Genomic DNA, 72,089 nt, shown 5'->3' with positions numbered 1-72,089 from the left:
AAAGACTTCCACATATCCATGAACTCCTTGGATATGTAAATCCAAACAAAGCATCACTAGCAACCTATACAGTTGAAGTAAAAGTACTTATTGCCTAAGAAGCAATGAAACAGGGTTGTTTATGTTAAAGAGTTCTTCACTGAACTTGGGTGGATCACATGTCTGCTAACTTGATAGTTCATCATTGCAAAATGCATAGAACCACTGTCGAAGTAAGAAAGACTAGGTCACATAATAAAAAAACTCAAAAGATCTTATCATCCTATCTCGAAGAACATTCGATGAAAAGGATATTAAGATTGGCAAAGCATCATAACTAAACCTATGCAACAAGTGAGATACAACACTCACATTGTGGCAATGGAAATCAAACATACCTTTGAATTCCATTAGTTGTTTTAAAGATGAGTTAAGGGCCCGTGGTTGTAAAACATCGGGGTTGGACATTTATCATATATGAAATGTATTTTCATATTCCATTTAATCTTGGTTTAGTATTAAATGATGAGTCCCTTCAATTTGACGATATATTCAAGATAGACTGTCAGGACCAGTCCTGTGACTAAGAAATGTCTATCAAGTGAACTTGAATGTCAAAAGTTGAAAATGGTCCCTGGTTGGAGTTTTCTATAAAGATGGACGCATAGAAAACGTTAGACGACTAGAATGCAAGATTACTAGCTAGTAGTTCTGTTTCTTGAACTATGTTGACATGGCAATGTCATAATCATTTGCATAGATACTTACTTTGGGAAGACTAGTATCGGACAGACCTATGAAACTTTACTGTAAGGATGAAAATCTGTCATAAGTAAATTTCATTAAAATTATTACACACTAATCCTCAATACCTGAGTGATTTGAGATTACTTGTTTGAGAACTGCTTACTTTGACGTTGTCAACCGTCGCATCGTAAAAGGAGGCTAGAAAGGCAACGCTCGGGTAATCACCTATCAAATGAAGTCTAATCTCAAGATCACAAGATTGGGATTGTCCTCCCATAAATCGGGATGAGATGTTGAAAGTTGTACAAGGCCAATCGGAGAGCTAGAAACTGTAAAATGCATGGCCGTGCTCAGATGAATCATAGGCGATGATTATCTGTTTATTTGATCAGTTGAACTCTGAAACCGAGAAACACCTCTGGACATAATAAGGATGACAACTCTTACCTTATGTTCAAGAGAAAGCATTGAGTGACAAAGGAATTAGAAAATGCACACTTGTCCCAAAGAAAAAGTGGGAGACTGAAGAAAATAATGCCCTTGGTCCAAGTATGCATTTAATGTTAAGTCTAATAAATGCGGTTGAGTATTAATTATACAAGTTAATAATTCAGTGAGATCAAGTGAACTGTATGCCTAGCTAGAGGCCGCTTCAGTTCAAGTGGATTAATGATATTAATCCACAGCTTACTCTTGACTGAACCCGTAGGGTCACACAAATAGTACGTAAACGGATCAAGTATTTAATGGTATTAAATACTCCATCTATGGATATTCGGAATCGACGGATCTTGGTTCCAGTGGGAGCTGAGATCGTCAAAGGCAAATAATGAATACTCCGGAAACGATGATATTGCCGGAAACGGAAATATGGATCGTATCCGAAATATAAATATTATCCAAGTCGTAGATGTTGCCGGAAAAGGAAACATGGTACGTATCGGAAAATATTATCGGAAATGGAAATATTGTCGGAATCAGAAATATTGCCGGAAACGGAAATATTGTCAGACTCAGAAATATTATCGGAATCGGAAAATAATTCCGGAAACGGAAATATTAAATATTTGTTCGAAACGGAAATTAATTTCGGAATCGGAAATGTTAAATATTGTCCGTATCGGAAATGAATTCCGGAATCGGAAAATTAATCGGAAGCGCGTCGTACGAATAAGCATCGGACGAGCTTGCTAGACGAAGGCCCAGCACGAAGCCAGGCCCACGTCTAGCAAGCCCAGCGCGCGTCACAGCAGCCCAAGGCAACGCCTGGCCCAGTGCTAGGCCAGGCCCAGCGCGCCAAGGCTACGAGCACATGGCAGCGAGCTCGTATGGGCTGCGAGGCCTACTGCGGGCTTTGCGTATGTGCGGGCATGGCCTGCTCGCATGCGGGCCATGCTCGTGTGTTTGTTTATGCTTGTGTAAGAAACATTGATCGATTAGGATTCGTTTAAGATTAAATTCCTAAATCTACTAGATAATTAATTAATTGAATTTAAGTTAAATTCAGATTAGTTAATTTGTTTCCTAGTAGGATTCTAATATCCAATTTCCATACCCTATAAATAGGTGATCATAGTTCACAATTTATAACGAGTTTTTCAAGTATATTCATTCAAGTTTTAGGCTTAAAACTCAGACTTTTATTTGTCATAAAATCCGAAAAACACATAGTACCTTTGGGGCAATTCTAGTTAATTAAACCTAAGGCGGATCCGGACGTGCTGTGGACTATCTACGGAGGGAAGACATTTGGAGTTCTAAAGACTTGTTCTTGTTCGGTTCGGGCGCAGCTCGGGAGGGCACGCTACAAAGAGTATGCATCCTAAATTATGCTAATGGTTATGTGGCAATTAATTTGGAATCTTGGCTTTTATGGTTTTTCCGCATGATTTATATTCAGTTATATGTATCATAACCTAACAGTGGTATCACGAGCCTCTAATTAATTCCATAATATTTGCATAACATGGTTAAATTTTTTAAATTTGCAAGGAATTAAAAGGGGTGATTAATTTCGTAATTGTAATTAATTGCAAATTTGCGTTTATTTAATTATATGTGCGTAGTTTTTCGGCAGTTTCTTCGTTACTCAACGAAATCGAGTGATTTTTGTGTCAATTTTGCATGTAAAAGGCATTCTAAACTTTAGACAAAACTACTATTTCTCGGCCAAACCCAGAATTCCCAAATTCGAAGCCTAACTATGACTTTTCAGAGGTTTTAGTTTTTCGAACGCAAAATTTGTAATTTTTAAGATGTTAAATTAAATATTTGCGCTTCTTGTTGTTAAATCTTGAATTTTTGATTGACCTACTGTATATGTTTAACAAATTTAAGTGCCTAAGCTTGTTAATTATACAACCTAATTTGTAATTGTAATTAATTTGTTGAAATTCGAATAATTTAGAATTTGATTTGATTTTCATAATTAATTGACGATTTAATTAGGTATCCATGATTCAAAACCACCATAAAAATTATTAATTTTGATAAATTTTAAATTTTTACGACCTAGATTTGAATACATGATAATCGGAAATTAATTGATTAATAAATTTTTGATTGTTCGCCCTAAATTTATGAAATTAATATGTTTTATTAATTTGTCCATAAATTTGAATTAAAAAGTTTTATTTTTTATGAAATTCGCTCATGAATGTTTCACGCACAAAGCAAAGGACGCTACGTGTTACCCTTAAGGGGTGTTGTATAGTGCGGGCATGCGACGACGAGCAAAGGAGCTCGTCGCCCATGCGGTACGAATGCAGCGAGCAACAAGCAAGAGGCGCACGCGCGTGGCTATGGTGTTAGGCGTGCGTGCTGTGCGATAGGTGATGGCAAACGCATGAGCCAGGCGAGCAGTCGCGTGTGGGCAGCGAGCGCCTCGCCCAGCGAAGAGACCAGACGCGTTGAAGCAAGGCGGGCAGCGCGCAGCGTGGCCTAGGCTGGTTGCGATGCGTGTGGCTTGCTCGTGCGTTGCCGAGCGATCAGTCGATGGGGCGCTTCTGCCTCATGACTCGATGGGGCTTGGGCGCAAGCCCAAGTGCCTCGTCTTGTTACGATTGATGCGTTTTGAATTTAATTTTTAATTTTCAGTTCCTACACGATTTTAATTAACTTTAAAATTCGTAATTTAAATTGTTTACTCGGAATTTAATTTTGAATAATCTAATTATTATAAGTTCTAATTTATACTAATTATTTTACTAAAATTAAAACCTTAAATAAATTTAAATTCATTTATTTAATTCAACTGAAAATAAATTAAAAGGATTCAATTATAAATTTATATGAGCTTTAAATTTTAATTAAATTTGTATGTTTCCGGTTAGACTAGGAAATACAATTTTATGTTTAAAATTAGTAAAGCATGTAAATTTATTGGTTTAAGTGGGAGCGTTTTAATCATAAACTCTTGATTAGGTCTACATTTCTTTAAGGTTAAAACAACTTGATTAGAATTAATAAGGATTGAATAATTGGTAGATATTGGAAGCCTTGATTAATTGTTGCAAATGTTTATGTGATGCATAATATGTTCTACTAACCAGCTATGTGGGCCATTCATGATAATGAATGGGTGAATGGTATATATTGTATATGTACTGTTTTGCAAGTTATTGAAAAGTGACTAGTATGGCCCAAATAGGATAGAAAATATGGTATGCGTACCATTAATTTGAATGTAATATTGGTCTAAAGTACCAAATTTTATTGCTTTAAATATGGTCTTACCATCAAATAGTTGTAATTAGTTTAATTATAGCTTATCCTATTTGAAGAAAATGGCGCCTCCCATGGTGAAATTCAAGACGGAGTTTCAATCCATTTTCAAGACGGACTTTGAAGTTGAAGCTTCAAGATGAAGTCGGGCCATACTAGATCACATTTATATCTTATGCATGTTTTAAGTTATTTATTGCTTTAAATATGTCTTAATTATGCATGAGATTGTGGCTTAATTATGTTGCATGATTAAGGATTTTAGTTCACTTAAAATCTAACCAACATAGTAAGAGCCTTAAGTTCCAAAATTTAAAAATTTAGTTAAAAGGTGCCATGCCAAAATAACACTTACTTGGATAACCTTTACATCAATCTTAGTAATAGTTTTCCGCCATAGCGAGGTGTTACTTATTAATTCTAAAGGGGTAAGGTACACAAATAATTGTGAGTACATGTTAGTTTTGGTAAAACTCAACGATATAAGTAAGGAGTCCTTTTATGTCGTGGAAAATGAGATAGGTTTACCTAATAATTTCTTAGACGTACCTATCAACCAAGAGTAGTTTCTAGACTATTAGCAAAGGCTTTGCTTACCTAAAATATTTTAGAATTAAGTCTAAATAAATAATGTGCTTAATTCTTCAATGATTTAAGGATCTTGGAATCATTTTATTTACAACTGTCGGAACAATAAATTCGAATAAAATGCCAATAACTTGTTTAAAATTGCATGATTGCTTTAATTTTCAAGTTATAACTCATGATAAATGTTTAGACTTTGCATGCTTCAATGTATGTTTTAATTATCGTTTATAATTAAATATCTTGCACTGCAGTAAATCCTTTTAGAAGGGTAACAGTAAATTTCCACGATTGGTAGTGAATCCAAGAACGATTCACGAAAATGAGAGAAAATGAGCAATTTAAAATGTATGTTGCTTATAGCGACTTTTATGGTTGTTTTCGAATATCAAAGTCGAATGGCAAACCGATTGGTGCTTGTGAATTCAAAATACAATGTAGTTTTGAGATCATAAAGCATTAAGTTTAAACCACTAGTAGAAAAAATCACATTTGCAGCCCGGGTAAAACGGGCTTTTTGCAGCGTTTTCGCGCACTGCAATTGTGATGGCTGCAAATACCGTAAGTTTTTTTGCAGCGGTCATAGGCGCTGCAAATAATTAGTTAATTGCAACGCGGGTAGACCTATATAAGTTGCAAATAGTTTATTAGTTACAACGCGGGTAGACCTATATAAGTTGCAAATAGTGTATTAGTTGCAACGCTTTGTTGAGAAATACGCGCTGCAATTAGTTGTCATTTACAGCTCAGTGCAAGTACACGCGCTGCAATTAATGCTTTTTTAAAATAAAAATAAATAAATATAATAGCTCCGATCAGATCATATTTATATATTTATCCCTAGACAATCCTATTATTTTGACAAAAAATTATAATAAAAACATTATAAATAGTTAAATAGGTTGCAAAAAATTTGCCATAGTTTCCCTTGTAATTTGCGAAACCCGAACAAAACGGGAATTTATAAAGACCTGTATATAAGACATAACATACATATATGTTCCAAAAACCATATATATTCTCCAAGTAGCAAACGTCATATCCAACACATAACAAAAACATAAAACATAACATTACTAGACAACAAACTCATTCGCCGGCATCCATCAAATAGTTGTCCTTAAAATATTTTGCCCAATGTTCTCGAGTTTCTTCTAACTCCTCATTAGAGTATGGCATTTCTCTTTGTACATAACCATTCAAAAAACAAAAACTTGGTATTAGTTACTCAAAAAGTAATTTAAGAGAAATTGAATCTTATAACTAATTACATGTTTTATATGCTATGTTTAAACTTTCTAAGACTCATTCCAACATGGTTATGCACGTTTTAGGCTTGTTGGGTCGTTATGGACATATTTAGGCTAAAATGACACATTTTCGCTCCTATTTTTGAACTAATGAACTTAATGATTCATTTTAAACTAATTACATGTTTTAAATGCTTTGTTTAAACTTTCTAAGACTCATTCCAATATGGTTATGCCACGTTTTGGGCTTGTTGGGTCGTTATGGACATATTTAGGCTAAAATGAGACATTTTCGCTCCCATTTTCGAACTCATGAACCTATGAACTCATTTTAAACTAATTACATGTTTTATATGCTTTGTTTGAACTTTCTAAGCCTCATTCCAATATGGTTATGCACGTTTTAGGCTTGTTGGGTCGTTATGGACATATTTAGGCTAAAATGAGACATTTTCGCTCCCATTTTCGAACTCATGAACCTATGGACTCATTTTAAACTAATTACATGTTTTATATGCTTTGTTTGAACTTTCTAAGGCTCATTCCAATATGGTTATGCACGTTTTAGGCTTGTTGGGTCGTTATGAACATATTTAGGCTAAAATGAGACATTTTCGTTCCCATTTTTGAATTCATGAACCTATGGACTCATTTTAAAATAATTACATGTTTTATATGCTTTGTTTGAACTTTCTAAGGCTCATTCTAATATGGTTATGCACGTTTTAGGCTTGTTGGGTCGTTATGAACATATTTAGGCTAAAATGAGACATTTTCGCTCCCATTTTCGAACTCATGAACCTATGGACTCATTTTAAACTAATTACATGCTTTATATGCTTTGTTTGAACTTTCTAAGGCTCATTCCAATATGTTTATGCACGTTTTAGGCTTGTTGGGTCGCTATGAACATATTTAGGCTAAAATGAGACATTTTCGCTCCCATTTTCGAACTCATGAACCTATGGACTCATTTTAAACTAATTACATGTTTTATATGCTTTGTTTGAACTTTCTAAGGCTCATTCCAATATGGTTATGCACGTTTTAGGCTTGTTGGGTCGTTATGGACATATTTAGGCTAAAATGAGACATTTTATCTCCCATTTTTGAACTAATGAACCTAATGATTCATTTTAAACTAATTACATGTTTTATATGCTTTGTATAAACTTTCTAAGACTCATTCCAATATGGTTATGCACGTTTTAGGCTTGTTGGGTCGTTATGGACATATTTAGGCTAAAATGAGAGATTTTATCTCCCATTTCCATTTTTGAACTAATGAACCTAATGATTCATTTTAAACTAATTACATGTTTTATATGCTTTGTATAAACTTTCTAAGACTCATTCCAATATGGTTATGCACGTTTTAGGCTTGTTGGGTCGTTATGGACATATTTAGGCTAAAATGAGACATTTTCGCTCCCATTTTCGAACTCATGAACCAATGGACTCATTTTAAACTAATTACATGTTTTATATGCTATGTTTAAACTTTCTAAGACTCATTCCAATATGGTTATGCCACGTTTTAGGCTTGTTGGGTCGTTATGGACATATTTAGGCTAAAATGAGACACTTTCGCTCCCATTTTCGAACTCATGAACCTATGGACTCATTTTAAACTAATTACATGTTTTATAGGATATGTTTAAACTTTTTAAGACTCATTCCAATATGGTTATGCACGTTTTAGGCTTGTTGGGTCGTTATGGACATATTTAGGCTAAAATTCAGGCTACGATAAAATTATGCGTTCACATAAACCCAATAATTGAATTAAATTATACTAGTATTATTATCGTTGATCTCCTTATAAAGAAATTTATAAATCAAATAAAAATAACAAGAAAACTTAACATTAAACTTGCATGTTAACTAGTCCTGTATTCTAAGATACAATTGAGGCCTGCACAGTATTATTTGTCTCTTTTGCGTTTCGAATTGAAACTTTAGATTATATGATGATTAAATGTTACCCATGGAAAGGCTTAACCTGCTCAAATATGTTTGGACAATGCGCCTTAATTTTCCCTTCTCAGGAAACAAAATTGAAAAAGTGGAAGGTACAAGAAAATTTAAAAAAAATCATTAGAGACCGCAATTCATATTAGAAGTCAGGATGAGACACAAGCCATTCATTCTATGAAGTACTAGTTTCAAAAATCTCTTTTCTAGGTAACAAGATACGTTTATTGCGGAACTCATCTTGTAACAAGTGCAAATCATATGTAATCCATGTGCTTAGAATGAAATTATAAGCTGCTCCTTACTCATTATAAACCACGAATTACATAATCCATCATTTATACAGGATACTAATTGTTATTATAAGCTTTAATTCATCATCTTTTCATATCTCATCTATAATACCTTGTTCGATCTAGACTGTTTATATAGGGACTTGTTGTTATATGAGAATCCATGCTTCTCGACTTAGGGAAGCTTATCTTGGAACAAACATCCATGAAATTCAATAAATAAAAAATTACATGATATACAATGAACAACTTGCACCTAGACACCAGCAAAACAGACTGCACACTGTAATGTACAGGCTGCACAACACAGAACAAACTGCACACCAACACGCAACACACCCGCACACTAAACAAGCTGCATACTAACCAGCAAACACATAAACTGCAGGAAGTCACAGCTGGACAAGAACACCAGCAAGCAGCAGCACAGCAACAGAAAGAGTGATGGGGAGACATGAATGAAAGATTCATGCATTAAGAACTCGCAATACACATTTACATACTTCATTGTACATACTGCAAAGGAAATGAGGGCTGAATGGCTAATCAGCATAACCCCTGAATAGTTGCAGACTGCAAAACCCGACAAACAAACCGACTCCAGCAACAAGACAACTCAACATTCGACCAGTCACAACACTATAATTCTATTGCTCATGAAGCTAGCTTATTTTTTAAAAGTATAATTCTAATTTTGTATTCATATTCTGCTGTGTGCAGGCACTTGGCAGTTAGCATAGCAGCTCAATATCGAGATTTATAAGATAATAAAAGAAAACTTTGTAAGAAACGTATACAATAACAGAACAACATGGACATACCTTCTACGAGCTCACCAATGGGTCCAAAAATGCTCTGAATCAAGTCCAAAAAGTTGCTGATAAGACTACACTTGAACTTTCTTTAACGGAAAGAGTAAAGACAAAGGTTAAAGCAATCGTAATTGCACGGGTGAGAAAGTGGTGGTGAAATCCCCCTGTGCAGTTAAAACTAAAAAGGGTCACCATAACTTAAGTATTTGATTCCAAATCCATCAAACAAGCAGAGTTATGGAAATCGACTTAAATATAAAATACAACAGAGAAAAAAACATATAACATCGGAGTTCAAGTATCACAGTATCAGATACAGAAAAAACGATTTTCTTCACTGGTTTAGTCAGTCATTATCTGCTCTTGGGTCGAGAATTCTAGCTAGATTCATTTGCTGGTTTCTTTTTTCTTTTACACAGACACTTAATTGGTTAGATTTTGGTGTGTTTTTTCTTCAGTACTCTACATAGTAACTTAGTACTCCGTATAGTACTAGTAGAGACACCATTTTTCAAATTATTTTTATACACCTAAGAGTTTGCACAAATTCTATGATATTATCCATAACATCTAAGCATGAAAGAGTACATTGCAGTTTGAATAGAAAGCAATATAAAGTTATCAAGTATATTGATCAAATTCAAAAACTCAATTGCATGATATAATTTGGACGCAAATGAGTAAAATTCATGACCATTTCCCTATATCCTAATTGCCCCTTCCACACAACAAAAAGCTCAGCAATGTTTGAATTTCATACTTCAACAAGAAATAAAATTGCAGGACAAAAAATAGGTTACTCTTCCTGTGTACTAAAACCAAAACCAAAGAAGATCAAATCAAAATTCTACAGTTCAAATCCAGGATACCCCCTGACTATGAATATAGACCAATTCAGTTCCTGATTTAACGAATTTTATTTTTGATTAGGTCATACAAATTGTTGCGAAATTAAAACAACATAATTAAAATTGGGAATGTTAGGTCGTAGAAATTGTTGATAAAATTAAAACAACAGAATACCAACTATGAACTTACCACCAATTGCAGTTGCTTTAACCGAAGATACCGGAGAGCCCAGATAAATTCGTCTTTCTCCCTCCACTTTTCTGCAACTTGGGTTTTACTTGAGGTTAGCGGTGTTAAATGGCGGTGGGAGTTGAAAAAGAACAGACAACCTTTTCCAATGTTACAAGTGGTGCGGTAGCAGGCGGTGCGGTGTGGTAGCCGGCGAAGGAGAGTCCTCAATTGATTGTTACAGGAGGTGCGTTGCGGTAGCCGGCAAAGGAGATTCCTCAATCGATTGTTACAGGCGGTGCGGTGCAGTAGCCGGCGGTGCGGTAGCAGGCGGTGTAGAAGGGAGCAGAAATTGGCTGTGGAGATTCGAAAACCTAGCTCTTTCTCTGGGTTATTGTTTTTGGAATTCTAGATCTACCGTACATTGAGGACTGGTGGGTTGAGAAGATGATTGATCGAGTATGAAGGTTTCTAGCTAATTGCAGCAATCTCAGAGGGCGGAAGTTGCGACTATTCTGAATTGCAGCAATCAATAAGCGCCGAAGTTGCAACTAATTTGCCTAATTACAACTTGTACTGTTTGTACGCGCTGCGAAATCTATTTTTTTAAAAAAATATTGCTTTCTTGCAGCTCGGGGTCAATAAAATCGGAGCAAGTAGCTCATTTAATGATTGACCCGCATTGACCAAACCCATATTGCAGCCTGTATGACTTGCGTGAGTTGCAATTGATGAGTTGCAAATGACATTTTTTCTACTAGTGAACGCTCAGCTTTACCAATGGTTAACAACCTAATATCTTTGTCCATTTAATTCTCGAATGAGTCTAGTCCCTAGACATTCGAATAGATCGATGCTTAGAGAATTTTAGAAGCTTCTGGTAAGATCATCTATTCGAAAAAGAATATTCAACATAAATAAAATGGTAAGAACTTTGTTGGAATGACATTGGACATGTCTAACAAAGTACAAAAATCAACACTAGAGAAGTCAATTCTTAATACTATAAGAAAGGGTACAAGAAATAGGAAAACAAGGAACAAATGAAAGGAATTTACGATTCCGTTTCTACCTATAAGTTTATGTTTAAAGAGAAGTGTCCTAGCAATCAAACATCCTTGGTATTATATACCGCTTGAGGTTCTTACTTCGGTAATAACTTAAACAATGGAAGGTAGGCTACACTAATGGCCTACAAGTGGGAAATGAAGCATGGGAATGCCACATTAGTTGTAGGGTCATCTAGTTTGTTTTAAGTCCTTTCAAGGCTGGAACTTAATGGCTATTTTGTTCCATAATCAGCATACCTAAATTTATGTGTCAAACACAGAAAGACTCACATTCAAGAAAAACAAAAACAATGTTTGTTTGTTTATTTGGATGAAATTGTCATTTACGGGTTGGGTCAATATGCTTGATTAAAACAAACAAATCTTTAAACAATAAGAACTCTACTAGGTTCAAATCAATCTCTTGATTTGAGTTCCACAAACCTTTAGCATTGTTGCTTAGACCATGTCAACAAGTTAACATTCAAAAGCTCTATTTTATGGACTTTTGAAAGTTGGTTGATTTCTAGATCCATTCAAGACAAGCTAGTCTTACTTGTTGAAAGTAACAAAAGATATGAACTATTGTTAGAACGCCTAGACAATAGAGTTCAAAGCTAAAGAAATATTTTATGATTTTATTATATCACCTGGATTTGAGTGAATATTGGTTTATTTACTCAATGTGATATAAGTTTGAATCTGTTTGGATAGTTCAAAGATTCAGAAGTATAAAATCCACTTGGCAAGAAATCGTAAAGATCTAGGTTAGATCATGTCGATGATTACTTTAAGACCAAATATGATCATCTATGATTGCGTGTTGTAATTTCACAATCTAGCTCCATAAGATATGGCATATCTAAATTGGAATGATCAAAGTCAATTAGTACTTGATTTGATCAATGATGAATCATAAAAACTTTTCCTATAATTTCTAAAACAAAATGCTCAACTACCACCAAACTAAAGCAAATTCATCAAAGATATTGAAAAGTAATTTCAGAATATCTTTTCATAATATATATCTAAAGAGTTCCTAAACTCAGTGGGAGCTTAGTGTTTGTTATTCGACAAAATAAGGCCCAAGAATAGATATATGTTTCATTGTGATTTATTCAAATGAGACACAAAGGTATTGTTTCTACCACGAATTTTGAGAACATAATGTATGTTTACTCGAAATAGTGTCCTTTTGGAGATTCGTTTCCAAAATGACAAGTGGGAGAAAATAGACCTCGAAAGTGTTCGAGGTGAACAACAAACATAAACGGACATTCCGGACGCTTTTCGAAGCTCTTCAGAAAATCCGAACACTTATTCTTTAAGGACTTTAGAAGTAGCTTTAAAGAATAGACATCTCTTAGAAGACTTTACAAGTGCTTCAAGGAGAACGGAATATTAAAGAACTTTCAAGTGTCTGTTGATATTCTATCGTTTGATGTTCTATACCCAAGTAGGCATAGAATTCAAGTCACTGAAACTATGACATTCTTCTATTAGATAGTGAAGAAACATGGAGTTCATGTCACTGAAACTATGCGATTCTTCTATTAGATAGTGAAGAAACTTACAACTTGCAGTCAAACTATTATCATGTAGATTAATGAGTTTGTGACTTGTAAGAAAGCTATGAAGAAACCTAGATTCCCTAAAATGGTTAGAGACCATATATAGACTTAAATGTTTTAGACGGTTAAAGGCCATAAAACATAATCAATGTTTTGATAAAACATAACCAATGTTTTGATAACAAAATTGAAATTTTGTTGATTTGCAAGAATAGATTAAACACCTATTGGTTGCAAATTGGTTTTAAGGATAAAAACCATCAAACATGGAATTGTGTTCACACACAAAGCTAGATTAGTTGCTAAAGGTTACAAGCAAATTCACGGCGTGGATTGTGTTGAAACCTCATGCATAATCGTAATACTCAAGTCTATAAATCAAGCAATGATTGCATATTGGTACATATGGCAATTGGATGACAAAACGTATTCCTCAATCAAATGTTGGAAGAAACTATGTACATGGCATGTCATAGGATTTGTGGATCCAAATAATGCTTGAAATGGATGCTAGCTTATGAAATCTAAGGACAGATTTAAGCAAGCAATTGGGAATTGGGACTGTATTTTAAGTGAAGATAATAAGTATTTTAGTTTCATAAAATGTACATGATTCTTATGTTAGGTTATGATACATATGACAATTCATAAATCATGCGGAAACAACCATTAAGCCAGGAATACATATTATTTACACATAATCATTTAGCATAGTTTAGATGCATACTCTTTGTTGCGTGCCTTCCCTAGCTGCGCCCGAACCGAAAAAGAACAAGTCTTTAGGACTCCAAGTGTCGTCCCTCCGTAGATAGTCCACAGCACGTCCGGATCCGCCTTAAGATTGACCAACTAGAATCGCCCCTAAGGTACTATAAAATTTCGGCACTTTTGAGCAAGATGTGTAACTGAATTTTTCTCTCAAAAACTCACTTTGAATACTTGAATAACTCGTTATAAATTGTGAACCCAGGCCACACATTTATAGGGGTATGGAAAGAGAATTGGAATCCTATTAGGATACGAATTAATTAAATTAGAATTATAATAAAACTCTTATTTAATTAATTTATCAAATAGAATTAGGAATTTAATCATTAAACGAATTCTGCAAGTTTTAGGTTTCGTATGCGAACACAAACACTTACGCGAGCATGACCCGCAAGCGTGCAGGCCATGCCCGCGCACAGCCCACACGGCCGCACGGCCCACGCGAGCTACAAGCCCACGCGAGCTGCAGCAATGCTCGCAGCCCACTGCTCGCAGCTGCGCGCGCTGTGCGCGCTGCCACGGCCTGCTGGGCCTGGCCTTGCGCTGGGCCTGGCGTGGCCTTGGCTGTTCGTGTGGCGCGCTTGGCTTGCTGGGCGATGGCCTGGCTTCGTGTTGGGCCCTCGTCCGGCAGGCCTCGTCCGATGCTTATTCGTACGATACGCTTCCGATTAAATTCCCGATTCCGGAATATATTTCCAATACGAACAATATTTAATATTTTCGATTCCGGAATTAATTTCCGTTTCGAACAAATATTTAATATTTCCGTTTCGGAAATTATTTTCCGATTCCGATAATATTTCCGATTCAGACAATATTTCTGTTTCCGGCAATATTTCCGATTCCGGCAATATTTCTATTTCCGATAATATTTTCCGATACGTACCATGTTTCCGTTTCCGGCAACATCTACGACTTGGATAATATTTATATTTCCGACACGATCCATATTTCCGTTTCCGGCAATATCATCGTTTCCGGAGTATTCATTTGCTTGCCTTTGACGATCTCAGCTCCCACTGGAACCAAGATCCGTCGATTCCGAATATCCATAGATGGAGTATTTAATGCCATTAAATACTTGATCCGTTTACGTACTATTTGTGTGACCCTACGGGTTCAGTCAAGAGTAAGCTGTGGATTAATATCATTAATTCCACTTGAACTGAAGCGGCCTCTAGCTAGGCATTCAGCTCACTTGATCTCACTGAATTATTAACTTGTTAATTAATACTGAACCGCTTTTATTAGACTTAACATTGAATGCATACTTGGACCAAGGGCATTATTTCCTTCATCTTATAGATATATAAGAAGTTTAGTGGGAGTACGTTAAAACTTAATTGGTCCTATGTGTAACACACACATACCTCTCTATTGTGAAATAACATTCAAATGCTAATGACTTAGATTTGAAATTATTCTTCAATGATGGACCAAGGCAAAACTTAGTACATTCTGGGTATTAAGATCTATTTAAAAAGATCTTATAATATTGGTTTAGATTAAGTAATGGCATTTACTAAATCAAACACGAAAGACTCCATTGGTGATACTCGACCCATGTGAATAAATCTAAGTAAAGAATGTTTGAACTATGTATAAGCATTTACTAAGTTAAACATCAAAGGATCTAAATGAGATTCTTAACCTATATTATATGTCAAAGAATTTAGCTGGATTTAGTATCTGCTGAAACTAGATGAGCTAAAGTTACATGAATAGAATTCAACTAGGAATTATTCTGCAAAAGAATTTATCATGTATGATATAATATGAGGATCGCCAAAAACGTATCGTATGACTTTAGGCATGACGAACATATACCAATCTCTATTGATCTAAGTGAAGATCAACTAGATTGAAATCAAGAGAAACTTATGGTACTTGAAAAGGTACATAGGAATAATTCTTGACTTAAGGAAATAAAGATATGGTAAATATTGATGCTACACGCATAAACACTAGAAAAGGATCAAGCAAGATCCCTTTGGAGTTAACCATTGGCAAGGACGAGCTACAGAGCATCGTGCTTTGAAATAGCAACATGGATTAGAGACCATGAGTTGTTGCGTGGGAAATTAAAGTTTCTATGTTCTAAGATACAGCTGGAAAGACTTCCACATATCCATGAACTCCTTGGATAAGTAAATCCAAACAAAGCATCACTAGCAACCTATACAATTGAAGTAAAAGTACTTATTGCCTAAGAAGCAATGAAACGGGGTTGTTTATGTTAAAGAGTTCTTCACTGAACTTGGGTGGATCACATGTCTGCTGACTTGATGGTTCTTCATTGCAAAATGCGTAAAACCACTATCGAAGTAAGAAAGACTAGATCACATAATAAACAAACTCAAAAGATCTTATCATCCTATCTCGAAGAACATTCGATGAAAAGGATATTAAGATTGGCAAAGCATGATAACTAAACCTATGCAACAAGTGAGATACAACACTCACATTGTGGCAATGGAAATTAAGCACAGCTTTGAATTCCATTAGTTGTTTTAAAGATGGGTTAAGGGCCCGTGGTTGCAAAACATTGGGGTTGAACATTTATCATATATGAAATGTATTTTCATATTCTATTTAAGCTTGGTTTAGTATTAAATGATGAGTACCTTCAATTTGACGATATATTCAAGATAGACTATCAGGACCAGTCCTGTGACTAAGAAATGTCTATCAAGTGAACTTGAATGTCAAAAGTTGAAAATGGTACCTGGTTGGAGTTTTCTATAAAGATGGAAGAAAACGTTAGACGACTAGAATGCAAGATGACTAGTAGTTCTGTTTCTTGAACTATGTGGACATGGCAATGTCATAATAATTTGCATAGATACTTACTTTGGGAAGACTAGTATCGGACAGACCTATGAAACTTTACTGTAAGAGATGAAAATCTGTCATAAGTAAATTTCATTAAAATTATTAGACACTAATCCTCAATACTTGAGTGATTTGAGATTACTTGTTTGAGAAATGCTTACTTTGATGTTGTCAACCGTCGCACCGTAAAAGGAGGCTATAAAGGCAACGCTCGGGTAATCACCTATCAAACGAAGTCTAATCTCAAGATCACAAGATTGGGATTGTCCTCCCATAAATCGGGATGAGATGCTGAAAGTTGTACAAGGCCACTCGGAGAGCTAGAAACTGTAAAATGCATGGTCGTGCTCAGATGAATCATAGGCTATGACTATCTGCTAATTTTATCAGTTAAACTTTGAAACCGAGAAACACCTCTAGATATAATAAGGATGACAACTCTTACCTTATGTTCAAGAGCAAGCATCGAGTGACAAAGGAATTAGGAAATGCACACTTGTCCCTAAGGACAAGTGGGAGACTGAAGGAAATAATGCCCTTGGTCCAAGTATGCATTTAATGTTAAGTCTAATAAATGCGGTTCAGTATTAATTATACAAGTTAATAATTCAATGAGATCAAGTGAACTGTATGCCTAGCTAGAGGCCGCTTCAGTGTTCGTGTCGGAAATGAATTCCGGAATCGGAAAATTAATCGGAAGTGCGTCGTACGAATAAGCATCGGACGAGCTTGCTAGACGAAGGCCCAGCGTGAAGCCAGGCCCACGTCCAGCAAGCCTAGCGCACGTCACAGCAGCCCGAGGCAACGCCAGGCCCAGCGCAAGGCCAGCCCAGCGCACCAAGGCTGCGAGCACATGGCATCGAGCTCGCGCGTATGGGCTGCGAGGCCTACTGCGGGCTTTGCGTATGCGCGGGCATGGCCTACTCGCATGCGGGCCATGTGAAGGAAATAATGCCCTTGGTCCAAGTATGCATTTAATGTTAAGTCTAATAAATGCGGTTCAGTATTAATTAACAAGTTAATAATTCAGTGAGATCAAGTGAGCTGAATGCCTAGCTAGAGGCCGCTTCAGTTCAAGTGGAATTAATGATATTAATCCACGGCTTACTCTTTACTGAACCCGTAGGGTCACACAAATAGTACGTAAACGGATCAAGTATTTAATGGCATTAAATACTCCATCTATGGATATTCGGAATCGGCGGATCTTGGTTTCAGTGGGAGCTAAGATCGTCAAAGGCAAACAATGAATACTCCAACGATGATATTGCCGGAAACGGAAATATGGATCGTATCGGAAATATAAATATTATCCAAGTCGTGGATGTTGCCGGAAACGGAAACATGGTACGTATCGGAAAATATTATCCGAAATGGAAATATTGCCGGAATCTGAAATATTACCGGAAACGGAAATATTGTCGGAATCGGAAATATTATTGGAATCGGAAAATAATTCCGGAAACGGAAATATTAAATATTTGTTCGAAACGGAAATTAATTCCGGAATCGGAAATGTTAAATATTGTTCGTATCGGAAATGAATTCCGAAATCGGGAAATTAATCGGAAGCGCATCGTACGAATTAGCATCGGTCGAGACTTGCTAGACGAAGCCCCAGCACGAAGCCAGGCCCGCGTCCAGCAAGCCAAGCGCGTCAACACAACGCAGCCAAGGCCACGCCAGGCCCAGCGCAAGGCCAGGCCCAGCAAGGCCAAGGCGCGCGCGCGCGGGTGGGCTGCGAGCTACGCTCGTGGGCTGCGAGCTGCGCTGCTCGGTTGTGCGGCATGCTCGTGCTCGTGCAACGTTTGTGTTCGATACGAATCCTAAAGCTAATGGAATTCGTTCAATGATTAATTCCTAATCCTAATAGATAGAATTAGTTTTAAAGAGTTTTAATGAAATTCTAATTAAACTAATTAGTATCCTAATAGGATTCTAAATCCCTTTCCATAGCCCTATAAATATGTGCCTAGGTTCACAATTTATGGACGAGTTTTCAAGTATTCACAGTGACATTTTGAGAGCAAATTTCAGTCATAATATTGCCCTATTAGCCGAAAATTCTAAGTACCTTAAGGGCGATTCTAGTTGGTCAATCTTAAGGCGGATCCGGACGTGCTGTGGACTTTCTACGGAGGGACGACAATTGGAGTCCTAAAGACTTGTTCTTGTTCGGTTCGGGCGCAGCTAGGGAGGGCACGCTACAAAGTGTATGCATCCTAGACTAATTATATGATTATGTGCAATTAATTTGAATCCTGGCATATAGGTTTTTCCACATGATTTATGTTGTTCATATGTATCATAACCTAACACCATGCTCGTGTGTCCGTTTGTGCTTGTGTACGAAACCTTGATCGATTAGGTTTCGTTTAAGATTAAATTCCTAAATCTACTAGATAATTAATTAATTGAATTTAAGTTAAATTCAGATTAGTTAATTTGTTTCCTAGTAGGATTCTAATATCCGATTTCCATACCCTATAAATAGGTGATCATAGTTCACAATTTATAACGAGTTTTTCAAAGATTCATTCAAGTTTTAGGCTTAAAACTCAGACTTTTGTTTGTCATAAAATCCGAAAAACACATAGTACCTTTGGGGCAATTCTAGTTAATTAAACCTAAGGCGGATCCGGACGTGCTGTGGACTATATACGGAGGGACGACATTTGGAGTCCTAAAGACTTGTTCTTGTTCGGTTCGGGCGCATCTAGGGAGGGCACGCTACAAAGAGTATGCATCCTAAATTATGCTAATTGTTATGTGGCAATTAATTTGGAATCCTGGCTTTTATGGTTTTTCCACATGATTTATATTCAGTTATATGTATCATAACCTAACACACACCTGGTAAGCAAGGAAGAAGCTTGAATGAAGTTCGAAAATGGCGACGAGGAGCCCTTGATAGAAAACGCAAGCCCAGAAAATGAGACGCATCTCCGGGAAAGAAAACACTGCCAAAAGGTGCGCAAGTACTCGAAGTGCCGGAAAATGTAAGAACGGAAGAAACTTGAAGGGTAAACAGGCCGGAGAAAGCAAAAATCAGCAATGGAAGTTTGTAAGTTCGAAGAAGCAAGAGAGAGAAAAGCGCAAAAGAAAAACCAGAAAGTAAAAAAAAAAACAGAGAAGGGGAAAAATGACTGAAGTGATGTTTTAAGGCAAAGGATAAACGGTCCAGATTGAGAGACTCCTAAACTCCCCTTGCCGGATGGAGTACACGTGGCGGGTAACAAAATTAAAGATAAACTGTCCAGATTGAGAGACTCCTAAACTCCCCCCCGGATAGAATACACGGGGCAAGTAGTAAAACGTGGCGGTTTGCTTCCCCAAAAAATAACCACCATAACCCATGGTAAATATTTTGGAACTTTTACCCCAAAATAACACGAATTCCACGTAGGCATAACGAGCAACGGCATAAAGAGCAGAGCTAACTTCAAACAGTCATCCCTACTCTTGGGGACTAGTTGTACGGAGAAGAATAAAACATAAAGAGCAGAGCTAACTTCAAACAGTCAGCCCTACTCTCGAGGACTAGTTGTACGGGGTCATACCCCACCACGCAGATCATCTCCATCCGAGCAGGACAGGTTACCCGCAGGCGGCTCATTGTAGCATGAGTAACCATGGATAAAGGTAACTTAGAGACAATCACGGTCGAGCGAACCGCACAGACCAAGTGCCACACAGGCATAGCAACCTTAGAGTCTGAGGTGCACTGCAGGACCACAACAAGGTGTCGTTAGGCAACGCGACAAGAAACAAGTACATCGCCAGCATACACGTGGCGACATCTGAATAGGCCAAAGTACTGAATAGTATGCCTATAAATACCTTCATTCCCATTCATTTGGGGACACATTTTGATAACAAGTACGACTCTTAACTTTCTCTCTCTAAAATATTCATTACATCACTTGCTGACTTAGGCATCGGAGGGGGTTTCCTCGGCTAAACCCCCGAGGGTAGCTAACGTTTGCTCTGCTAGCAGGATCAGGATTTCTCAGAGAGTTCTCCCAGTTCCACATCGGAACAGTTACTTTTGAAAAAGGATGGTCTGAAGTACCTATGTCTGTTAAGGGCGTTTTTGTGTTGGATCAGCAGGAAACTAATGGTGCTAATTATTGGAGAAGGGTTAATAGCTTATGTGGTAACATTTTCTTCATGGGGTGCAATGCTACATTATCAATTGATGCAAGAGAGTTTGGATTATCACATGCTGATTTCGTTATTCATATTCGAGATACATATGAACTATATAATGTCAAAGATGGCACCAACAAATCATATTTTGATACAAAACTGTGCTCTATTGTCTATGGATTATCAAGATGTGCAGGAATTTGAGAGAAAGCTTCTAGGTTATACTCAATATATGTATATACTCAATATTTGTTTTTGAGTAAAACATCTTTGATTTTTTTTATTATGTTTAGTGGAGAAAATAAGTTACTTGCTCAAATTTCATTTTAATGCTACATTTCTTTGCTTGGTGTCACATACATACACACATTGTTATGCCATCAGTACTTACACTGTAATCCAAGGAGCATGTTGATATATGCTCCTTTTGAATGTGTTTCGATATGCACATACTACAACATACTTCGTAAAAGATGATCCTTTTAATTTAATTGAAAGGCTCATAATAGAGCCAAGATATAAGAGACTAGTGAATTGAATGATATTTCTATACCAACCCACTAAAAATCGGCATTATCGATTTTTGGTGCGGTTGAGTTATATTATATTGCAGTATTTGTTTCGCTATATATGACCCATTGGTATTCACTATATAAGATGAAAAATCTAGACCACAGTCACATTAACAGAACAGCAAAAACGTACATCCTTCAGGTGTTCATATCCTGATATTCAATGAAAAAAGTCTCGAAAATTTCATCTAATATTAAAACCATTTGTACAAAGGAATATTGTAACCTCAAGGCTCAAGCTAGGCCTCAATTGTTCTATTCCTTATTTCTGATAATTTTGACATGCACTATGACTATGAGACTTCCAGTTCTTAATTAAACGTCAACAGTAAAACAATTTTGGCACGCCTCACTAAGCTAGTAGATTCGAGTTGAAATTTAGGTTAGCCGCTATACCACTTTAACCGTTGAAGATTTCTTCATATCTTTCACCAATAAGATTTCTTCATATCTTTCACCAATACTTCCATAATTAAAGTGTCACCTACTAAAAAGCTTTTTGATACACTATGAAGATCACTGATCGGAAGGAAGCAGTCATATCCCCAATCCTTCTTTTCTGAACAGAAACCGCAACTGGCTGCAATAGAAACAAAAACAGATTTTGGTAAATCTTACAGGTTAAATAACAACATCAAGAAGAAAAAAATATATTATACTGTTGGCAGGTAGAGCAGCAGGTAACCAATTGAGGTAGGCATGAGCGGTTAAGGGTCTCTTGCTCCTTAATCAAGGTCTCGGGTTCGAGCCTTGGGAATGGAAAAAATCTCAATTGGGAGGGATGCTGCCCATCGAGGTACCCATACAAACTCCCGCGGGAGATTAGTCCACTCGCCGAAGGCGGTGGGAACTCCTCGTAGTAGAACCCAAAAAAAAAAAAAAAAAAAAAGTAGAGCAACAGGTAATGGCCATGATTAGTTAGACTCTACGGAGTATATAATTTGGAGTTTAGGCTCTTGATTACCGGGTAAGATACCCAAAAAAGGACAGGTAGAGTAGCATGTAAAGGCCAGGATGACACGAAGGAAATGATCTTACTATCTTTCAAAAGGTCCTCTCCTTTGCCTTGATTCTTTAGACACAGCTGGAATTCAGTTAACAGCTTGCTTCCTTGTGTCAGGTTTTTTGCATTGACGAGCTCAAGATACAACGAAAGATACAATGAAAGCTCCTTTCGTTCTTGCTTAGGATTACCTCGCGGATATAGAGACAATCTCCTACAAAAAGAAAAGATCATTATTTAAGAATTATAGGTAGTCCTCATTCCAGTAGTAATTACTTTGGGATAAGGAATAACCAAAAAACATACGAGTATTACATACTACGTACATCCGTTTCATAAAGATCTTTACAGTTACTATCAGGCCCGGGCATGAGGGCGACCTGAAATATAGGTGGCCTAGTTGGTTGAGTACATTTAATTTTTTGGCAAAGGGCACTGGTTCGAACCCCAACCCTTTGAAGTTTTACTCATTTGAGTATTTAACTTGATTTTCTACTCTCTCCCCTATTTTTAGTTTTGATTTTTTTTTTTTTTTTCTTTTGATATCTATCAACATCTTCTTTAATTATACTTCCTTTTTACGGGTTCTCTAAACTATTTTACCGAACATTCTTTCTTACATGACTAATTGTTTAATGGCATTGTATATTTATTATTACAGAGTATGTTGTTAAATATGGTTCAAATATTTAAAGGAGAAACAAATATGCGCCAATTCCCATATGTAATATGGATGTTTGGAGCATTTTAAAGCTCTCACTATGCATAAGGGCCCCTTTATCAATGATTCGCCCCGAGCCCCCAAACTGTCAGGATCGGCCCTGGTTACTATTTGCACAAATATTAAGAAAAATGTAGAAAAGTTGGTTTAATATAATAAAATATGGATAAAATAAAAGAAATGTGGGGTAACAACTAACAAGGGTAAGGTAATAAATTTTCATGTCAGAAAATAGAATAAAGCAAAGTGTAAAGAAAATTATGAAACGAACTAAAACGAAAAATGTAAATATTAGGAAATTTTGGTATTTACTACCTTAAAAATACACCACTTTTGTATTTACTACCTTATGAAATTTTTATTTTAAATTACTACCTTAAAGTTCCAATTTTTTTTCATTTACTACCACTTTACAGTTTTCTCATTTTAAAACTTGGATATTTCTTTCGTTTCTTAACCGTTTAAAGTGATTCAAAGTTCATTATTTTCCTTTTTCTATAAGGATTTAATTGAGAACGACATTTCAAAATAATTCGTTTGGTGATTCATAAATATTTTAAAGTTTTAAAGATAATATTTAATATGTTTAACCTTTTACAAAATGTTAAAAGCAAGATCCCTATGGAATCGTTACACATAAACGAGAAGAATGGGCTTTGAATCACTTAAAATGATTAAGAAACGAATGAGATATCTCAATTTTAAAATGAGAAAACCGTAAAGTGGTAGTGATTGCAAAAAAAATCATACTTTAAGGTAGTAATTTATAATAAAAATTTCATAAGGTAGTAAATACAAAAGTGGTGTATTTTTAAGGTAGTAAATACCAAAAAATCCTAAATATTATTTTGAAACGGGGGTAGTACTACATACCAAGACCATTCACCAAGACAGAATTCAGGAGAATATGATGGATTCTTCAAATTGGAAAAATGTTCGATTCTCCAAGTGTAGGTCCTGTCACATTTATCCTCCAAACTTGACACAATTGATCCTTTGACCTGCTTAGCCTCCAAACCTGACACAACAGACCCTTTAACCTGCTGGCCGCTCCTGACAAGAACCTCCACACCAAATGCACAGCAATCATCAACTAAAAATCCATTAGAAGCATCAGTGAAAGAACTAAGAGGGAGAAATTTTGGAATTCCAAATGTACTCTTCAGTGTGTGAAAGCGTTTGTCTCTTATGTCTGCAAATTTGAACTAAAGTTAGCACTTGAACAGGAAATTTACAAATAATTGGGATGATTTGAACTTCATTTAGTAAGACCCGAGTGATGAATTCCTCACCTAGAATGGTCAAGTAGTTGTCCCTATTCTTATCATAAATGAAAAATCGAAGAGCTGCGTTGACAAAGCTGCCAAAGTCGAGTTTGTCAACTAATGTTACATAGAGAGACAGGTGATCAGCTCCACCTGCTTCCTTATTTCCTTTGGGATATACCGAAAACACCCTGAGGCAAGCATGCACAACCAGAAAGGATTATATAGGGAACCACGCACTAGACATTTTTATCACTACTGCCAAGGTCCTGGGTCTAGGGCAGCTTCGAATTCGAACAGATTTAAACAGCAAATACAACTTAAAAGGATTAATTATGGTTATTTTTCCTGATCTTACAGAATAATGAAGCGTCAATCATAAGATTCATAAGTCACTTACCAAGTATAGGACCCTGCCTTAAATTCTGTTGATTTAAAGTGATTGTTGCCAGATTCAAAGAGTGCATCTTGGGCCTTAGAGAAAGAATCAATTTTCAAAATGCAATGTTCAGGCGATTCTTCTCTCACTAGTCGCACAACTTCTGCATACAAACACACTATCAATTCGTTGCATTCTGCCAAAACTAACGACTCTGATTTTTATATATATGCGGCTGAGATAACTGACCCTCTCTCGTACACATTAATGTTTGAAGATTGTGATTGGAGGTAAAGATATCAAATCATCAAGTCCAAGTTAGAAGAATAGCCTATGCTATAATATACTCCGTACTTGCAAATGAAACAACACACAATGTATACAATACAGTATGTTCACATCAAGATTTCTAATAATACAACAAATATAACATCTGCACCACAGTTTTTTAACAACGAAACAATAAGAGGATCAAATCAACAGCATAAAGGTCATCGCCTCTAGCGTAGTCCTCGTTGAACTATTCGAACCCACCTCAGTCCTCAAAGTTACCGCACTAGATCGATGAGCTCAAAGGAAAACTATCCTTTACCACTCAATCGTACATACTGTGGTTTTTGTTAATGTTCCTTGTTCTCCCTCTTCTTTCTTCTTTTGTTGTCATTCTTCCTAATTTTGATAGTCGTTCAAGGTGGGTCTATTAAGAAAAAGAGGGGCATTCTAAACTTATAACCTATCAAATTCAAAGCATCAATTGAGCATACAATTATTGTAATCTAAGCTAACTCAATTTTGGCCTGGCCTCAAAGAAACTATATTTATGAACCCTAACTGTGTAACTATAAATCAAAATTAAAGCCTTTTTAGTAGATTGATTCTCATTCGATGAACACCAATTGGATTGAAACTATATTTACAAGATTTACCCTAACCTAATTTTGGATTTTGTTGAAAAAATGTTCCTTTCCGAAAGAAAAGGCCAAAACCACATGTTAAGAAAGATTTTATACATACCATTGACATCATCAAAAATGGGTTTATTCCATTTTGAAGGTGGGAAATTCCCTTGCATTATTGCCGTTTTGAAGGTCGAACTGTCTTTTACGTCTTTCAATTGGAAGTTGCTTCAATTCAGAGTTTGGATATTCTGGAGTCTGGTGGGGACATGGGTCGTTTTGGGTATATATAATTGTATAACTAACCCTAAGCTCGAGAGTCTAGAGAATATGAAACACTTTAATCAAGAAAGATAAGCACGTCTTCGAGAAATTTCAAAACAATCCCCTTAATTGGCATATTAAGTGGTATTTTCGTAATTACAATGAATAAATATACAATCTAAAAAATTGCAATCTACAATATATTTGATATTTAAAAAAAAATAAAAAAAAAAGAAATTAATTTTAATATAAAAAGAGATTGTATATTTTGACAATTTTTTTACGAAAATACCCCTTGATATGTTTACTCGCCAATCGTGGGGATTGACTGGGCGGAGCTCCACGTCTTCCCCCGGTGTACATTGTTCAGTAGAGATCAGAAAACAAGAAAATAATATTGATAACTATTAATATTCTCATTTGTTTATTTAATAAAGGAAAAATTGATATTAAAGGTCTCAACTATGGCTGATTAACTTTAAAAGTTCTCAACTTTTGATTATCTCACAGCGGTCCCAATTATAGGGAGTCATTTTCAAAAATGGTCTTTTAGTTAATATTAAGTGTTATATAACTTAATTAAGACAGTACTCATAACTCTCATGCAATAATCCTATATTTTAATTAAATGAAGTTAATGGAATAGTGTGATATTTTTAAATCAACTTAATTAACAGTTTATTAAGCTAAATGATCATTTTGGGAAAACACACCTCGAAGTTGGGACCACTCTAGGATAATTAAAAGTTGTGACCTTTTAAAGTGAAGTGACCATAGTTGGAACTATCAGTATCAATTTTTCCTTTAATAAATAAGTCAAGTTTGAACAACTATTGACGGTCGTTTAACAAATTAGGTTTCTTTAAGGGAAAAAAGTAGAGTTGCTCATTCTATTAGATCTTTGTCCCCTTGAACAATCGGAAGTTCGGAATAATATTTAGGGGGTATTCTTCCATCCAGATCAACACCTCCAGGAAGTGAAATGTGTCACTTATTAATTAATTTCAAGATGCTTTGCAAAATAAAAGAACAACACCTAAATAACTTAACAAAATCAATAATATCATTTACTATCAATTGTGTGGGGGTCTTTTCCTTCGTCTTCCCGTTGAGAAATGTGACTAAGACGCGGGATTCTGAAGACTTGAGTGTGAAAGCGACAAACGAGCTTGAACATGAACATATGTATGCTTGTTCAATTAATCTTATAACAATTCGTTTATTTATGTTTGTAAACAACTCGTTTATATTCACGAATAAACTCGTCTTTCATTTTCATATTAAATTTGCTATACATAGTTGTTTATTATAGATAAAAATCCTATTTGACTTTTAACACCAAAAAAATTCATAGTATATCATAGAATAAAAATATTTTAAACCATTAATTTGAATTGCTAAATTGTGCACATATTCAAAATCATTTTTTCAAATGGTTAAAATTTAAAGCGCAAATCTCGTTTAGGAAAAAAGCTCGTTTATGAACTCGACTTGATTAATAAATGAGACGTTCAAGAATACAAAATTTCTTAAAGGAACTGACCTCGGTTGAAAGCTCGGGCTCGGGCTCGCCTAAGTCAAATGAACATGAACATGATAGTAATCGGTTCGGCTCGACTCATTTGCTTGTAGGCACTAGCGCGCGCGAATAAAAAAATACTTCGTATTCACTGGTCAAATATTTTAAAGACTCACAAAATCATTTTGTTCATTTCCAATGAAACCGTAACATTTCGATCAGTAGGCAAGGATAAGAAACAATTCTGTTTCTGCGAAGAAATTGCTAAGTGTGAAAATAAGGGAAGCCTCGTCAACCAGGGCTGTTGTTTTCCCCCAATCGGGCTGTCGCTTTTCCTACAAAAGGGAAAACGTAAACTGGCTCAGGGGAGTTCCCGAGAAAACCCTCTCCAACGCTCAAGTCAGGTCTTGTTAGAGAGAGAGAGTAGTCAGAGTTAGTTTGGGAATAATTGCATACATGAGTAATGATTAGATGGGTTACATTTATTGTAACGCCCCAACCTCTAATTCACTTATTAAGGAATACTTAGCAGCGGAATTAAACAATTTCGGTCGGGACATTACTGCCGTAACTCCCTATTGGGAATTACAAGGCAACCATCAATCATAAGCTATTAAACTCCAAAATTAACATAATAATCCTTTTTAATTCCTTAATAAAAGTACGTAACTTAATCAAGAATCTTTACTTAAACTTGTTACAACTTAACATTAACTTAGGTGAACTTTGTAATAGTGAAATCCTCGCCACTACTCGTTTCCGTGGTCCCCATCAGTACCTAAAACGGAAAACAAAACGGTGAGCCGAAGACTCAGTAACGAGTTACCCTAGCATCGTAACACCATTTCAATTCATTTTATTTAATAAACTAGAAAAATAGAATATAGTAAAACATTTAATAAATCATCATTTCAGAAGCATCATTTCGAAAGCATCATTTCAGAAATATCATTTCAGGAACATCATTTCAAAAATATCATTTCAGGAACATTGTTTAAGGAATATCATTTCTTTAACCTTTTTCCTTTTAACAGTATTATTCTGGTCGTCAGGACTTTACAGGAAAACATGGTAGGACGTCTCCTACGAACAGGGGAAGCCAGTGCTTCATAACAGGGGGAGCCAGTGCTCCATAACATGCAGGGAAAGCCAGTGCTTCTTATCAGGGGGAACCTGAAGGAAATAATGCCCTTGGTCCAAGTATGCATTCTATGTTAAGTCTAATAAATGCGGTTCAGTAATAATTAACAAGTTAATAATTCAGTGAGATCAAGTGAGCTGAATGCCTAGCTAGAGGCCGCTTCAGTTCAAGTGGAATTAATGATATTAATCCACAGCTTACTCTTGACTGAACCCGTAGGGTCACACAAATAGTACGTAAACGGATCAAGTATTTAATGGCATTAAATACTCCATCTATGAATATTCGGAACCAACGGATCTTGGTTTCAGTGGGAGCTAAGATCGTCACAGGCAAGAAATGAATACTCCGGAAACGATGATATTGCCGGAAACGGAAATATGGATCGTATCGGAAATATAAATATTATCCAAGTCGCAGATGTTGCCGGAAACGGAAACATGGTACGTATCGGAAAATATTATCGGAAATGGAAATATTGCCAGAATCGGAAATATTGCCGGAAACGGAAATATTGTCAGAATCGGAAATATTACCGGAATCGGAAAATAATTCCGGAAACGGAAATATTAAATATTTGTTCGAAACGGAAATTAATTCCGGAATCGGAAATATTAAATATTGTTCGTATCGGAAATAAATTCCGGAATCGGAAAATTTAATCGGAAGCGCATCGTACGAATAAGCATCGGACGAGGCCTACCGGACGAGGCCCAGCACGAAGCCAGGCCATCGCCCAGCAAGCCAAGCGCGCCGCACAAACAGCCACGCCAGGCCCAGCGCAAGGCCAGGCCCAGCAGGCTGCGCAGCGCGCACAGCGCGCTCAGCACGCGCAGCGCGCAGCGCGCGCGGGCGCTACGTGGGCTGCTGCTCGCGCGCACGCATGGGGGCCCATCGTGGCTGCCGTGCGTGTGTGTGCAAGTGTTTGTGTTCGTGCACGTTTCCTAAAACATGCAGAGTTCGGTTAATGATTAAATTCCTAATTCTATTTGATAAATTAATTGAATTAGAGTTCTTGTAGGATTCTAGGTTTAATTAATTTGTATCTGAATAGGATTTCGATTCCCTTTCCATACCCCTATAAATATGAGGCTAGGGCTCACAATTTATAACGAGTTTCAAAGTATTCAAAGTGAGTTTTTGAGAGAAAAATTCAGCCACACATCTTGCTCAAAAGTGCCGAAAATTCTAGTACCTTAAGGGCGATTCTAGTTGGTCAATCTTAAGGCGGATCCGGACGTGCTGTGGACTATCTACGGAGGGACGACACTTGAAGTCCTATAGACTTGTTCTGGTTCGGTTCGGGCGCAGCTAGGGAGGGCACGCAACAAAGAGTATGCATCTAAATTATGCTATATGATTATGTGTAAATAATATGTAATCCTGGGTTAATGGTTGTTTCCGCATGATTTATGTAATATCATATGTATCATAACCTAACAGTGGTATCACGAGCCCCTTATTATTTTCATAATCTAAATTGCATGAACATGGTTAAATATTACAAATTTGCAAGAATTAAAAGGGGTGATTAATTTTCGTAATTGTTAATTAATTGCAAATTGCGTTTATTTAATTATACGTACGCAGTTTTTCGGCAGTTTCTTCGTTACTCATCCGAATTGAGTGATTTTTGTGTCAATTCCGCATGTAAAAGGCATTCTAAAATTTTGACAAAAAAAGTATTTTTCTGCCGAACCCAGAATTCTCAAATTCGAAGCCTAACTATGACTTTTCGAAGGTTTTAGTTTTTCGAATGCAAAATTTCGTAAATTTAAGATGTTAAATTAAATATTTGCGATTCTTGTTGATAAATCTTGAATCTTTGATTGACCTACTGCATATATTTAACAAGTTTGAATGCCTAGTCTTGTTAATTATGCAATCTAATTTGTAATTATGATTAATTTGTTGAAAATTAGAATAATTTAGAATTAATTTGATTTTCATAATTAATTGTAATTTAATTAGAAACCTATGATTAAAAACCACCATAAAAATTGTAAATTTATGATAAATTTTAAATTTTTATGACCTAGACTTGAATCCATAACAATCGGAAATCAATTGGATAATAAATTTTCGATTTTTCGCCCTAAAATTATGAAATTAATATTATTTATTAATTTGTCATTAATTTTAAATATAAATTTTAAATTTTTATGCGATTCGTTCATAAAACTTGCACGCACGAAGCAATGGACGCTTCGTGTTACCCTTAAGGGGTGTTGTATAATGCGGGCATGCGACGACGAGCAAGGGAGCTCGTTGCCCGTGCGGCACGAATGCAATGAGCAAGGGCGTAGTGCACGAGCACAAGGCAGCAGCCCTGCCTTGTGTCGTGTGCCACGAGCAATGGACGAATGGGCATGGGCGAAGGGCGAGCCAAGGCAGTCGCGTGTGGGCAGCAAGCGAGCTGCGCCACAACGCGCGCTGCCTCGCACAAGAGCGCGCAGCCTCGCGCGCAGCGAGCGCAAGCTCGCGTGCCACGAGCGCTGCGCCCAGCATTGCTCGCGCGCACAGCGAGCGATGTCGCGCGCCCAGCGAGCGATGGCTCGCGCGCCCAGCGAGCGATGTCGCGCGCCCAGCGAGCGATGTCGCGCGCCCAGCGAGCGATGTCGCGCGCCCAGCGAGCGATGTCGCGCGCGCACTGCGAGCGATAGCTCGCGTGCGATGAGCGCTGGCGCGCGCAGCGAGCACCAATGCGTGCGGAGGCTTGCGATGGGGATGCAGCAGCTATGCGACGAGCGCATGGGCTGCGCGCACATGGCCAGCAATGGCTGTGTGCGTGCGGCCCATGGGCGTGCAACGCGTAGGGTGTTTGCGTTACGATTAAAGATCGTTTTGAATGTTTAATTTGAAAATTCCAGTTCACGTAATTTTAATTAATTTTAAAATTAATAATTTAAATTATTTTCTTGGATTTTAATTTTGAATATTGTAATTATAATAAATTTTATTTATTCTAATTATTTTACTAAAATTAAAATCATGAATTAATTTAAATACGACTGAAATTAAATTAAACTTTTTGGATTCAATTATAAGTTTATATGAGCTTTAAATTTTAATTAAATTTGTATGTTTCCGGTTAGATTAGAAATACATTTTTATGTTTAAAATTAGTAAAGCATATGAATTTATTGGTTTAAGTGGGAGCGTATTTTAGTCATAAACTCTTGATTAGGTCTACAAATCCTTAAGGTTAAAACAACTTGATTAGAATTAATAAGGACTGAATAATTGGTAAATTATTGGTGCCCTTGATTAATTGCTGCAAATGTTTACGTGATGCATAATGTGTTTTACTAACCAGCTATGTGGGCCATTCATGATAATGAATGGGTGAATGGTATATATTGTATATGTACTGTTTTGCAGGTTATGAAGTGACTAGTATGGCCCAAATAGGATAGAAAATATGGTCTGCGTGCCATTAATTTGAATGTAATTGGTCTAAAGTACCAAAGTTATTTTTCAATTCAAATATGGTCTGCGAACCATCAAATAGTTGTAATTAGTTATAGCTTATCCTATTTGAAGAAAATGGTGCCTCCCACGGAGATTTTCAAGACGGACTTTGAAGTCAAAGCTTCAAGATGAAGTCGGGCCATACTAGATCACAAATATCTTATGCATGTTTTAAGTTATTTATTGTTTTAAATATGTCTTAAAATGCATGAGATCAAAAGCTTGATTATGTTGCATGATTAAGGATTTTAGTTCACTTAAAATCTAACCAACATAGTAAGAGCCTTAAGTTCCAAACTTAAAAAATTGAGTTAAAAGGTGCCATGCCAAAATATACACTTGCTTGGATATCCTTTACATCAATCTAGTAATAGTTTTCGCTCAGCGAGGTGTTACTTATTGGTCCTAAAGGGGCAAGGTACACAAATAATTGTGAGTACATGTTAGTTTTGGTGAAACTCAACGATATAAGTAAGGAGTCCTTTTATGTCGTGGCAAAATCGATAGGTTTACCTAATAAGTTCTTAGACGTACCTATCAACCAAGAGTAGTTTCTAGACTATTAGCAAAAGGCTTTTGCTTACCTAAAATGTTTTAGGATTAAGTCGACAAACTGTGCTTAGTTCTTCAATGATTTTAGGATCTTGGAATCATTTTATTCACACCTGCCGGAACAATAAAATCGAATAAAATGCTAATAACTTGTTTGAATTGCATGGTTGCTTTAATTTCAAGTTATTATTCATGATAAATGTTTAGACTTTGCATGCTTCAATGTATGTTTTAATTATTGTTTATAATTAAATATCTTGCACTGCAATAAATCCTTTTAGAAAGGTAACAGTAAATTTCCTCGATTGGTAGTGAATCCAAGAACGATTCACGGAAATGAGAGAAAGTGAGCAATTTAAAATGTACGTTTCTTTTAGCGACTTTTATGGTTGTTTTCGAAGATCAAAATCGAATGGCAAACCAATTGCTGCTTGTGAATTCAAAATACAATGTAGTTTTGAGATCATAAAGCATTGAGCTTAAACGCTCAGCTTTACCAATGGTTAACAACCTAATATCTTTGTCCATTTAATTCTCGAATGAGTCTAGTCCCTAGACATTCGAATAGATCGATGCTTAGAGAACTTTAGAAGCTTCTTGTAAGATCATCTAGTTGAAACAGAATATTCAACATAAATTAAAATGGTAAAAACCTTGTTGGGGTGACATTGGACATGTCTAACAAAGTATAAAAGTCAACACTAAAGAATTCAATTCTTAAGACTATAAGAAAGGGTACAAGAAATAGGAAAACGAGGAACAAATGAAAGGAATTTACGATTCCGTTTCTACCTATAAGTTTATGTTTAAAGAGAAGTGACCTAGCAATCAAACTTCCTTGGTATCATATACCGCTTGAGGTTCTTACTTCGGTAATAACTCAAACAATGGAAGCTAGGATACACTAATGACCTACAAGTGGGAAATGAAGCATGGCAATGCTACATTAGTTGTAGGGTCATCTAGTTTGTTTTAAGTCCTTTCAAAGGCTGGAACTAAATGGCTATTTTGTTCCATAATCAGCATACCTAAATTTCTGCTTCAAACACAGAAAGACTCACATTCAGAAGAACAAAAACAATGCTTGTTTGTTTGTTTATTTGAATGAAATGGTCATTTACGGAATGAGTCAATATGCTTGATTAAAACAAACAACTCTTTAAAGAACTTTACTAGGTTCAAATCAACCCCTTGATTTGAGTTCCACTAATCTTTGGCATTGTTACTTAGACCATATCAACAAGTTAACATTCAAAAGCTCTATTTTAATGGACTTTTGAAAGTTCATTGATTTCTAGATCAATTTAAGACAACTAGTCTTACTTGTTGAAAGTAACAAAGAATATGAACTATTGTTAGAACGCCTAGACGATAGAGTTCAAAGCTAAAGAAAGGTTTTATGACTTTATTATTTCACATGGATTTGAGTGAATATAGGTTTATTTACTCAAATGTGATATAAGTTGAATCTGTTTGGCTAGTTCAAAGATTCAGAAGTATAAAATCCACTTGGCAAGAAATCATAAAGATCTAGGTTAGATCATGTTGATGATTACTTGAGACCAAATATGATCATCAATGATTGTGTGTTGTAATTTCACAATCTAGCTCCATAAGATATGGCATATCTACGTTGGAATGATCGAAGTTAATTAGTACTTGATTCGATCAATGATGAATCATAAAGACTTTTTCTATAATTTTTAAAACAAAATGCTCAACTACCACCAAACTAAACCAAATTCGTCAAAGCTATTGAAAAGTAATTTCAGAATATCTTTTCATAATATATCTAAAGAGTTCTTAAACTCAGTGGGAGCTTAGTGTTTGTTATTCAACAAACTAAGGTCCAAGTATAGATATATGTTTCATTGTGATTTATTCAAATGAGACACAAGGGTATTGTTTCTACCACGAATTTTTGAGAACATAATGTTTGTTTGCTCGAAATAATGTCCTTTTGGAGATTCGTTTCCAAAATGACAAGTGGGAGAAAATAGACCTCGAAAGTCTTCGAGGCGAACAACAAACATAAACGGACATTCCGGAGGCTTTTCGAAAAATCCGAACTTATTCTTTAAGGACTTTAGAAGTGGCTTTAAAGAATAGACATCTCTTAGAAGACTTTACAAGTGCTTCAAGGAGAACAGAATATTCAAAGGACTTTCAAGTGGCTATTGATATTCTATTGTTTGATGTTCTATACCCAAGTAGGCATAGAATTCAAGTCACTGAAACTATGAGATCCTTCTATTAGATAGTGAAGAAACATAGAGATCAGGTAAATGAAACTATGAGATTCTTCTATTAAATAGTGAAGAAACCTACAACTTGCAGTCAAACTGTTATCATGTAGATTAATGAGTTTGTGACTTGTAAGAAAGCTATGACGAAACCCAGATTCCATAAAATGGTTAGAGGCCATATATAGACTAAATGTTTTAAATGGTTAGAGGCCATAAAACATACTCAATGTTTTGATGACAAAATTGAAATTTTGTTGATTTGCAAGAATAGTTTCACACCTATTGGTTGCAAGTTTGTTTTAAGGATAAAAACCATCAAACATGGAATTGTGTTCACACACAAAGCTAGATTAGTTGCTTAAGGTTACAAGCAAATTCATGGTATGGATTGTGTTGAAACCTCATGCAAAATCGTAATGCTTAAGTCTATAATTCAAGCAATGATTGCATATTGGTACATATGGCAATTGGATGACAAAACGTATTCCTCAATCAAATGTTGGAATATAATATGTACATGGTATGTCATAGAATTTGTGGATCCAAATAAATGCTTAAAAAGGAAAGCTAGCTTATAAAATCTAAGTACAGATTTAAGCAAGCAATTGGGAATTGGAACTGTATTTTAAGTGAAGCTAATAAGCATTTTAGTTTCATAAAATATACATGATTCTTATAGATATATAAGAAGTTTAGTGGGAGTACTTAAAACTTAATTGGTCCTATGTGTATTACACACATATCTCTCTATTATGAAATAACATTCAAATGCTAATGACTTAGATTTGAAATTATTCATCAATGATGGACCATGGCGAAACTTAGTGCATACTGGGTATTAAGATCTATTTACAAAGATCTTATGATATTGTTTTGGGTTAAGTAATGGCATTTACTAAATCAAACACGAAAGTCTCCATTGGAGACATTCGACCCATGTGAATAAATCTAAGTAAATGATGTTTGAACTATGTATAAGCATTTACTAAGTTAAACATCAAAGAGTCTAAATGAGATTCTTAACCTATATTATATGTCAAAGAATTTAGCTGAATTTAGTATCTACTGAAACTAGATAAGCTAAAGTTACATGAATAGAATTCAATTGGGAATCATTCTGCAAAAGAATTTATCATGTATGATATAATATGAGGATCGCCAAAAACGTATCGTATGACTTTAGCCATGACGAACATATACCAATCTCTATTGATCTAAGTAAAGATCAACTAGATTGAGATCAAGAATACTTATGGTACTTGAAAAGGTACATAGGAATAGTTCTTGATTCAAGGAAATAAAGATATGCTAAATATTGATGCTACACGCATAAACACTGGCAAAGGATCAAGCAAGACCCTTTGGAGTTAACCATTGATAAGGACGAGCTATAGAGCATCGTGTTTTAAAATGGCAACATGGATTGGAGACCATGAGTTGTTGCGTGGGAAATTAAAATAATAATTTCTATGTTCTAAGATATAGTTGGAGAGTCTTCCACATATCTATGAACTGCTTGGATAGGTAAATCCAAACAAAGCATCACTAGCAACCTAAACAGTTGAAGTAAAAGTACTTATTGCCTAAAAAGCAATAAAACAGGGTTGTTTATGTTAAAGAGTTCTTCACTGAACTTGGGTAGATCACCTATCTGCTGGCTTGATGGTTCTTCATTGAAAAATGCGTAGAACCTATCTTGAAGCAAGAAAAACGTCTGCTAACTTGATGGTCCTTCATTGCAAAATGAGTAAAATCACCATCGAAGTAAGAAAGACTAGATCACATAATAAACAAACTCGAAAAGATCTTATCATCATATCTCGAAGAACATTCGATGAAAAGGATATTAAGATTGGCAAAGCATGATAACTAAACCTATGCAACAAGTGAGAAGCAACACTCACGTTGTAGCACTGGAAATCAAGCATAGCTTTGAATTCCATGAAATGTTTTAAAGATGGGTTAGAGGCCCATGGTTATAAAACAATGGGGTTAAACATTTATCATATATGAAATGTATTTTCATATTCCATTTAATCTTGGTTTAGTATTAAATGATGAGTCCCTTCAATTTGACAATATATTCAAGATAGACTGTCAGGACCAGTCCTGTGACTAAGAAATGTCTATCAAGTGAACTTGAATGTCAAAGGTTGAAAATGGTCCCTAGTCGGAGTTTTCTATAAAATTGGACGCATAGAAAACGTTAGACGATTAGAATGCAAGATGACTAGTAGTTCTGTTTCTTGAACTATGTGGACATGGCAATGTCATAATCATTTGCATAGATACTTACTTTGGGAAGACTAGTATCGGACAAGACCTATGAAACTTTACGGTAAGAGATGAAAATCTGTCATGAGTAAATTTCATTAAAATTATTAGACACTAAATCCTCAATACCTGAGTGATTTGAGATTACTTGTTTGAGAACTGGTTGCTTTGACGTTGACCAACCGTCGCACCGTAAAAGGAGGCTATAAAGGCAACGCTCAGGTAATCACCTATCAAACGAAGTCTAATCTCAAGATCGCAAGATTGGGATTGTCCTCCCATAAATCGGGATGAGATGCTTAAAAGTTGTACAAGGCCACTCGGAGAGCTAGAAACTGTGAAATGCATGGCCGTGCTCGGATGAATCATAGGCTATGATTATCTGTTTATTTGATCAGTTGAACTCTGAAACCGAGGAACACCTCTGGACATAATAAGGATGACAACTCTTACCTTATGTTCAAGAGCAAGCATCGAGCGACAAAGGAATTAGGAAATGCACACTTGTCCCTAAGGACAAGTGGGAGACTGAAGGAAATAATGCCCTTGGTCCAAGTATGCATTCTATGTTAAGTCTAATAAATGCGGTTCAGTATTAATTAACAAGTTAATAATTCAGTGAGATCAAGTGAGCTGAATGCCTAGCTAGAGGCCACTTCAGTTCAAGTGGAATTAATGATATTAATCCACAGCTTACTCTTGACTGAACCCGTAGGGTCACACAAATAGTACGTAAACGGATCAAGTATTTAATGGCATTAAATACTCCATCTATGAATATTCGGAACCAACGGATCTTGGTTTCAGTGGGAGCTAAGATCGTCACGCGCAAGAAATGAATACTCCGGAAACGATGATATTGCCGGAAACGGAAATATGGATCGTATCGGAAATATAAATATTATCCAAGTCGTAGATGTTGCCGGAAACGGAAACATGGTACGTATCGGAAAATATTATCGGAAATGGAAATATTGCCAGAATCGGAAATATTGCCGGAAACGGAAATATTGTCAGAATCTGAAATATTACCGGAATCGGAAAATAATTCCGGAAACGGAAATATTAAATATTTGTTCGAAACGGAAATTAATTCCGGAATCGGAAATATTAAATATTGTTCGTATCGGAAATGAATTCCGGAATCGGAAAATTTAATCGGAAGCGCATCGTACGAATAAGCATCGGACGAGGCCTACCGGACGAGGCCCAGCACGAAGCCAGGCCATCGCCCAGCAAGCCAAGCGCGCCGCACAAACAGCCACGCCAGGCCCAGCGCAAGGCCAGGCCCAGCAGGCTGCGCAGCGCGCACAGCGCGCACAGCGCGCAGCGCGCGCGGGCGCTGCGTGGGCTGCTGCTCGCGCGCACGCATGGGGGCCCATCGTGGCTGCCGTGCGTGTGTGTGCAAGTGTTTGTGTTCGTGCACGTTTCCTAAAACATGCAGAGTTCGGTTAATGATTAAATTCCTAATTCTATTTGATAAATTAATTGAATTAGAGTTCTTGTAGGATTCTAGGTTTAATTAATTTGTATCTGAATAGGATTTCGATTCCCTTTCCATACCCCTATAAATATGAGGCTAGGGCTCACAATTTATAACGAGTTTCAAAGTATTCAAAGTGAGTTTTTGAGAGAAAAATTCAGCCACACATCTTGCTCAAAAGTGCCGAAAATTCTAGTACCTTAAGGGCGATTCTAGTTGGTCAATCTTAAGGCGGATCCGGACGTGCTGTGGACTATCTACGGAGGGACGACACTTGGAGTCCTATAGACTTGTTCTGGTTCGGTTCGGGCGCAGCTAGGGAGGGCACGCAACAAAGAGTATGCATCTAAATTATGCTATATGATTATGTGTAAATAATATGTAATCCTGGGTTAATGGTTGTTTCCGCATGATTTATGTAATATCATATGTATCATAACCTAACAGAACCTTGGTTCCATATCAGGGGAAGCCAGTGCTTCTTATCAGGGGGAACCTTGGTTCCATATCAGGGGAAGCCAGTGCTTCTTATCAGGGGGAGCCTGGGCTTCATATCAGGGGAACTTGACCACACTACTACAAAACGCGTCATTTTTCGACGCTTTTTTGGCTAATTTTCGACGCCTTACAGCGTCGGGAAAAATTTTCTCGACGCACCAAGTCAGCGTCGAGAATTTGGCCGTAGAGAAATTCTCGACGCTTTGGGGCGTCGAGAATCTCGACGGTTTTTGTCGTCTACAGAATATCTTTGGCGCTAATCTGCGTCGAGAATCTCGACGGTGTTTGGTGTAGCTAAATATTTCTCGACGGTCATCTGCGTAGTAATATTTTTAGCGGGTTTACCAACAATTTTTTGCGCGAATCATGTTTCGACACTACAAAGCGTCGAGAATTTAATTTAATATTTTTTTTTTAGTCGTTCATGTTATCCCAAAGCAAAATCAACCTGAAACTAATTAATTAAAACCAAACCAAACAAATGCAATTAACTATATATATAGCACGAACACATTTAAAATTATAAATGACAAGATTATTAATCTATATAATGTAATAATACGTATTAGCTCACTCCAAATCATATCATATCATCAAATTAAGTTTAATTACACTTGTCCAAACTATTAAATTAGCTAGCTACATATCTCCAAAACACAAATTTAATACCAAAAGGTTTGAACAAAGCATCTAAACAACAAAACAGCAGAAAAAGTTAAGAGTACAGATCACTCCCTAACAACCAAACACAACAAACGCAATAAAAGGGTACGCAACCTATGAGCTTCATAGTTTAAGGAGTTATGCATCATCCCTTAGATTCTTTTCTTCCACCATCATCATCTTCAAATGCATCCTTGACCTTAAAAAAAATATTAAAAACGGTAAGTATATATTAATAGTTTCCCCAAAAGTGTAAAAATAAACTACGATAAGTCTACGGTAAAAATAAAACACACTTGTGACTGGAACTTTCGAATTAAAATGAACATGACTTATTTCGTATAGTTGTGCTAGAGTATTCTCTGTTTAGTCTTTTCAGCTAGCTTCTACATTCTAAATCTCAACTTAATTAGGTAAGAACCAATTCTTGTGAACCAATTCACACACTCATCAAAAACCCTCTTTTTTTTTCCAGAAACAAAAAAGAAAATCCCAATTTAGCAATGCTCAGCCAAGTTGGATTGTGGTATGAGGATAACTGATAGGATGAAGAGGGCTTCAGTTATTCAGTAGCTCAGCTTCACCTGTTAAACCCTCAACGTGTCTATCAAAATTCCGAAGCTTAAGAATACAAACCCAGACCTCTGCATCAAATTTATATTTGAAGAACAAATCTTAAACAACATTGCAAATTACACCTGCTAACCATGTGACAAACAAGATTTTAGGAGAAGCTTTAAGGTTGCAAACAACATTGCAAATTACACCTGCTAACCATGTGACAAACAAGATTTCTAGATGTTCTGTTCTGTTCAATTATGTTCTGTTCATGCAGAAGTTCATTTTTGTTCTCCTGAGTTCAACCAGTCCATTTAATTTGTTATGTGTTGCAAAGTTCAGTTCTGTATTTGTTCTGTTCCTGCAGATGTTCTTTTCTGTTCTGTGTTTGTTCAATTCTTAACTAAATACAGTCAGTCCATCTATCACACATTTAACATAACCAGTCATATAAAACAGTAGAAAATGCTAAGTGAAAGGGTTTCAATAATACCGGAGGGTTAGCCATACGCAAGGCGGTTTGTGCAGCGTCTATAAGTTGTGTTGAAGCGTCTCCAATGCGAATGGATTCTAAAACTTGAGAAAACAGCGATGTCATTGTCCTAATCAGCTTTGCATTCTCATCGCACTTGTCTTTTATCTCTTCATTTTTCTTATGAAGTTCCTTATTCTCTTGCTTCAAGCTTGATACCTCGACATTGATGCTATCCACTTCTATTACCTTCCTTTTTCCTTTACCAAACCCTGCTTTTCTGAGTGCACCACGCACCCCATAAATGTCACCTTTACGAACACCAAATCCATAACCTTGTGGTTTTTCAGGAATTTCTCCATTATATAGCGTAGCCTCGAAAGCCTCATTCTCGATCTCCTTAATTGACTTGGAGCCAGGAGGATAAAGAAGTTTTAAAGTTTCAGCCTTTGCCTTAACATCATCCTGCATAACATATACGAAAAATAAATGGGAGAATAAAATTATACAAAAGAAAGTACAAGCTAAGGGATAACCATCAGAACTTTACCAAAAAGTCTTCGGTGAATGTGCCATCGACAAAGGTTCCATCCTTCTTCTTATAACAAGCTAGCCAAAGTTCTATTAGGCTCATATCTTCTCCATGTTCATCTTCCTACAAGTAGCAATATATACATAGAAACAAGTTACATGCAATATTATAAAAAGACATATCACGGATATAAGTTTTTTTCTAGTTGGATTAATGGTATTATACATAATCAGCACGTGTATTCGCAAAGCTTGTACCACCATAAGTGTGCAATTGACTCAGAGATGCTCGTGCCTCTTTTCCATACTCAGACAATTGCTGCAAAGTATTTAAACATCATTATTTTGTGAAAAATCAAAATCAAAATCAGGATTTAACGAAGCTACTAGCGGATAATGCATATTGAGGAAGTGAATGTACCAGGAAAGAAATTTGAAAAAGCAACAACAGTTATGTTATCTACTGGTTTATGAGGACACCAAAATCTATTGAGAGCTATCTTGACCACACATTCAGTTCCTCTTGTTCTTTTTTATTTTGGAAGGAAGTTCCTCTTGTTCTAATTGCTTATTACTTATTTTCTTCTTAAAATCAGATCATATATATAAAAAAATTCATATCAAACTAGAAAAACCAGATTAGATTAAATCAGAAATGGCAAAAAATACTCACTAAAAATATGCAGATCAGGTCAGATAAAAGAACAAAGGTTAATACATATTTAAGACTTATGAGTACTATTCTAAACCTGCTGCGACTAGTTGAGCTCGATATTAACATGGATTCACCCAGTCAAAATGATTCATTTGTCGAATACGACCTTGATAGATTGAAAATGACAGTCGTTACTCCGCTACTCGTTAGTGTTACTGATGGTAAAGAAAAGATTAATGACACTCATTGATTCACATTTCTAGGGTTTGTCTGAATTTGATATGACAAGTTAATAACTTGATATTATTATCTGTATTAGAGAAGATTACCTAGATGTCCTATTCAGTAGCTATATTGCTCTATCTCTTGGATCTTACAATATGACATTGTTTAAAAGCTATCTTTATTTTTTCAGGGACAGCAGAGTAGCTTTCAGTGAAATGTCCTGTTGCCGATTTGATTTCAACTTTGCAAATGGAAGGGTGCTCTGTATCTTTGGCCTCAAGCATCTGGCCTCTAGGTATCATTCTGCTATTTTGAAGCTGTGATGTTATTTTGCGAATTACTGTATGCATTCTCAAGTTTCTTCAGCTATTTTTGCTTTGGCCACTTGACATGTATACTTGTATTATTGTATTGTACATATATTTCTATTGGCATGCAACTGTTGCAAGTCACTTACTGTGTATCTAATTTAACCTGTGGAGATTGCCCTTGGAACCCAACTCCCCTTTTCATGTTGCTAATCTCTACACTGGAGTATTTACTTGGCAGCAGTTCGTGTAAATGTTGTCCGTGCGACTATTCTATTGAGTTGTATTTCTCGTTTACTAGCCTATCTATCACAAGCATGTGAGTCTGTGAGCTGTGATTTATGAAGTATTATGGTTCCATGCTATCTAATACAGAGTATTCTATCACAGATCAGACGATATATATTTTCTCTGGCAACGTATTGCCAAATGCCAATCTATGGGAGGCCAAGGAAGCCATGCACTAAAATGTTTTACTCTTCTTTTTGTTCCTGAGAGGATTATACCAGTATTTATCTTTTCATTGCCTATACTTAAACAAGAGCAATTTGCGAGAAATAAATTATACCAGAAAACTTTTGTATCTACATTGGATGTATCATGTATGTAGGTCATTTCTTTTTTTTGGGATTTTCTCCTTAAGAGTCAAAACAGTCTAGTTCAAATCCAATACTTTCAGTTCAATTTAATATTATAAATAGGTTTAACTTAGGTTCAATAAGTTCAATTTCTCTAAAAAAAAAAGATTCGATAAATTCAAGAAGTCTAGTTCAGTTCGAAGACTTAATCAGAGTCTCTTCTAAGTTCATATTCGAAAAAAACAAAAATCTAAGAGAACAGAAATCGACATAGTAAGGTACTGTAAGGTCTGTAACCAGTAATGCTATGAAGTTCATATGCTGTCACAAAACACATAAACTAAACCCAAAATACAATTCGAACTGAAAGGCAATAACCCAAAAGATTCTGTTGACAAGGATACTTAACCTAACATAAAGCCACAATATTGAAGCAGAGCAAAGTCGCACCAGGACCTTTTTCCTCAGAGGTGTTACATAGACTTGACCAAGGGAACAAATAATATCAATTCATATCTTTATTTTTGGGTCGATTAGACAAATACAATATCCCTAGAATTTTCGTCTTTGAAGGTTTGCTGTTTCATGATTTTAAATCTCTGTTTTGCGGGAATTCTCACTGGTTGGTGGTGCTACCTTGATCCTAAAGGACGTGCTATAGGTTTCCAACTGTTTTTTAATCATGTTTCATCTTTTCTCTTAAAACGAGATTTCTGTGAGATTGTAGTTTCAGGTCATATTTTTCATTCCAACTCAGAGTACTCCGGTCTGACAAGTTATTCAGAAACAGACTTTCCAGGACCAGCTTGTTCGAACCTTAGACTCCCCAAGTCCCTGCCAGTGGGCCTTATATTTGTGCTTGAAACCCCATAATACTAAACACCATGATGCGAGGGCACTAAGTGATGTAATGGAAGTAGTAAACAATACGTAGAAGTGTAGAACAGTATATTAAAAACTTACTTTCCCTTTGGATGAATCCCAATAGTTGACCAAGTTCACCCAGTCTTGCTTGGAAACTCCAGGTGGCACTTCCTTTTTAATGGCTTCTATTGTTTTCTCATTCGGTTTGAAGTACTTTTTCTTAATTTCATATTTATATTGCCTCCACACTCTATCAACACGTTGGAGAGCTAGGTCCTCATACTTTGTATCATCAGGAATCACAAAGTTGTCCTTAAAAAAATACGAAGCCATGAATGACTATATGAGTTAACACAAATTCAATCTTAAAAAATCAGCAAAATCGAGAGAAGAAACATACTCTAATCAATTTGATGATTTCAACTTTATAATAGTTGTCCAGTTGACCCCAAGTCTTTTCTGAAACTGGGCAGTATTGTTCTTGCTTTGCTATGCTTCCAAGGAATCTGACTAAAATATGCCCACCTTTCCTAATCGGTTGGTATAGTTCATTGAAGTGCACAACATATTTGATGCTTCCATTGGTGTTCCAGACGTCCATTGGTTGAATAGACCCGCTAACTAGTTGCTGATTACCCTTAGCATCTAGAAAAGGCAACATCAAAGAGTAAAATCATTCGAATTAGAAAAGAGAAGGAGGTGCATCACTTCTAATTTAGCATTCATGTTGACAGCTCTTATTTTAGTAGATAATCGTGTCTGTATTTTTAGAGAGCCTGTTATATTTCTATATTTTCACAAGAAATAGGTTTTCTACAGAAAAGTTGTTGATTGCCTAATGATTCATAACTCACAGCTCTGTAGGAGTGCATAAAGTTAATTACAGAATCTCTGCAATAAAAGACCTTAGTCAATGATTACATGTAGCTGAAAGGAGAGAAGTATCTAAGTCATTTACAAGAAGACAAGATCGATTTCGAAATTCACAGATTAGATTTACTCTTTGATTTACTACAAATTTAATTTACAGAAATTCACAGATTAGGTTTTTGATAAACTCTAGCACTAGGATAATTTTGTATGATCCTTCGACATGCTTGGTCCAACTGTCAAAATTCAGTTTTACTTGTCGGATGTATAAACGTGTTTGCAGTGAAGCTTATGAATCATCTGGTCATAGGCGAAACCTGATTTCAGTAAAGTTTAACCAGAATCTCGGTGATTTTAATTTCTGTCTAATTTCTGGCTGTGAAATTGAGATTTGACAGAGTATACAGCAAGTTTAGGTTAGATATAAAGCAAGTTCAGGTCAGATATAAAGCAGTTTCAGGTCAGAGATATAGCATGTTTGGGTCAGATATACAACAAGTTCAGGTCAGATATACAACAAGTTCAGGTCAGATATACAGCAAGTTCAACTCAGTATGAACAAGTCAGATTTGACAGAGCATAGCAAGTTTAGGTCAGATATACAACAAGTTCAACTCAGTATGAACAACTCAATATGAAGGCTACATCAACAAGCAACTAATTCAACTAATCTGAAATTGCTCAAAACAAGTTCAGGTCAGATATACTGCTAGCAACTAATTCAACTAATCTATACAATATGACAAAATCTGATTCATTAAAATAAGAGGAAGTGAATGTACCTATGGTCAAAACCTGCTCCTTGTTATCATACTCAACTGTACTTAGCCATTCAGGGAGCGACTCATGACATCGAGACCTAGATCCTTTAAAGATCTCTTTTTCTTTTCCATCACATGATTCTTTGGATTTTGCTGTTGCTTTTCCATCACTTATATGGTCTGCATATTCATCCTCGGGTGTTGTTGGTGAACTCCCAGTACGAGTATCAAGTGTTTCTTCTAATATACTAGCATCAAAAGCAACAGATTTTGAATATGTGGACTGTTTAGCAAGTTCATATGGTAGCTGAGAAGTTAGAGAAACAGTGGAAGGGTGCTTGGGTGGTTCTGACAGCCTAGACTGTGGGACTTTTGTGGGATTTTCAGTTGGGATATTAGGTGACTTAAAAGTCTTGTCTAGAGTAGGGTTGTACCTTGATGGCCCTTTCGATGCAACCTTAGGTTCACTAGTTGTTGGTACAGTGAGTGGCTTTTTCCAAATAAGGTTGCTAGTGGTAGTGGAAGACGAAGTCCCACGTTGAGTGCTAGTGGTAATTTGAGGATTGAATGGCCCCCATCTGTCGTTAGTTCCCCTTGTATTTTGGAGTGAGGGCGAGGGCACTGGAATTGTGGGGTGATTTTTTGGTGGATGGACTGACTGTGATGATACCGGCCTTATGTTTTGGAGTGAGGGCAAGGGAACTGGGATAGTGGGCTGACTTTTTGGTGGATGGACTGACTGTGATGATGCAGGCCTTTTGTTTTTGAGTGAGGGCGAGGGAACTGGGATAGTGGGCTGATTTTTGTGTGGATGTGCTGACTGTGATGCTAACTGTGATGTTGCTGCCCTTTGAGCCTTTTTTGGAGGAACTTCAGATGCATTACGAGACTCATTTAGAGCTGCAATCCTAGTTCGTTTGCTACGATAACTCATCTCGTCCCTGAAAGACATGAATCATAAAAGTTTATTGTTATATCAAAGGAAGGCCTTCACATTTAACAGAAAATAATTCAGACTACTCACAGTAAGAACATAACATATTTGGATAACATAAACAGTTCCAAATTAACGCATTCAAAGTATAAACAACGGAAAATCATGCAAAGAAAGAAAAAAGGGATGGTCAGGGCTTCAGGTATACTACTACTGGTTCTCGGTTTAACTCGACGTTTTCGCTTTGTATTCTTAATTTGTAGTCTTTACCTCGAGAAATATGGCTTAGTACTAGTGGGAACCAATTAATGAAGTGGCCTATCCAAGAGATTGAAAGTCTTTGCAAAGGTAAAGTAGCAATGCATGGATCGTTTTTGAGGTTGGTGGCATCACAGCAGCTCAGGTTAGTCATATTGCAAATCACAATCTTTTTAGAAATCTTTCTAACAACTATGTAGTTTTACTTTTTCAGTGGAAGGCTGATGTGGAGGTGTCATTCGAATTGACAAACTTAGAAGATGCAGAGGAGATGTAACCTAGTTGGACTGATCCTCAGCTGATATGTACTCAGCATCAAAAGATTGCAGCATAATTGAAGGCCAAGTTATAGTTCAGTTTAATTTTTTACATACTTGGGCAGATGATCAAAATTTCCAGTCACAGAATCTAGCATTCCCCTAGGACTCCTCTGATCCTTACCTGAAATTGGTCCTGTAATTGCTGAATTCTTTAATCTTGATCCTAGCAACAAGTTTACAGTCACAGATGATCAAGTTTACAGTCACAGATGGTGATATTGATCCTAGCAACGTAAGAGATCCAACAACTGCTTGGCAAGCGCCTGATGGCACGTGGCAAGTTCTTATTGGTGGAAAGATAGATTGGCAGAGGAATGACGTTTCTGTACCACAGTAAAGATTTTGTTAAGTGGACTAGGAGTAAGAACACTCTTCACTCTTCAGCAAGAACTGGAATGTGGGAGTGTCCTGATTTCTATCCTGTGAGTATTGATAGTGAAGATGGAGTTGAGAACTATCTTAAGAGGGAAGATACTAAATTCGTTCTCAAGGCGAGCTTTCTTGATCATGATCACTATGTACTAGGCTTTTATAAGGCTGAAACGAATGAATTCGAAGTAAACATAACTGACTTTATGGAAGATAATACTGATTGGAGATATGATTATGGAAGTAAGTTTTATGCTTCAAAGACATTTTTTGATGGTGAGAAAAAAGGACGAATATTATGGGCGTGGGTATTGGAGGCTAATGGTAGAGCAAATGACAAGAAAAATGGTAGAGCATGAACATTAACTTCAGCAATTCATTTAAAATAAGCACACAACCAACAATTGCTGTAAGTCTTGGAGGGGGCTGTAAGCAACTATACAACATATCATCTACAGCTTATTCTTTGCACTCATTTGCAGCCTTTAACTACTTAGAACCAACAAACACATAAAATCCACCCTTTAACTATTGAAAATAGAAACTACCAAAGTAATATCTAGAAAGAAAGAACTTACCAAAGAAAGACATACACTGAAGATATTTCTAGAAAGATATCGCTACCAGTGACATATATACAATAAAGATGTTTCTGGAAAGAAAGGAATTCTCAAAATAACATATAAAAAAAAGAAATCCATTCATTTGAAATCAATACATAATAATGTTGGAGCAAGAGCATAATGTTAAGGCTCATCATCGCCTATATCAAAGAAGTCCCTAGGCTTAGTCTTAACAACATGCGACCATCCTTGTTGTATCTCATCCTCAATGTAAAAACATTGTTTTGCTTGAGATGAGAAAACAAATGGATCATCATGCAAATTTCGGCCAGTGTGCATCAACTTCGAGAAATTTACACGAACACTACCATTTGGGTTTGTTTTCAAACCCCTATGTATATCAACCCATTCACAACGGAACATTATAACCTTGAAAGAACCATAGTAATTTAATTCGAATATGTCTTGGAGTCTTCCATAATACTCTTGGCCATCTGCTTTCACAAAAACTCCAGAATTTTGTGTCTTGCGAAATCGCTCGCGTTCCACAGTATCAAATTTGTAGCCATTGACAATGACGCTTTTAAGTTTTTTACTGTAATTACTTAAACCACCGGCCAAGGCTTTTCTCAACTTTCCTTCTGTTGTACTTGTGAGGTTATGATACATATGACATTACATAGATCATGCGGAAACAACCATTAACCCAGGACAACATATTATTTACACATAATCATATAGCATAATTTAGATGCATACTCTTTGTTGCGTGCCCTCCCTAGCTGCGCCCGAACCGAACAAGAACAAGTCTTTAGGACTCCAAGTGTCGTCCCTCCGTAGATAGTCCACAGCACGTCCGGATCCGCCTTAAGATTGACCAACTAGAATCGCCCTTAAGGTACTAGAAAATTTCGGCACTTTATGAGCAAGATGTGTGTTTTAATTTTCTCTCAAAAAAACTCACTTTTGAATACTTTTAAAACTTGTTATAAATTGTGAGCCCTAGCCTCATATTTATAGGGGTATGGAAAGGGAATCGAAATCCTATTCAGATACAAATTAATTAAACCTAGAATCCTACAAGAACTCTAATTTAATTAATTTATCAAATAGAATTAGGAATTTAATCATTAACCGAACTCTGCATGTTTTAGGAAACGTGCACGAACACAAACACTTGCACACACACGCACGGCAGCCACGATGGGCCCCCATGCGTGCGCGCGAGCAGCAGCCCAAGCAGCGCCCGCGCGCGCTGCGCGCTGCGCGCTGCGTGTGCTGTGCGCGCTGTGCGCGCTGCGCAGCCTGCTGGGCCTGGCCTTGCGCTGGGCCTGGCGTGGCTGTTTGTGCGGCGCGCTTGGCTTGCTGGGCGATGGCCTGGCTTCGTGCTGGGCCTCGTCCGGCAGGCCTCGTCCGATGCTTATTCGTACGATGCGCTTCCGATTAAATTTTCCGATTCCGGAATTCATTTCCGATACGAACAATATTTAATATTTCCGATTCCGGAATTAATTTCCGTTTCGAACAAATATTTAATATTTCCGTTTCCGGAATTATTTTCCGATTCCGGTAATATTTCCGATTCTGACAATATTTCCGTTTCCGGCAATATTTCCGATTCTGGCAATATTTCCATTTCCGATAATATTTTCCGATACGTACCATGTTTCCGTTTCCGGCAACATCTACGACTTGGATAATATTTATATTTCCGATACGATCCATATTTCCGTTTCCGGCAATATCATCGTTTCCGGAGTATTCATTTCTTGCCTGTGACGATCTTAGCTCCCACTGAAACCAAGATCCGTCGGTTCCGAATATTCATAGATGGAGTATTTAATGCCATTAAATACTTGATCCGTTTACGTACTATTTGTGTGACCCTACGGGTTCAGTCAAGAGTAAGCTGTGGATTAATATCATTAATTCCACTTGAACTGAAGCGGCCTCTAGCTAGGCATTCAGCTCACTTGATCTCACTGAATTATTAACTTGTTAATTAATACTGAACCGCATTTATTAGACTTAACATAGAATGCATACTTGGACCAAGGGCATTATTTCCTTCAGTCTCCCACTTGTCCTTAGGGACAAGTGTGCATTTCCTAATTCCTTTGTCGCTCGATGCTTGCTCTTGAACATAAGGTAAGAGTTGTCATCCTTATTATGTCCAGAGGTGTTCCTCGGTTTCAGAGTTCAACTGATCAAATAAACAGATAATCATAGCCTATGATTCATCCGAGCACGGCCATGCATTTCACAGTTTCTAGCTCTCCGAGTGGCCTTGTACAACTTTCAAGCATCTCATCCCGATTTATGGGAGGACAATCCCAATCTTGCGATCTTGAGATTAGACTTCGTTTGATAGGTGATTACCTGAGCGTTGCCTTTATAGCCTCCTTTTACGGTGCGACGGTTGGTCAACGTCAAAGCAACCAGTTCTCAAACAAGTAATCTCAAATCACTCAGGTATTGAGGATTTAGTGTCTAATAATTTTAATGAAATTTACTTATGACAGACTTTCATCTCTTACAGTAAAGTTTCATAGGTCTTGTCCGATACTAGTCTTCCCAAAGTAAGTATCTATGCAAATGATTATGACATTGCCATGTCCACATAGTTCAAGAAACAGAACTACTAGTCATCTTGCATTCTAATCGTCTAACGTTTTCTATGCGTCCAATTTTATAGAAAACTCCGATTAGGGACCATTTTCAACCTTTGACATTCAAGTTCACTTGATAGACATTTCTTAGTCACAGGACTGGTCCTGACAGTCAATCTTGAATATATCTTCAAATTGAAGGGACTCATCATTTAATAAACCATAAATTAAATGGAAAAATGAATTCATTTCATTTATTGTGAATGATTAACCAATAATGTTTTACAAAGATTTAAACTCTAAAACTTTAAAACATTAAACAGAGACATCAAAGCCATTCTCCAATATGCTTGATTCCCATAGCTGCAGTGTGCGAGTTGTGCTTCGCCTGCGGCAGAGGTTTAGTTAATGGATCTGATATGTTGTCATCAGTTCCAATTTTGCTTATCTCGACTTCTTTTCTTTCAACGAACTCTCGTAGAAGGTGAAATCTACGAAGTACATGCTTGACTCTCTGGTGGTGTCTAGGCTCCTTTGCCTGTGCAATAGCTCCGTTATTATCACAATACAGGGCTATTGGTCCTTTAATGGAGGGGACTACACCAAGTTCTCCTATGAACTTCCTTAGCCATATAGCTTCCTTTGCTGCTTCATGTGCAGCAATGTACTCCGCTTCAGTTGTAGAATCCGCAATGGTGCTTTGCTTAGCACTTTTCCAGCTTACTGCTCCTCCGTTGAGGCAGAAGACAAACCCAGACTGTGATCTAAAATCATCTTTGTCGGTTTGGAAACTTGCGTCCGTATAGCCTTTAACAATTAATTCATCATCTCCACCATAGACCAGGAAGTCATCTTTGTGCCTTTTCAGGTACTTCAGAATGTTCTTGGCAGCAGTCCAATGCGCCTCTCCTGGGTCTGACTGGTATCTGCTTGTAGCACTGAGTGCGTACGCAACATCCGGGCGTGTACATATCATAGCATACATTATTGAACCAATCAATGATGCATATGGAATCCCATTCATTCGTCTACGCTCATCAAGTGTTTTTGGGCACTGAGTCTTGCTTAGAGTCATTCCATGAGACATGGGTAGGTAGCCTCGCTTGGAGTCCGCCATCTTGAACCTATCAAGCACCTTATTGATATAAGTGCTTTGACTAAGTCCAATCATCTTTTTAGATCTATCTCTGTAAATCTTGATGCCCAATATGTACTGTGCTTCTCCTAGATCCTTCATCGAAAAACATTTCCCAAGCCAAATCTTGACAGAGTTCAACATAGGAATGTCATTTCCGATAAGCAATATGTCGTCGACATATAATACTAGGAAAGCAATTTTGCTCCCACTGACCTTCTTGTATACACAAGATTCGTCCGCGTTCTTGATGAAACCAAAGTCACTGACTGCTTCATCAAAACGTATATTCCAGCTCCTGGATGCCTGCTTCAATCCGTAGATTGACTTCTTTAGCTTGCATACCTTTTTAGCATTCTTTGGATCCTCAAAACCTTCAGGCTGTGTCATAAACACAGTTTCTGCTAAAACGCCGTTTAAGAAAGCAGTTTTGACATCCATCTGCCATATTTCGTAATCGTAATATGCAGCGATTGCTAACATTATTCGAATAGACTTTAGCATTGCAACTGGTGAAAAGGTTTCATCGTAATCCACACCGTGGACTTGCCTGTAACCTTTTGCAACCAATCTAGCTTTGAAAACTTCAAGTTTCCCATCCTTGTCCTTTTTCAGTTTGAAAACCCATTTGCTTCCAATGGCTTGGTAGCCATCTGGCAAATCGACCAAATCCCATACTTGGTTTTCAGACATGGAGTCTAATTCAGATTGCATGGCTTCTTGCCACTGCTTGGAGCTAGGGCTCGTCATAGCTTGCTTGTAAGTCGCAGGTTCATCACTTTCAAGTAATAGAACGTCATAGCTCTCGTTCGTCAAAATACCTAAGTACCTTTCCGGTTGAGATCTATATCTTTGCGATCTACGCGGGGTAACATTTCTAGATTGACCATGATTCTCACCAGATTCTTCTAAAGATCTCTGAGTTTCATCCTGAATGTCATCTTGAGCATTCTTTAGAGTTTGTTGTTCGACTCGAATTTCTTCGAGGTCTACTTTTCTCCCACTTGTCATTTTGGAAATGTGATCCTTCTCCAAAAAGACACCATCTCGAGCAACAAACACTTTGTTCTCAGATGTATTGTAGAAGTAATACCCCTTTGTTTCCTTTGGATAGCCCACAAGGATACATTTGTCAGATTTTGGATGAAGTTTGTCTGAAATTAATCGTTTGACGTATACTTCACATCCCCAAATCTTAAGAAAAGACACATTTGGAGGCTTTCCAAACCATAATTCGTATGGAGTCTTTTCGACAGCTTTAGACGGAGCTCTATTTATAGTGAGTGCAGCTGTATTTAGTGCATGTCCCCAAAATTCTAATGGAAGTTCGGCCTGACCCATCATTGACCTGACCATGTCTAGCAAGGTTCTGTTCCTCCGTTCCGACACACCGTTCCATTGTGGTGTTCCAGGAGGAGTCAATTCTGATAGAATTCCACATTCTTTCAGATGGTCATCAAATTCATAGCTCAGATATTCACCGCCTCTATCAGACCGCAGTGCCTTAATCTTCTTGCCTAATTGATTCTCTACTTCACTCTGAAATTCCTTGAATTTGTCAAAGGATTCAGACTTATGCTTCATTAGGTAGACATAACCATACCTACTGAAGTCATCAGTGAAAGTGATAAAGTAGCTGAAACCACCTCTAGCATTTGTACTCATTGGTCCACATACATCTGTATGGATTAAACCCAATAGTTCATTTGCTCTTTCTCCAACTTTAGAGAAAGGTTGCTTTGTCATTTTGCCAAGTAAACATGATTCGCATTTACCATAATCCTCTAAGTCAAATGGTTCTAGAATTCCTTCCCTTTGAAGTCTTTCTAAGCGTTTCAAGTTTATATGGCCTAATCGACAATGCCACAGATAGGTGAGATCTGAATCATCCTTTTTGGCCTTTTTGGTATTTATGTTATATACTTGTTTGTCGTGATCTAATAAATAAAGTCCATTGACTAATCTAGCAGATCCATAAAACATCTCTTTAAAATAAAACGAACAACTATTGTCTTTTATTAAAAAGGAAAATCCCTTAGCATCTAAGCAAGAAACTGAAATGATGTTTTTAGTAAGACTTGGAACATGGAAACATTCTTCCAGTTCAAAAACTAGCCCGGAGGGCAACGACAAATAGTAAGTTCCTACGGCTAATGCAGCAATCCGTGCTCCATTTCCCACTCGTAGGTCGACTTCACCCTTGCTTAACTTTCTACTTCTTCTTAGTCCCTGTGGATTGGAACATAAGTGTGAGCCACAACCTGTATCTAATACCCAAGAAGTTGAATTAGCAAGTATACAGTCTATAACGAAAATACCTGAAGATGGAACGACTGTTCCGTTCTTCTGATCTTCCTTTAGCTTTGGACATTCTCTTTTGTAATGGCCTATTCCATCACAATAAAGACAGCTTGATGTGGACTTGTCTTGCTTTGATTTAGCATTGCCCTTGGACTTTCCACCTTTCTTGAATGGTCTCTTTCTAGCCTTGAGTAAATCTTTGGCTTCACAGTCCAGTACTATTTCAGCCTTTCTGACAAGGTGAATAAATTCTGCAACTGTTTCTTCTCTTGGTTCACTTAGGTATAGTTGCTTGAAGCGACCAAACCCACTGTGCAGTGAATTGAGCAAGACAGAGACTGCCATCCTTTCGCTTATTGGTGTTCCTAGTAGACTTAGGCGATCAAAATATGAACACATAAGATCCACATGGAACCTCAGTGGGACGCCTACCCTCTGTTTAGTGCGAAGGAGCTGAACATGTGTTTCTTGGACCTCCATCCTATAACACCTGTTGGGAGAACTAACCTTTAGACCAGACATTGATTCAATCAACTCATGGACGTTCAGGTCCCTGTCCTCCGTACTTCCACGACAGATATCCCTCAGATTCTTGATGAGCGTAAAAGGTTCATAGGCTACAAACCTTTTAGCCCAATCATCAGGGATATTGTTCAGCATGAGACTCATAACCTTTTTGAGATCCGCATCCCAGGCGTAAAATCTCTCAGGGGTCATGTCTCTGGCATAGTAGCTTGGCATGGGATGTGACAGTACATACTCAAGTCCATTGAGTTTGACTATTTCAACTAGCTTAGCTTCCCATTCAAGAAAATTTGTCAGGTTCAGCTTGACCATAAGCTCAGAACCCATGATGATGTTTTGATTGTTGTTTGCCATATTAAAACTACAATTGAAAAGAATAAACAAATAAATAACCATTCACAGTTTCTCTTAATAAACTTAAATTCTAGCATACATGCATAATTCAATGTTTATTAAGCATTTTATTCAAATTATGTGTTCCGGCAGGTGTGAATAAAATGATTCCAAGATCCTAAAATCATTGAAGAACTAAGCACAGTTTGTCGACTTAATCCTAGAACATCTTAGGTAAGCAAAAGCCTTTTGCTAATAGTCTAGAAACTATTCTTGGTTGATAGGTACGTCTAAGAACTTATTAGGTAAACCTATCGAATTTGCCACGACATAAAAGGACTCCTTACTTATATCGTTGAGTTTCACCAAAACTAACATGTACTCACAATTATTTGTGTACCTTGCCCCTTTAGGACCAATAAGTAATACCTCGCTGAGCGAAAACTATTACTAGATTGATGTAAAGGATATCCAAGCAAGTGTATATTTTGGCATGGCACCTTTTAACTCAATTTTTAAGTTTGGAACTTAAGGCTCTTACTATGTTGGTTAGATTTTAAGTGAACTAAAATCCTTAATCATGCAACATAATCAAGCTTTTGATCTCATGCATTTTAAGACATATTTAAAACAATAAATAACTCAAAACATGCATAAGATAAATGTGATCTAGTATGGCCCGACTTCATCTTGAAGCTTTGACTTCAAAGTCCGTCTTGAAAATCTCCGTGGGAGGCACCATTTTCTTCAAATAGGATAAGCTATAACTAATTACAACTATTTGATGGTTCGCAGACCATATTTGAATTGAAAAATAACTTTGGTACTTTAGACCAATTACATTCAAATTAATGGTACGCAGACCATATTTTCTATCCTATTTGGGCCATACTAGTCACTTCATAACCTGCAAAACAGTACATATACAATATATACCATTCACCCATTCATTATCATGAATGGCCCACATAGCTGGTTAGTAAAACACATTATGCATCACGTAAACATTTGCAGCAATTAATCAAGGGCACCAATAATCTACCAATTATTCAGTCCTTATTAATTCTAATCAAGTTGTTTTAACCTTAAGGATTTGTAGACCTAATCAAGAGTTTATGACTAAAAAGCGCTCCCACTTAAACCAATAAATTCATATGCTTTACCAATTTTAAACATAAAAATGTATTTCTAGTCTAACCGGAAACATACAAATTTAATTAAAATTTAAAGCTCATATAAATTTATAATTGAATCCAAAAAGTTTAATTTAATTTCAGTCGTTATTTAAATTAATTCATGATTTTAATTTTAGTAAAATAATTAGAATAAATAACATTTATTATAATTACAATATTCAAAATTAAAATCCAAGAAAATAATTTAAATTATTAATTTTAAAATTAATTAAAATTACGTGAACTGAAATTTTCAAATTAAACATTCAAAACGATCTTTAATCGTAACGCAAACACCCTACGCGTTGCACGCCCATGGGCCGCACGCACACATCCATTGCTGGCCATGTGCGCGCAGCCCATGCGCTCGTCGCATAGCTGCTGCATCCCCATCGCAAGCCTCCGCACGCATTGGTGCTCGCTGCGCGCGCCAGCGTTCATCGCACGCGAGCTATCGCTCGCAGTGCGCGCGCGACATCGCTCGCTGGGCGCGCGACATCGCTCGCTGGGCGCGAGCCATCGCTCGCTGGGCGCGCGACATCGCTCGCTGGGCGGGCGACATCGCTCGCTGTGCGCGCGAGCAATGCTGGCTGTGCGCGCGAGTCCTCGCTCGCTGTGCGCGCGAGCAATGCTGGGCGCAGCGCTCGTGGCACGCGAGCTTGCGCTCGCTGCGCGAGGCTGCGCGCTCTTGTGCGAGGCAGCGCGCGTTGTGGCGCAGCTCGCTTGCTGCCCACACGCGACTGCCTTGGCTCGCCCTTCGCCCATGCCCATTCGTCCATTGCTCGTGGCACACGACACAAGGCAGGGCTGCTGCCTTGTGCTCGTGCACTACGCCCTTGCTCATTGCATTCGTGCCGCACGGGCGACGAGCTCCCTTGCTCGTCGTCGCATGCCCGCATTATACAACACCCCTTAAGGGTAACACGAAGCGTCCATTGCTTCGTGCGTGCAAGTTTTATGAACGAATCGCATAAAAATTTAAAATTTATATTTAAAATTAATGACAAATTAATAAAAAATATTAATTTCATAATTTTAGGGCGAAAAATCGAAAATTTATTATCCAATTGATTTCCGATTGTTATAGATTCAAGTCTAGGTCATAAAAATTTAAAATTTATCATAAATTTACAATTTTTATGGTGGTTTTTAATCATAGGTTTCTAATTAAATTACAATTAATTATGAAAATCAAATTAATTCTAAATTATTCTAATTTTCAACAAATTAATCATAATTACAAATTAGATTGCATAATTAACAAGACTAGGCATTCAAACTTGTTAAACATATGCAGTAGGTCAATCAAAAATTCAAGATTTATCAACAAGAATCGCAAATATTTAATTTAACATCTTAAATTTACGAAATTTTGCATTCGAAAAACTAAAACCTTCGAAAAGTCATAGTTCGGCTTCGAATTTGAGAATTCTGGGTTCGGCAGAAAAATATTATTTTTGTCAAAATTTTAGAATGCCTTTTACATGCGGAATTGACACAAAAATCACTCAATTCGGATGAGTAACGAAGAAACTGCCGAAAAACTGCGTACGTATAATTAAATAAACGCAATTTGCAATTAATTAACAATTACGAAAATTAATCACCCCTTTTAATTCTTGCAAATTTGTAATATTTAACCATGTTCATGCAATTTAGATTATGAAAATAATAAGGGGCTCGTGATACCACTGTGAGGTTATGATACATATGACATTACATAGATCATGCGGAAACAACCATTAACCCAGGACAACATATTATTTACACATAATCATATAGCATAATTTAGATGCATACTCTTTGTTGCGTGCCCTCCCTAGCTGCGCCCGAACCGAACAAGAACAAGTCTTTAGGACTCCAAGTGTCGTCCCTCCGTAGATAGTCCACAGCACGTCCGGATCCGCCTTAAGATTGACCAACTAGAATCGCCCTTAAGGTACTAGAAAATTTCGGCACTTTATGAGCAAGATGTGTGTTTTAATTTTCTCTCAAAAAAACTCACTTTTGAATACTTTTAAAACTTGTTATAAATTGTGAGCCCTAGCCTCATATTTATAGGGGTATGGAAAGGGAATCGAAATCCTATTCAGATACAAATTAATTAAACCTAGAATCCTACAAGAACTCTAATTTAATTAATTTATCAAATAGAATTAGGAATTTAATCATTAACCGAACTCTGCATGTTTTAGGAAACGTGCACGAACACAAACACTTGCACACACACGCACGGCAGCCACGATGGGCCCCCATGCGTGCGCGCGAGCAGCAGCCCACGCAGCGCCCGCGCGCGCTGCGCGTGCTGTGCGCGCTGTGCGCGCTGCGCAGCCTGCTGGGCCTGGCCTTGCGCTGGGCCTGGCGTGGCTGTTTGTGCGGCGCGCTTGGCTTGCTGGGCGATGGCCTGGCTTCGTGCTGGGCCTCGTCCGGCAGGCCTCGTCCGATGCTTATTCGTACGATGCGCTTCCGATTAAATTTTCCGATTCCGGAATTCATTTCCGATACGAACAATATTTAATATTTCCGATTCCGGAATTAATTTCCGTTTCGAACAAATATTTAATATTTCCGTTTCCGGAATTATTTTCCGATTCCGGTAATATTTCCGATTCTGACAATATTTCCGTTTCCGGCAATATTTCCGATTCTGGCAATATTTCCATTTCCGATAATATTTTCCGATACGTACCATGTTTCCGTTTCCGGCAACATCTACGACTTGGATAATATTTATATTTCCGATACGATCCATATTTCCGTTTCCGGCAATATCATCGTTTCCGGAGTATTCATTTCTTGCCTGTGACGATCTTAGCTCCCACTGAAACCAAGATCCGTCGGTTCCGAATATTCATAGATGGAGTATTTAATGCCATTAAATACTTGATCCGTTTACGTACTATTTGTGTGACCCTACGGGTTCAGTCAAGAGTAAGCTGTGGATTAATATCATTAATTCCACTTGAACTGAAGCGGCCTCTAGCTAGGCATTCAGCTCACTTGATCTCACTGAATTATTAACTTGTTAATTAATACTAAACCGCATTTATTAGACTTAACATAGAATGCATACTTGGACCAAGGGCATTATTTCCTTCAGTACTAACATCTATGTTATAGGCCTAAAATTTTTTTAAAAAAAATGGTTAATTACAGATTAAAAAACATACAAAACAAAAAAGGTCAAAAGGTTACTGCATATATATAACCTGATTTCGCAACCACTCAGGGAACTCATTGATTATCCACCCATTTTCTACAATTTCGTTGGATTGACTTCCTCCACATTCATCCTCTTGCCGTTTTTGGCATATGAAAGCACTTTATACATTGAAAAAATTGTGTTACTGAAAAATTAATAGTTAGTAACTCTAAGTTAACTCATGACACTACTTACTCAATAATCGGTTTCATCTCATCTGAATGAAGCAAAACATAGCGATGGATTTGTCTTAAACTTTTGTCATCGAGACGAACGTTTTCTTGCTTTCCAACCACACGACAACCCGAATGATATAAATAGGTGTCATTGTCTAGAACACCATCTTCATTTCTTTTCGGTCGGGTGAATATGGTCTCGACACTTTCTAAATATCTAGAGCAGAATGTAATTGTCTCCCATAAGAGGTACCCTTCCGCAATTGACCCTTCAGGTTGGGCTTTATTGCTTACATGAGATTTCAAAAATGCCAAGTACCTTTTATAGAATGAAGAAAGTGAATGTGAAAGAAAAAAATAAGAATAGTGAATATATTTTAATTGAAATGATAAAATAAATTAAGATAGAGGCTCGAGATATTGACCTTTCAATGGGATACATCCATCGGTATTGAACAGGTCCGCCAAGTTTGACCTCATCCACTAGATGGATTAGTAGATGAACCATGATTGTGAAGAATATTGGTAAAAAAGCTTTCTCCAACTTACAAAGAGTCAATACAAGCTTTGACTGAATGGTATCCAAGTCATCAGAATGAATAGTGGTCGAACAAATATTCTTGAAAAAGTCAGACAACTCCTCAAGCAAGTCAATAACTTTAGTGGCATTCGATGCTCTTAAAGCAATAGGAAGAATATCTTGCATGAGGACATGATTGTCATGGCTTTTCAAATTAATAAGTTTACGCTGCTTAATATTTACGCATCTTTGCAAATTAGACCCGTATCCATCGGGAACTTTAAGCTTTTCTATGACCCTTAAAAACGTTCTTTCTCTTCTGTAGACATGGTGTATTCAGCGGGAGGCAAATGGTCATTAACACGATTTGGATCAGATTGAGGCCAAAGATGAGATTTTATATTTTTGTCTTTGAGAGCCTGTCTTGCTTGCTTATCATCTCTACTTTTATCCATATCTAAAAGAGTTCCTATCACATTGTCACACACATTCTTTTCAATGTGCATAACATCTAAATTATGTCTTAGAGGATTATGTTTCCAATACTCCAACTCAAAGAGTAGACTTTTCTTTTTCCAAATAACATTGGCTTCCTCTTCACCACCATCATCATCATCCGGCTCATCATGAGAAGTTCCACCTTGAAGTCTCTTTCTTTTCTTAGATATTTTCTTTGGTTGTGCTTTCTTTGATTGTCCATAAACATACTTAACCTTTTCTAGTTCCTTCAAAATGTCTATCCCACTTGCAGGGACCGGAGCAACCCCGTATTCATTTTCCCCATCAAATAAATTACCTTGAGAACGATAAGGATGATCAATTGGCAACCATTTTCGATGCCCTGGGTAGCACATTCTGCCGCCAAACCAATATGAATTAGTATTATGGGCACATGTAGGGAAAGCTTTGTAACCTCTTGTACTCCAACCGGACAACATAGCATATGCCGGAAAGTCGTTTATAGTGGAATGTAAGGCTGCTCGCATCTTAAATTTATTTCCACTATGCGCATCAAAGGCAGGAACACCTTCCCACAATAACTTTAACTCGTGGATTAATGGTTGCAAATACACATCAATATCCATCCCAGGACTATGTTTTCCGGGAATAAGCAAGGACAAAATGAATGATGATGGCTTCATACAAAGCCACGGTGGCAAATTATAAGGAATCAAAATCACCGGCCATGTACTATAATTGGTATTCATTAGACGATATGGATTGAAACCATCACTCGCTAGACCTAATCTAACACTACGAGGATCTTCGGCGAATTCTACATATCTTTTATCAAAACTTTTCCAAGCCTCACCATCCGACGGGTGCCTTAAGATCTTATCATCTTTATGTTCAAAATGCCATCTCATATCCTTAGCTGTTTTAGATGACATATAGAGTCTCTTTAGCCTAGGTATAAGAGGAAAATATCGCATTACTTTAGCTGGCTCGCCCTTCTTACATATTTTCTTTCCTTTCTCACTTTTATTATCCTCCTTTTCTTTCACTGTTTTCCACCTTGATGTATGGCAAACATGACACTCATCTTTGTCTGCAAATACACCCCAATATAAAATGAAATTATTTGGACATGCATCGATTTTCTCATATCCTAACCCCAAATCGTTCACTATCTTCTTTCCTTCATAATAAGACGATGGAAACTCCTTAATTTGAGGAAATGCGTCTATTAGAAGTTCAAGCAATTTAGTAAATGACTCTGCGGACCAGTGGAACATACACTTAAGGTGAAACAAGTGTAAAATAAAGGATAACTTTGAGAAAGTAGTGCATCCCTCATATAAAACCTCATCAGCGGCTTCCATTAGTCGTTTACACTTAGCATCTTCTTCACCTGAGTTACTTGATGGAAATTCATTATCTACCTCACAATGAAAATCAAACTCCTCATGCATGTCATAAAAAACTTCATCTTCGGGCATGCCTTGCGATTCATTATGCGACTCTGAATTGTCAACACCAAAAGCTGCTCTTAGAAACTCTCCCATGTCATCTTTACCTACTGCATTTCCTAGACCACTAGGGGTTTCAAAGCTATTTCTCCCTTCATTGACTTTACGATGAAAAACCCAATTTCGATATTTTTTAAGAAAATCGTTAAGCAAAATATGTCCTCCAACTTCTTCTACGAAGTGCCATTTATTTAACTTGCACTTGTTACACGGACATCGTGTTTTTCCTTCAACAAGAGTCTCCTTCGCAAGTTCCATGAATTTCAAGCAACCACTATAATAAGCAAGATCCCCATTGCGTAAATCAATCCAACTAGTATCCATGTCTATAAAAAAAAAAATACTTATTCCAAGGATTTTTTAGTAAGGAACACACAAGAACAAAAGATCCTAGACAAGCCTTACACCACGCACATCCACAAAGTAACCTTACCTTATCACACAAAATCCTAGAATCTAGAATTTGACAGCCAATAAACTAGAATTCCACTAAGGGTAGCAGCTTATTATTGAAAAACATACAACAATAGGAACATGCAACAATGATAGAAATGCATAACATATATTTAAACATGACACTTCACACAAATTCATGAGAAAAATAATAAGACCAGCTACTTTGTCACGCATTGTTAATAACATGATATCAATCTAAGATTATGTTAATCACCTGGTTCGTCTACAAGAGTGCAAATCAACTTGACCAAGCCTTTTGCTCCTCGCTAGAGTCTTCTGTTCGTTTGTTATCCCCTTCAATTTGTGCCAAATGGCGAAATTCAATTAGTAATTGACTGGAAAAATTCATATTTCAGATCAAAGGCTATATTAAGATTGCAAGATTGAATGCAAAAGATAAAGACACAACAAATACACCTTAAAAGCATTAGACTTTAGAGGAGATTCAACTCATTGGATAAGATTGGACATGTTAGAGAATCTTATGTCATTCAGATGAGGGAACACCGGAACAGGGCTCAAAATGAATGCTCTCTATCAAACCATCAAGCACAGTGAAGCCCAAAAACTCAAGAACTTAAAGTTTATTATATATATAAGGGAAGTTTCATTCAAGGGAAGTTTCAAAATAAATTATCCATTAAAAATACTAGTATAACAGAGACAATGAAAGAAAATCCAACAAAATATACTCTGTGTTAGGTAGAGAAATCAAGCAATGTAGACGGCTTAAGAGCCACCTGATTAATCATATCATGAGCCCTTTGGAAGAGCCAGAGTGTCGTCCCTAGGAAAATGAAATTTTTTATCACTCTAGATTAATGTAAATGTAATTAAACAGAATTTTGTCTCAACTAGCACATAGTTTCTTTTTAGAAGTAAATCAGAAAGTTTTTTGAGTAAATCATGCCAGAGAAAACTGAACTTCACATAACAGTTCTGATCTGCACATATCAGTTCTGATCTATACAGATCAGAACTGTTCTGTGAAGTTCAGAACTGTTCTGTTCTGCCCAGATCAGAACTGTTCTGTTCTGCATAGATCAGAACTGTTCTGTTCTGCACAGATCAGAACTGTTCTGAAAGATCCCGCGTTGAAATACGACATCAAACACAAAACAAACAAACTTGACATACCGAATCAAGAAATTTAAAGCCAATAATAGTTCTGATCTGCACATATCAGTTCTGATCTGCACAGATCAGAACTGTTCTGTTCTGCATAGATCAGAACTGTTCTGTTCTGCACAGATCAGAACTGTTCTGAAAGATCCCGCGTTGAAATACGACATTAAACACAAAACAAACAAACTTGACATACCGAATCAAGAACTGTTCTGTTATATGGTTTGTTCCTAAATTGACAATATACATTTTCGAGATAATAGAATTATTAAAATAACTAACCTATATCTACTGAATTCATTGAAAATTAAAACATTACAAGCAGAGACATACAGACAAGCACACATATAGACTAACCAACTTAAAGTTTCAAACCCAAATGCAAGCAGAAAAACATCAAAACAATACAGTAACCACTTAAACCCGATACAATATATTAACAAATTTACCCCAAAACTTTATGCAAAAAATCTCATATAACAAGAAATTAAACCCATAAGAATCTGAAAATAAGCAAGTCAGAATATCAACCGGTAACACTAATCTCTAATTCAGCCTCAAAATTGAGATTCAAACCGACATTAACCCAAGTTCCCACCAAATTGCAGAAATGAAAGGCGGAATGTTGACAATATTAAAGTTCTTATTATAAGAATTTAAGAAGACTCCAAAAGCTGGGGATTTATCTTGTCAAAATTTCCTTCAAATTTTATTTTACAGTAAAATAAAGTAAAAAGGATCACACAAGAAAAGAGCTAATATTAAACAAACCTATATTACCACATTGCCCCAAGTCACAAACATTCACCAGCATAGATCCATAGAAAATGGAAAGCCAACTAAAGATCAATTAAAAATAAAATACACACATGATTATTGCACAATCATTTAATTGCTTTCCAATCAACAAATCAACAACATCATTCTGCAAGATAAGCACAGTTTTGACTTCTGAGGTATCAAAACTTAAGAGTCATACTTACATGCTTTAATGTTACGCTAAACCAACAACTAAAAACTACGAAGCATCCATTTCCACTATGTTCAAATATCTGACTACGTGTCTTTGCTCAAACTGACTACTATAAATCTGCAAGCAATTCTCATTAGAAGGTAACTTCTTATTTCTAGTGAGCAACACGAGAATTTGACCAACACCTAGTAGACCAGCCAAGAGTAATACAAGTACTTCTAATTTCTAACTTAATACAAAGTATGACTTCGTTTTACCAATCAGATGGCCTCCCTAGTAAAATATCAAATGTTAAACAATGATTCCCATGACAATTGAGGGTGATTCACATGTATCATGTATGATAACCAAATCACCATGAACGCCAATACACATTATCCTGGAGGAAAACATACAGATGCATGCTGATATCTAATCATTTAAGAAGCACAGACCAGCTCAGGCAGCTCAACTACAAGAAAAGAAAAGGATAACACAAACGACTTTGAGGATGTAAACAAGGACGACCACATATGCTATTTCCTTATCTCTAAAAATCAAACATTTAAAAAATTCTGTTATACAACATTCATTATCGAGGAACAAAGTAGGTCGGGCAGTCCAGTGAAGTAACACACACCACCAACTAGAAATTGATCAGCCTGTCAATTCTAAGCATCTATAGCTGTTTGTGAGGCTAGTACAGAAACATGTACAATAGTTTTTTTTTTTACAATAATGCTTAGAGTACTTAAAGAAACATGTAAAGATTCTATATTCTATTGCAGCTCTTTCTCAAACATCAGTTTTGTCGAGCAGCTAACTCCTCTTTCGGAACTAATAGTCACATCGTCCCGATCCTCACAATTAACGATTTGCCATTATTTCACTAGAATACCCCCACCCCCACCCCCACCCCCCTCAAATGCTGAACTTATTAACATATAAACAGGTACAAAGGGCACTCATGCGATAATTGTAAGCAGAGCATCATAAACTTAACTTGGAAGGCGAGAACCTACGAACTTCTCTCTTAATGGATACGGCTCCAAAAACGCCAAACGACTAATCATAATCCTAATTCATCCTCAAAATTCAGACTCAAACCCAACTTAAAACCCAATTCTCGTCAAATTTTACCTCCTCTGGTTCAATTTTTTTCAAAATTTCAATCATAATAAAAACAAGTACACATTATTAAACTAGGATCACCATATGTAAATCAAATTTCGATGAAAAAAACAATAAAAAAAACCGCGTACCTGCTCAAGATTGTATTTCCGCACAAGATTTCTTGATTTCTTGGAACAAAAAGCGAGAGTGATAGGCAAAACGAAAGAGATGAGATGGAACGAAGATCGAATTTGAAGCTTGGTGAGAACTGATTATTGGAAAACTAATTGATCTGATGGAAATTGCCCTGGGTTCGTTTTTTAGGGTTTTTGTTTTTGAGGTTTTTCTCTCTCTATTACGTATGTACGTGGGTTAAGCGGTTTCCAAATAATTTGGAAATTTTTTAAAATCGCGCTTTGAGAATTTTTAGTCACGTGCGTGGCACGTTCGTATTCTCGACGGGTTTAGTTATCGAGAAATAACATCGACCACAACCAGCGTCGAGAAACTACGCATACTATTTTCGCAGGCCAGCGGTCACTCACAGCGTCGAGGGGATAGCATCGAGAAACACCGTGATTTCTAGTAGTGCCAGTTCTTACACTTTCATTTATCATGTTTACATTTCTTTTAATGGGACATTAATCAGGAAAATCTCATTCATTCATGGTGGTTTAATAAAACCATTAAGTCTCGTTATTTCCTAAAATCATTTCTTTAGGGAATAATAATTCATTAAAATAATATTTTGCATAAAGCTGTATTATCGTAAAATAATTCAATCCAATCATACTTGTAATCCCGCAAATCATAAAACATTATTATAAAACATCAATCATTCATAACATCATTCATAAATACATTTCGAAGGGATTGCGGGTACTAGCAATAACCGTTACCTCAATTCCACGATTTGCTAAGCCTTTTCGTTGGTTTGTTCTTCATGAGCTCCGAGTTCGATTTCTTTCAAAGTATCAAATTATTGAATTTAGTATTAAAACGATAAATACTTTAAAACCAATATTTTATAAATAATGAATTCATAGATAGTGAATTTTGAAATAATAAATTTAATAAGAAATATAACTTTTATAAATTATTGAAAATATTATTAAGAGACATTTCAATCAATATATATATATATATATATATATATATATATATATATATATATATATATATATATATATATATATATATATATATATATATATATATATATATATATATATATATATATATATATATATATATATATAGGGTCCCCCTCCAATGAAAAGTTCACTAAAATAAGAAGAATGAGAAGCAAACTCCACCGTCCAAATGAACTAAATTCAATGGCTGTGATATGGCGCGTGAACATAAGAAAAACTCAACCCAATTAAAAGAATTAAAACACGAATTTCACTCGAACTTCCTGCGTTTCTCTCCCTTGCTTGCGCTCTCTTCCATGGCGGAAATTAAACTTCTCAACATCAATTGTTCCTCTTAATTTTGGTTCTCAGGGTTGCGGAATTTCAGATGACAACGAATCCCCAGCATGAAGGTATTTACCTTTGTTTTGTTGTAATCAATTAGTTTTTAATTTCCAATTAGGCTTTCGAAATTATTGAATCAATTTCAAACTGATTGCGAAATTGAATTTGTTTGTAAATTTTGATTGCGAAATTGCATAAATTTTTATTTGCTCATGTTGAATTTCTTTGGGATTTAACTCCCTGTTGTTGGGCTTGGGAAGCGCATTTTTAGCTCACTATTGAACATTCATCCAAAAATATAATATGATCTATGTTTTTTCTTAACCAATTGGAAAATTGAGCAAATTTCATAAACCTGATTATGTTTTGCGTAAATGAGCAAATTTCATAAACATATTCATCTCTCTCTATCTTTTTGTTTTAGTTTCTGGGTTTTTTGTATTAGTATTTAGATGATTTATGGATGTTTTTTGTTTGTTTAGTTTATAGTTATTGTTTATTTAATAATTCTGGGTTTTATTAGATTCTACTAATAATATTATAGGTGATTTTATACATTATAATACGAAATTCTTGGCATAAAAAATTCTGGGAATCTGTTTTGGCTTGTGCCTTGGTTCTTGTTCTGGCCTGTGGCACGACTGGTGAATTGCTGCTTTGGCTTGGTTAAATCCTAATCCTAATAAAGATAGAATTAGTTTAAAAGAGTTTCAATGAAATTCTAATTAAACTAATTAGTATCCTAATAGGATTCTAAATCCCTTTCCATAGCCTCTATAAATATGGCCTAGGTTCACAATTTAGGCACGAGAATTCAAGTATTCAAAGGTAAGATTTTCAAGCAAAAATCAGCCAAACACTTGCAACCATTTTAGCCGAAAATCCTAGGAACCTTAAGGGCGATTCTAGTTGGTCAAGCTTAAGGCGGATCCGGACGTGCTGTGGACTATCTACGGAGGGACGACACTTGGAGTCCTAAAGACTTGTTCCTGTTCGGTTCGGGCGCAGCTAGGGAGGGCACGCTACAAAGTGTATGCATCTGAATTATGCTAAATGATTATGTGTAAATAATATGTTTCCTGACATTAAGGTTTTCCACATGATTTATGTTTTGTCATATATATCATAACCTAACAAGGATAACATAAGCAACCGAACACCTTGAGATGAGAATAAGAAGGATCTTTTTTATACAAAATCTTGACCGGGGATTGGTAAGAAATAAGTTTGTTTGGAAGAATGTTGAGAAGGTAGGTCGCCATATGAAACGCATGATGCCAAAATGAGGGGGGTAAGGAAGCATGAATAAGGAGAGTTCGCATTATATTGTTTATAGTGCGAATTTTTCGTTCGACTTTACCATTTTGGGATGACGTATGTGGGCATGAGAAACGAAAAGACATTCCATTTTCGGCACAAAATTTCTTAAATGAGCCGTTATCATATTCCCTATACCATTATCACATTGAAAAGTTTTAATTTCTCTCTCAAATTGAGTCCGAATATATGCCCGAAAAGATAAAAACATAGCATGTAATTGGGATTTATTGGAGATGGGAAAAGTCCATAGGAACTTAGAGTAATCATCAATAACAAGCATATAATAACGATGGCCCATTGAACTCAAAACAGGAGATGTCCATAAATCACTGTGACAAATGTCAAATGGCATACTAGTAAAAGAAGAGGAAGCATCAAAAGGCAAACGAACATGTTTCCCCAAAACACACGACTGACACACAGATGTGCCGCGAATTCTATTACATGAAATAAATTTATTAAGCTTAAGAAAATCAAAAACAGGAGTTCTCGGATGCCCTAAACGACAATGCCACAAGGTAGATGAGAGAGCGACAAAAGCTGATGGTGAGGTAGAACGATTTGAGAATGTGGTGGTGATAGGATAGAGGTCGCCTGTGCTATTACATCTCATGAGATGCCTCCCCGTCTGAAAATCCTTCACAGAAAACCCTTAAGGATCAAATTCAACAGAAACCAAATTATCATTAGTAAATTTACGAACGGAAACTAAGTTTTTGATTAGGTGGGGAGCATGAAGGACATTGGTTAAGGACAAGGGTGGATTGGGAGGGGAAAGAGATACATAACCATAACCACGAATCGGAATTGAATGACCATTATCAACAACAATATTACGATTAGTGCTCAAATTAAAATAAGACGAAAGAGTACCTTGATTGGATGTCATATAAGAGGTGGCACCGGTATCCATATACCAATTTGTATCCGGGGGGTTGACTGAAAAAGTGTGCATTGCCGCATTTATGTCCGTCGGATAGTACGAAGGAGCTGTGGCCGCATAAGCCTGAGGAGGAGCAGGCCCAAGGATACCAGTCTGTGGTTGTGATTGATTAGTTGGGCCTGATGGACGAGCCCAATTAGAAGTTGGGTATGGACATGGGGGAGTGGCCCAAGGCTGCATCCAAGGCCCCCAGAATTGTTGTTGATGTTGTTGCGATGGTACCCATTGCCACGAGCCATGTACCTGCTCCCCCTGCTGTCCCCCGCCACGGCCCCATGATTTGCCGCGACCACCACCACCACGGTGGTCATTGTTACCACGACCACCACCACGACCTCCACCGCCCTTCTTACCGCGGTGATAGTTACGGTTGTTCCTTCCATTCGAAGCCCCACCACCATGGTTGTTGTTGTTGTGGTGGTGGGGATTATCATTTCTCGGAGCGTCATCAGCAGCCACCACCATAGCTGCACTACCCTCAAGAGCCGTCGCATCTTGTAGAGAAAGCTCCTCCAATTGGAGCATGGACCGAGCAACAGAAAAGAGAGGCAGAGGGTCCTTGTGTTGGATTTGAGAAGCAACGTTGCGGTACTCGCCGGGAAGACCCGCAACCAACCTGAGAACCAGACGAGAGTTAGAAACCGGGGCACCAACATTGGCCAACTGGTCAGCGAGCATCTTCAAATTCTGACAATAGGCGGTGGCATTAGGATAGTTGGCCATAGAGATGGTGGAGAACTCATGTTCAAGATGAACGTCCCTGGCATTCATGTTGTCTTGGAAGATAAGGCGAAGGCGTTCCCATGCTTGCAACGCGGTGGAGCCTGGTTCAATGATGGTGTGGAGGAGGTCATTCGAAATTGTGCCATAAATCCATTGAAGGACAATGGCGTCGAGGCGAGACCAAAGAGCTTTGTCCACCTTCTTGGATGTCTCGTCCTCCGTGACAGTGGTGGTGGAAGGAATGATGTGATCAAGGACAAGGAAAGCCCTAGCGTGAATCTGAAAAAGTTCTGCCCAAGACACATATTGAGATGATTCCATCTCAAGGGTTACAGGAATAAAGGTTCTGATATTGCTGACATTAAGAGCAGGGTGTTGAGCTTTGGTGTCCTCACCCATGGTGTTCGACAGAGAGGAATGGAAGAGAGAAAGAAGAGAAGAAGAAGAAGAACCGGAGTTGTTCTTGCTAGGGTACGGCTAGGGCTAGGAAGAGGATTAGGGTTTGTGTTTACCTAAACATATAATACCATGATAGAAGTGATAACTCCGTAATCGTATTATTGAGAGATTAGGAATATATACAAGAGTACAGAGGGCTAAACCCTAGAGCCCATATTCTACCGAATATACGCTATACATAATTAGCTATTCTACAAAATATTTAGCTGTACATAATTAACATTATTAGAATATTAACATAATCTAATCTATTAGTCCCCAACTTTTGTGGCCATGCGGCTATGATATTTACGCCTGGTGTTATCACATCTAGCTTGAGGATTGAAGGGTTGTTCAAGCTTGGACCACTGGATGAAAAACGAGCCACAGCTGGTGCTCGTGATCTCCCTGTAACAGTCCCTACAAAGTGAATCTTTGCAGTTGGTTGTTTTGTGGAGTTGATGTAACTCTTTAGTTGAACTAATTCTGAATAACCGATTAAAGTAGCTGGTAAGACATGAGCGTGGACTGAAACTTACTCGAGATTTACTTCCGTGTTTGCAAGAATCATTGCAGCCCCTCAATCTCTTTTCACAACCTCACCTCGAGAAAGGGAACCTTCTAGACAATACTTCCCATATCACCACCTGCTGCATACACTACTTCAAGAACTTTCTCAACCATTGGGAAATGATTTCCCGGTAACAAGGATTCCCCATAGAGGTATCTCCCACTTCCCATTCTGACAAAAGCGGGAGATACTTCAAGTTGTCTCAAGGCTTGTAAACTACATCACTACGTTTTTTTTTTGCTTACTCCATCTATTTGCTTGCGCATTTTGTTGTTAGTTTCTCCACTAATAATATGATTCTTTATACAAAATAAATCAACCTTTTGAGTTTTGAGTCCCTTATCAGTATTAAAGTTCCAGCATGCCATAGCAGGTAGTACGAGACCAAATTCCATACTCTTGTCATGTCTTCCCTCTTTCTTATCTTTTTCTCAATGATATGGTTATAATAATTTATTTGGACTTATAAACACCAGAGCATTACCATTTATTTCAAGTGGTTGAAACTTTGAGGTCTACACCCTTGTTGTGTCACGATAATATGAGGCTGACACATGGGTTTGGCTCATTTATGTCGATTCTCTAAATGAGCAACTAAACATGAAACTTACATGCTCATTTGAGTCAACAATCCGAAATGAGGAAGAGGAGAGAAAATGATGATTGCTTGTAGTTTAATTATCAATTAAACTAGACAACATTGTAATCAACAACAGAAATCACAGAAAAAACCCAAAAAATACTACTTAATACGGAATGAGCAAAAATTGATCAGAATGAGCAAAACATAAATCTTCACAATCATAAACACCTAAAACAACTTTTAATATACTTTCAAATTCGAGTTAACAATAATTATTCAAACATACTACGGAAATCAATCACAACACCTTCGTAATTGCTCCAAAATTTGACCAAAAATTAAATGCAATTCGACCTAAGTTAATTCATTATCTAAAATTTGAAGAAAACAATTAGAGAGAGAAAGTACAATTGAAAAAACAACACTAAATCATGAAATGAAACTAAAATCTCAACAAAATTGCAATAAAACTCAAAGTA

At 36.9% G+C, this 72,089-nt stretch overlaps 3 protein-coding genes and 1 pseudogene across 4 annotated transcripts; 1 reads left to right on the top strand and 3 right to left on the bottom strand.

Moving 5' to 3' along the window:
* Positions 1–21,407: 21,407 nt before the first annotated feature.
* On the bottom strand, positions 21,408–25,901 carry LOC110780310 (uncharacterized). Of its 2 annotated transcripts, none has more exons than XM_056834612.1 (6): positions 25,704–25,901; positions 24,711–24,849; positions 24,338–24,501; positions 23,919–24,237; positions 22,360–22,538; positions 21,408–21,901 (listed from the first exon to the last, which is right to left on the bottom strand). In XM_056834612.1, the coding sequence occupies exons 1-6, from the start codon at positions 25,759–25,761 to the stop codon at positions 21,750–21,752; spliced, it is 1,011 nt and encodes a 336-aa protein (XP_056690590.1). In that variant the 5' UTR covers positions 25,762–25,901; the 3' UTR covers positions 21,408–21,749. The 2 variants fall into 2 exon arrangements, with proteins under 2 accessions (XP_056690590.1, XP_056690589.1); XM_056834611.1 differs by having other exon boundaries at positions 24,711–24,852; positions 25,704–25,898.
* Positions 25,902–43,859: 17,958 nt separating this feature from the next.
* On the bottom strand, positions 43,860–46,452 carry LOC130463106 (uncharacterized). The gene is made up of 3 exons (XM_056832147.1): positions 45,540–46,452; positions 44,288–44,532; positions 43,860–44,199 (listed from the first exon to the last, which is right to left on the bottom strand). The coding sequence occupies exons 1-3, from the start codon at positions 46,450–46,452 to the stop codon at positions 43,975–43,977; spliced, it is 1,383 nt and encodes a 460-aa protein (XP_056688125.1). The 3' UTR covers positions 43,860–43,974.
* Positions 46,453–47,013: 561 nt separating this feature from the next.
* On the top strand, positions 47,014–47,758 carry LOC130463104 (fructan 6-exohydrolase-like; annotated as a pseudogene).
* A 12,479-nt stretch (positions 47,759–60,237) lies between these two features.
* On the bottom strand, positions 60,238–62,232 carry LOC130463102 (uncharacterized). The gene has a single exon (XM_056832141.1). It carries the CDS (start codon positions 62,230–62,232, stop codon positions 60,238–60,240), a length of 1,995 nt encoding a protein of 664 aa, XP_056688119.1.
* Between the last annotated feature and the right edge of the window lie 9,857 nt (positions 62,233–72,089).

Source organism: Spinacia oleracea, chromosome 1 (assembly GCF_020520425.1).
Source record: "Spinacia oleracea cultivar Varoflay chromosome 1, BTI_SOV_V1, whole genome shotgun sequence".
Lineage (NCBI taxonomy): Eukaryota > Viridiplantae > Streptophyta > Magnoliopsida > Caryophyllales > Amaranthaceae > Spinacia > Spinacia oleracea.
This window is presented reverse-complemented; position numbering and strand designations above follow the sequence as displayed.

Bases quoted from the DNA above. Each gene is read 5' to 3' on its own strand.
- LOC110780310 (XM_056834611.1), bottom strand. From the start codon at position 25,761: ATGCAAGGGAATTTCCCACCTTCAAAATGGAATAAACCCATTTTTGAT. The intron at 24,502-24,710 runs GTAAGTGACTTA...TGCTTGCCTCAG, and splicing joins AAGGCAGGGTCCTATACTTG to GGTGTTTTCGGTATATCCCA. The intron at 22,539-23,918 runs GTATGTAGTACT...TTCTTTTTGTAG, and splicing joins TGTCTTGGTGAATGGTCTTG to GAGATTGTCTCTATATCCGC.
- LOC130463106 (XM_056832147.1), bottom strand. From the start codon at position 46,452: ATGAGTTATCGTAGCAAACGAACTAGGATTGCAGCTCTAAATGAGTCT. The intron at 44,533-45,539 runs GTACATTCACTT...TGCCTTTTCTAG, and splicing joins GGAGCAGGTTTTGACCATAG to ATGCTAAGGGTAATCAGCAA. The intron at 44,200-44,287 runs GTATGTTTCTTC...TATTTTTTTAAG, and splicing joins AAATCATCAAATTGATTAGA to GACAACTTTGTGATTCCTGA.
- LOC130463102 (XM_056832141.1), bottom strand. From the start codon at position 62,232: ATGGATACTAGTTGGATTGATTTACGCAATGGGGATCTTGCTTATTAT.